The sequence below is a fragment of the Corylus avellana genome, chromosome 5 (genome assembly GCF_965113065.1).
Source record: "Corylus avellana chromosome 5, dhCorAvel1.hap1.2, whole genome shotgun sequence".
Lineage (NCBI taxonomy): Eukaryota > Viridiplantae > Streptophyta > Magnoliopsida > Fagales > Betulaceae > Corylus > Corylus avellana.
In genome coordinates this window covers 6,720,400-6,791,345 of record NC_142494.1, presented here as the reverse complement: position 1 = coordinate 6,791,345, position 70,946 = coordinate 6,720,400, and the positions used below count along the sequence as shown (strand labels likewise).

At 35.8% G+C, this 70,946-nt stretch overlaps 6 protein-coding genes, 2 long non-coding RNA genes and 1 pseudogene across 13 annotated transcripts; 5 read left to right on the top strand and 4 right to left on the bottom strand.

Moving 5' to 3' along the window:
- Positions 1–5,782: 5,782 nt before the first annotated feature.
- LOC132182392 (uncharacterized) lies at positions 5,783–9,604 on the bottom strand. Of its 3 annotated transcripts, none has more exons than XM_059595627.2 (7): positions 9,322–9,604; positions 9,096–9,228; positions 8,284–8,387; positions 7,984–8,155; positions 7,737–7,871; positions 6,816–7,636; positions 5,783–6,506 (listed from the first exon to the last, which is right to left on the bottom strand). In XM_059595627.2, exons 1-7 carry the CDS (start codon positions 9,360–9,362, stop codon positions 5,954–5,956), a joined length of 1,959 nt encoding a protein of 652 aa, XP_059451610.2. In that variant the 5' UTR covers positions 9,363–9,604; the 3' UTR covers positions 5,783–5,953. The 3 variants fall into 3 exon arrangements, with proteins under 3 accessions (XP_059451610.2, XP_059451611.2, XP_059451612.2); XM_059595628.2 differs by having other exon boundaries at positions 5,783–6,503; XM_059595629.2 differs by having other exon boundaries at positions 5,783–6,458.
- Positions 9,605–25,664: 16,060 nt separating this feature from the next.
- LOC148585314 (uncharacterized) lies at positions 25,665–28,251 on the top strand. Its single transcript, XR_015912179.1, has 3 exons — positions 25,665–25,803; positions 27,538–27,765; positions 28,044–28,251. It is a non-coding gene; the product is annotated as an uncharacterized LOC148585314 (long non-coding RNA).
- Positions 27,530–31,173, bottom strand: LOC132181733 (uncharacterized). The gene is made up of 8 exons (XM_088516959.1): positions 30,486–31,173; positions 30,289–30,387; positions 30,057–30,186; positions 28,864–29,785; positions 28,285–28,450; positions 28,031–28,195; positions 27,784–27,936; positions 27,530–27,697 (listed from the first exon to the last, which is right to left on the bottom strand). Exons 1-8 carry the CDS (start codon positions 30,660–30,662, stop codon positions 27,530–27,532), a joined length of 1,980 nt encoding a protein of 659 aa, XP_088373085.1. The 5' UTR covers positions 30,663–31,173.
- LOC148585313 (uncharacterized) lies at positions 28,417–30,431 on the top strand. Its single transcript, XR_015912180.1, has 3 exons — positions 28,417–28,506; positions 30,048–30,174; positions 30,348–30,431. It is a non-coding gene; the product is annotated as an uncharacterized LOC148585313 (long non-coding RNA).
- A 7,578-nt stretch (positions 31,174–38,751) lies between the features above and the next one.
- On the bottom strand, positions 38,752–39,584 carry LOC132181732 (NDR1/HIN1-like protein 6). Its single transcript, XM_059594970.2, has one exon. It carries the CDS (start codon positions 39,582–39,584, stop codon positions 38,877–38,879), a length of 708 nt encoding a protein of 235 aa, XP_059450953.1. The 3' UTR covers positions 38,752–38,876.
- Positions 39,585–43,004: 3,420 nt separating this feature from the next.
- Positions 43,005–43,669, bottom strand: LOC148585312 (uncharacterized). The gene has a single exon (XM_088517017.1). It carries the CDS (start codon positions 43,639–43,641, stop codon positions 43,243–43,245), a length of 399 nt encoding a protein of 132 aa, XP_088373143.1. The 5' UTR covers positions 43,642–43,669; the 3' UTR covers positions 43,005–43,242.
- Positions 43,670–52,683: 9,014 nt separating this feature from the next.
- EPF1 (epidermal patterning factor 1) lies at positions 52,684–54,241 on the top strand. The gene is made up of 2 exons (XM_059596554.2): positions 52,684–53,070; positions 53,785–54,241. Exons 1-2 carry the CDS (start codon positions 52,977–52,979, stop codon positions 54,066–54,068), a joined length of 378 nt encoding a protein of 125 aa, XP_059452537.1. The 5' UTR covers positions 52,684–52,976; the 3' UTR covers positions 54,069–54,241.
- A 1,684-nt stretch (positions 54,242–55,925) lies between these two features.
- On the top strand, positions 55,926–62,658 carry LOC132182607 (ELMO/CED-12 family protein). Of its 4 annotated transcripts, none has more exons than XM_059595904.2 (10): positions 55,926–56,129; positions 56,920–57,022; positions 58,474–58,577; positions 58,978–59,046; positions 59,540–59,655; positions 60,364–60,418; positions 60,585–60,705; positions 61,281–61,328; positions 61,457–61,551; positions 62,292–62,658. In XM_059595904.2, the coding sequence occupies exons 1-10, from the start codon at positions 56,076–56,078 to the stop codon at positions 62,391–62,393; spliced, it is 867 nt and encodes a 288-aa protein (XP_059451887.1). In that variant the 5' UTR covers positions 55,926–56,075; the 3' UTR covers positions 62,394–62,658. The 4 variants fall into 4 exon arrangements, with proteins under 4 accessions (XP_059451887.1, XP_059451888.1, XP_059451890.1 ...); XM_059595907.2 differs by lacking the exon at positions 55,926–56,129 and adding an exon at positions 56,165–56,274; XM_059595905.2 differs by lacking the exon at positions 62,292–62,658 and having other exon boundaries at positions 61,281–61,365; positions 61,457–61,525.
- Positions 62,659–68,983: 6,325 nt separating this feature from the next.
- Positions 68,984–70,346, top strand: LOC132181731 (desmethylxanthohumol 6'-O-methyltransferase pseudogene; annotated as a pseudogene).
- The last annotated feature ends 600 nt before the right edge of the window (positions 70,347–70,946 follow it).

Genomic DNA, 70,946 nt, shown 5'->3' with positions numbered 1-70,946 from the left:
TCCGGATGTCTCTGCCTCAGCCCCCAAGGGCAATCACACTCCATAAGTGTCACTCAAGTCCAAGCGCCTTTTGAACTTGAGCATATGACTTGGTTTAGACATAACACCATGCCTCCCTATTAGTCCCATCGACCATACAGCTTTCTCTAATAACTTTTTCTCTCTGTAGACCCATCTGTACCATTTAGCCTTATTTCCCTAGGGTAACTCTGCTGATTCCCAAGCTTTACCTCTTCGTAATGACTCCACCTCTTTCAGCGTACCATTCTAAGCAAACGATGGATCTCCACTACAAGTTGTTAGAGCAAAAGAAACCGTATCCTCAAAGCCATACCTCTTTAGTGCTTTTTGATCACGTTTCTCTTTGCCTCTTGCTAAAGAATAAAACTTTTCCGGTGCTATGAGTATCTTGAAGATTCTCCGTCATCACATTCATATGTGAGTGAACACTGCTCATCAAGCTCCACCTCTATGAATTGCTTATTTTTCTGAATTGTACTTTCAAAAAGCTCATCTAAGTTAATAAACTCAGACTTCTCCGATTCCTGCTTTGGAACTTCATGTTCTGCACTTGACTCATTCTTGTACATAGCACACTCATTAAAAATCACATTCCGACTTTTAATGATCTTCCGATTTTGATCATCCAACAATCGATAACCGAAGGCCTCATCTTCATATCCAAGGAAGAAACACTTACTAGATTTACCATCTAGTTTACTCTGAGCATCAGACTCAACATGGACATATGAAGCACAACCAAAAACTTTCAAATGTAAAATATTTACCTCTTTTTCACTCCAGACTTCTTTCGGTAGTCTATGGCTCATGGGAACGGAAGGCCCGTTATGTATCAGGTATGCAGCAGTGCTAACTGCATCAGCCCAGAAAGTCTTTGGTAACCTAGTATGCAACATCATATTCCTAGCATGCTCATTGAGGGTCCTATTCATGCGCTCAGCCACACCATTCTGCTGTGTTGTCCCTGGGATAGTTTTTTCCATTCTAATCCCATTTATTGCGTAAAACTATTTAAACCCTGTATCTTCGTATTCTCATCCCTTGTCTGATCTCAAACACTTTAACTTCAAGCCTGTTTCAGTCTCAATCATGGCCTTCCATTTCTTAAAAGTCTCAAATACATCAGATTTACTTTTCAAGAAATAAACTCATATCTTCCTGCTTGAGTCATCAATAAATGTGATGTAATACCGTGAGCCTCCAAGAGATGCCACTAGTGTGGGACCCCACAAATTCGTGTATACCAGCTCTAGCTTTCCAATCTTAGGTACTTTGTCAACTTTCACGAAACTCACCTTCTTCTGCTTCCTTATGATGTAGCTTTCACACAAATCAGACTCAACTGACTTCAACTCCGGTAGTTTCCCATTTGACATAAGTGCCTTCATCCCTTTCTTGCTCATGTGCCCAAGCCTTAAGTGCTATAGTTTTGATTCAACACCCGTATCTGCAACAGCAACTGTATCCTTGCTGTTCGTAGTCATATAGAGAGTACCCGTCTTATGACCACGAGCCAAAATCCTAGCTCCCTGGCTGACCTTCCACTTTCCACTGTGAAATGAATTGAATGCCCTTCATCATCAAGCTGTCCTACTGAAATTAGATTCTTCTTCAACTCCGGAACATGCCTGACCTTCTTTAGCTTCCATACCGAGTCACTGTGAACTCTAATGCAAACATCGCCTAGGCCCACAACATCCAACGTCGTTCCGTCAGCCAAATACAGCTTCCTGAAATCTCCACCAACATAGTTCTCAAGAATTTCACAGATTGCTGTCGTATGAAAAGATGCTCCTGAGTTTAAGACCCAAGAATCAAGGAGACTATCAACAGAGAGAAGTAGAGCATCATATACTTCTTATGTCACTACGTTTGCATAATCATTCTCAGTCTCCTTCCGTAGTTCCCTGTAATTCTTCTTGTAGTGACCAATCTTGCCACATTTCCAACACTCAGGTTATTGTCTGAATCTGGATTTGCTTTTCCCTTTTCTAGAATTTGATCTACCTTGACCAGAGTTTTTGTCTTGTCCTCTGCCCCGAGTCTCGAAGTTCAAAGCAGCACCAGAACAAGAGGCTTCATCCGCATCTCTGCAAACCTCTTCACTGAGAATCAAATCCCTGACGTTTTGATAGCTCAGTTTACTCTTCCCGGCAGAGTTACTCATAGCCATCCTCATGATTTCCCATCTATTTAGCAAGACGCCAAGATGATCAACGCGTGAACCTCATCATCAAAATCAATTTCCACCGAGCACTACAAAAAACAATTTTTTTCTCATTGGAATTTTCTGACGTGTCGGGGTGTCTGACACGTTAGAAAACTTTTCTGACGTGCGTTGAATGTCAAGTACATAGGAGTCAGTAAATTTTTTTTTCCTGACGTGTCAAAAATTAACTAAAAAAATAATTTTTTTTTTAAAAAAAAATTTTGTTTGGAATATTTTTTTCAATTAATTTAATTTATTTTTGTAATTTTTCTGCACAACAGCTCCGTCACGCATGAAGGAGCTGCCATGCAGAGAAATTCATTTCTCTGCACCACTCGCCGTGCAGGGAAACGAAAAAATTTTCTTTGCACCAGAAATTTTTTTCGTTTCTTTGCACGGTACCTCTCTTCTTTTCTCAATTTTCTATTTCTCTCTCTTCTTTTCTCCGGCCAACTCTCCCTTTTCTCCATTTTCTCACACTCTCTCTCTCTGTCTCTCTTCTTTTCGATCTCCGTTTTCAAAAACCCAAACCCAAACAGAAAAAATCTTCAAAAAATCAATCTAAAAAATCAAAAACACAAACGTCAAACCCAACAATTCTTCAAAAACCCAAAAAATCTTCTTATCTTCTCTTTTTTTTTTTTTTTTTTTTTTTCTCTTCTGCTTTTCTTCTTCTTCTTCTTCTTCTTCTACTTCTTCTTCTTCTTCTGCTTTCTTCGATCCGCTGCTTCTCAATTTTTTCTCTTCACCTTTTCTTTTTCTTCTTCCTCTAGAGGGAGCTGCTGTGCAGAGAAGGGAGATTGAGAGAGGAGAGAGAGAGTGTCGGGAAATAAATGAAGAGGGAAAGAATAAGAAGAGGAAAAAAGTTGAGGGGAAATAAGAAGAGGGAAAAAATTCAAAATCCCACCCATTTTTTTTTTTACATTTTCTGACGTGCCATTTTTTGCTATGTCAGAAAAATATTTTCTGACGTGGCATTTTTTGCCACCGAAGCCCCTTTCGCCATCTTTAGGTTGAACAATTTCTTTATCAGGTGTATCTTGTTGTTAGCCGACGGCTTTTCATACATGCTTGACAAAGTCGTCATTAGACCTGCTGTGTTCTTCTCCTTTACAACGTTGTGTGCAATTGATTTTGACAATGATAATCTGATAACTACCAGAGCTTTACGATCAAGAAGAGGTCACTTGCTATCATACATGTCATCAGGTTGTTCTCCTAAAAAAGGTTGATAGAGGTCCTTCCCATAAAGAATATCTTCAATCTGCACCTTCCAGTACCCAAAATCTGTGCCGTTGAATTTTTCGATTCCTATCATTCCTTCTTCTACTGCCATCGCTCTCACTCGAACCAAAAGCTTTGATACCAGTTGTTAGGAAATTAATTATATTTCTCAAAACGATGAGATGCGAAAAATAAGAAGAATGCGAAATAACAAAGATAAGCAATCACACATGACATAAAGATTTAATTGGCTGGTTCGGCTTAACAAGCTTACATCCACTGGCGGAGACGACCCGAAGAAAATTCACTATCAAAAGATGGAGTACAAAAATAGTAGAGAGAAAATCACTCAGATCCTAAAGCTCCAATACACCCAAATCTCACTATCACACGAGAGATTTTTCCCAAAATAGAATATAAAAGATAGATGTACAAACTCTTCTTTTGCTGGAACAAATGGCGGTTAATCTCTATTTTCTTCTCTCACTCTGCAGCATCTTTTCTTCTAAACACTTGTTTTTGGCTCCCCCAAAAAAACACCAAGAAGAAAACACCCAAGCAGCTCCTCCTCAAGCTATGCAGCTTGCTGCCCTTGTACGCCCACCTTTTGATTTTTCTCTCATGCGGCACACTCACCCTTGCACAACAACCCACCTTCTTTTGGTGCTTCACTGATTCACGTTTTGGGCACACTCTTTGTAGCAAACACAAGTCTCCTTTTATAGAAGCACTAAGTCGGTTAATCCTCTCCTTTTACATGTTGGTTTAGGACTCCTACTACAAGTCAAACAAGGAGTCCAAATACACATAGGAGGACTCCCAAAAAAAGGATTTCCAAATACCACTCAAAGGCAATGGGGCCCACTTCAAACTTGATTTCAAGTCACATGTTTAACACGTATTGGTTTATTGTGTATACATGACTAGATTAATTGCTCTTTATATATAGGTTCTTTCTGTACAGTTTTTGTGTGACTTAATATACAATTATATTCTCTACATGTTATCCGAGCCTAGGTTCTAAAACACCTTCTCCAAATCTTTTTGACGATTCCAATAGCTCTGCCTTCTTCATATCTCCTTCTTTCTGGCATCATTTTGAGCCAATGACTATACCAATCAAACCACAAAAGATGATCTATCTAAAGCCGTCGAGACCAAACCCATATGAGTCGCCACGTGTCAACACAGTCCACTCAAAGGTTCTACTCATGTAGCCTCGCCCCACCATGATTGTTACATCAAGTTGGTGACCATGCTAATCGAAAGATCTGACACCAATCATTCCAGAGACTCCGAGACCAATCCCTTTAGAGTTGCCATGTTATCAAAGCCTAGGTTTAAAACACCTTCTTCAATCTTTTCAATGATTCCAATAGCTATGCCTTCTTCATATCTCCTTTCAAGCATCATTTTGAGCCAATGACTATACCAATCAAACCTCAAAAGATGATCTATCGAAAGCCTTCAGACCAAACCCATCAAATTATAAACAAATTTTACAAAAAAACTTTTACAACATGATTGGAAATGAGATAAATTTAACTTTTGAGAAATTCGATTATATTGTGCCACATCATGTTGTAAAAGTTTTTTGGTAAAATTTGTTTATAAGCCTAGGAGTTTTCTTTAGAAAATTTTAGAAGAATGAGAGAATACGAAAGCTAGGGGTGTACGACCATAATGGGTTTATAAAGGCTGGGGTTTTTCTTTTCTCACTCAAAAGGATTAGGGTTTGTGTTCTTGTTGCAATAGGCTTTAATTTAGAGCTAAAATATAGAATCCGGACAAAAAGACCTCAAAAGGGGCAGCTAGGGTAGAACTTTTAAAAACAAAATTCAAACATTTAATTACTTGTCAAAATAAGATAATTAGGACTAAAAAATAAAACATTTGGAATTAAAATTCCATGCCAAACACATGCAAATATGTGGCTAGGGTTAAATGTCTAGGGTTTTTATAAAACTTTACTACTAAAAATATTAATAGGAATAATATTTAATTGCACATTTATAGTTTGATCCACATAGACTAGGTTAACCTTATTAGGGTTGGATTAGGTTTTGTCAACCGGATACCACTGAAGCCCAAGTCTAGTGTCAAGGATGACAAGGCTTAGGGTCAGGTATAGGACATGCTTTTAAATGGGCTGCCCTCTTCACTTCAATTAAATATAGTCACCTGTTTCTTTTATTTTTTTATTTATTATTTATTATTTATTATTTATTTTTTAATTTTTTTTATTGATGAATAAGATGTGTATTTTGACACAATTGGAGAAGCTTCTTGAAAATTATGCAAAACTTTTGACAACATAAAAGAATAAAAAATACAAAATAGTTTTAGCAAGCAACAAAATCCTAAAATGAACATTTACAATAATCAATGGCGGATGATAAACATATAAACAGGGGGAAATTCAATGAGGAGCCCTTCAAAAAGGATAACAAAAATGTTGCAGGAGCTGATACTGCTATACAATTCTGACAGATTTGTGCTCTAGCTAGAAGAGTTGTTGCTGCTCCCACAGCCCTTATTTTGCAGAAGCTCTTGCTTGAGAGCCATGAATTTAGCTGCTATATCATCATAGTCAGGCAACTTGGGATGAACATGTTTGGGATATTGAAAAGGGCAGGAATTGGACCGTGACATGGCTTCCTTGACATTTTCTTTAGCCCTTTCCGGGGGCATTGTCTCAGCTCTTGTAAAAGAACTAGTCACCCTTTGGCAGGAAACCTTAGAACAAACACAGCTGCCTGGTGAATCAGATTTCTCTGCTTTGCCCTTTCCCTCCCCTTCCTTCTTCTTCTGCTCATCAGGCTGCCAATTTGGATAGGTAAAAACGTTGTACACAGTAGCACCATTGTCGTAACTTCTCCTAGGTTTCTGAGGGATGTCTGTCCATTCCATTTCCTTGTCTGATTCTCCAACTCCATTACCAGGAGTTGGGAAGCTCACCAAAGTTGTTATCCCTGTCTTTTGCTTCCATGGTAGAACTTGCTGGCTGTGTTTGTCATCAGAGGTGCAAAAATAAAATGGATGTCTCACGCTGCTGTCCATCTCAAAGGTTAAAGAAGGATCCCTTTGTTAGAATAAAAATCAAATGACTAAAATCATTTCTTTCTATTGGTGATGTAATAGGGTATCGGAGTAAAGGATCCGAATTCGAACCTCATCTCCGTCAATTTACTTTCCATTTCATTTAATTATTCCATACGTGAGAGGAAGTGGTAGAACATATGATTAAATTACTCATTTCTAACGTGGTATCAAAGCAGAGGTTTGAATTCGAACCCCATCTCTGTTATTTACCTCCCATTTCAATTAAATATTTCACAATTTAACACCGTTGGGATCATACCTGCAGTGACATGACTGGAAGTTAGTTCCCAAGTCCAATAAGCAAGGTTTCTTCAGCCTCTTCTGGGCATGATATGAATGTTGCCTTCCTACTCCTGGAGTCTTCTTCTGGTGCTTTCTAGGTTGATGAATTGGGGAACTCTTGGATGGCTTTTCATAATATATTGAACATTCAACATCATTCAAGCTTTCATTTTCCCTAGACATTGACATCCTCCTGAATCTTTTCCCAGATGCATTATTCCCACTCTTTCTAGAGCTCCTTGAGCCAGACTTCTCACTCCAGGATTCACAATGATCCTCCATATTACCTTGGTCATAGATGATTCCAATTTTTTCACTCTTAGGCAGGACAGATGATTTGAACTTAAATAGTCTTTGGTCTTGACAATCTCCATCATTTTCCTTGAAAGACTGAAACTCCTCTATGTCATCAAGATAAACTATCGTTTCCTCAGAAAACTGAGGCAAACTCTCTGAAGAAGATGCTGTAATCTTTCTGACTTTCTTGTGTTCCAAGCCAGAAACTGTGTATTTATATGGAGAATTCAGCTTGGCTTTTTCTACTTTCTCTGTTTTTACATGCATAGGAGAAGGTTCTTCTGCATTTAGAGATGATTGCTGAACAATAGAAGAACCACTAAAAGTACTAGTTATATCAGAATCTTGGTGGCCGAGAGAGTTGCATAGCTCTATCAAAATGTTCTTGTTAGTTGATATTGAATCAACATACATGACATTTCTTTCCACCTCCTCCACACTTGAAGCTTGCATTTCAGATCCTTTGGATGTGTTGCAGCAAGTTTGAACATCTTCTTTGACCTTAGTTGCATGGTAGAAAACAACACATTTGAATTAGATTTGGCAAAGCAATAGCATCATGGATTTGTTTTAACATGTTGATTCAAGTATAAATAATCACCTGCTGGTTTTGCCATCCAGGGTAGTAATCAAGTGCTAAAACCCCCGGTTCCAGGCAGCACTGCCTAGCTATTTCATCCACCAATCTGTTCTTCACGTCTTCTGGTACTGAATTCATGGAGAGTTTCTCTTTTATCTGCAGTTTTAGATATTACCAATTTGCAATCATATATATTAGTGCCAAACCTTTCTCGAATAAACGGAATCATCTACATAAATTTTTATTACAAATTGTTTCAAATTATAACCTCGCGATTCACAAGATTGCCAGGGAATAGTTCAACAGCGGTCATTGCAAATCTCTGACCATAACGTTCGCTGAAGAGCTTCCGGATCACCAGAAGCTCAGGCAGTTCACCACATCTTGCAGAAGCATATATAAGAGTTGAAACTGCTTCATTTATATCATTTGGACAGTCCCTGAATCCACCAAATTACAATAAAAGAAAAGATACTTGTTTTAGATCACAGAACAGGAACATAGAGTAGTAGGGATAAGAAGAAGAACTTGGGAAAGAGAAATAGATTAGTTGTCTTTAGCTCCATACTTGTGTCTTCGGATATAAGAAAGATGGATGAGGATGAATTCACAGAAATGGTCCAACAATTCATACACTGCTACTATGCTTTCATCTTTGGTGAGCTGCTCAATCTAAAAAAAATGAGAGAAATGATCACATGCCTAAGGCTGCAAAAACAAATTCCTAAGATTTTAGCAAAAGTTGCAATAGCAATTGGACTAGAAACTAATTCCATAAACAAGAATGAAACCATACTCTTAGCAAGCATAATTACAGAATGCAATTGTAATTCAATATGGAAATAAACAGAGAAAAGGATCATATCAGCTGAAACTTCATGATTCCACAACTCTTTTCTGTTATATTTCACAACAGATTAGCATAAGTAAAACTGCACAATCTGCTATTTTCTTGGCAGAATTACTACACTGGTAAATCTTCAAAACCAAACACGCATAAAAATTGAATCATTTGTCAGATTGAAGTTGGGGTTGATTCTATTTGACTTTTTCTTTCCTCTCTCTCTCTCTCTCTCTCTCTCTCTCTCTATGATGTTCTGTGCTTTTCATGTCATGAAATGATTGTTACCTAACATAAAGGCTTATCATTAAACTTGCAGTTAATGGTTGGAACCTTAAACAAACTGCTAGAAAGGTGATTATTCGGATAAGATGAAAAGAACCTCCTGTAACAGGTGCAAGATTTAAACCCTCTCAAAGTTCCTTAGACTTCTCAACAAATCTCCAACTTTTGTCCAACATTTTCACAAAAAAAAAAAAGCAGAGGAAATAAAAGGGGAGCTCCTCAATAAACTCATAGTGGAGAATACATTAGCATACCCGGTTAAAAGCAATATGATCATGGCCAATTTTGATCAGCTGAGACAAATCTTCACGTAATTGCCTCACAATTGAATTCCTCTTGTTCTTCAGCAGCTTTAGCCGGCACCGAACTTGGTTGATCAGTTTCTTGCTGCAACAAGAAAAACACAGAACCTTGCATCATGAGCAGCCGCAAATGATCTGCAAACAACTAAACTTTACACTCTTCAACTTATTGGTTTACCATTTTGTAGCTTTTCTCCATCCGAACAAGATGTCAAACATGTCTAGAATTCAACAACAATTCTTGGGTTCTTTCTGCTTCAGAAGAAGAAGAAGTGATGATGATGATGGTGATATGAGGAGCAAAAGCTCTATCTGCAGCTGAAGCTTTGGTTCTATGATATCATTTTGTTAGCTTTGTGAAAGGAAAAGAAGGAGAAGGAAGAAGAGGAGAGGAGAGGTGGAAAAGGTATAGAAACGCCATGAAAGTTGGTTTACTTTGGAGGGTGTGTTTATATTTAGGAGTGGTGGGAGAGAGAATGAATGAGGGAGTGGGAGAGAGCGAGGCGCGAGACACTTCTGGTTCCCTTGAAAAACTGCCCCACGACAACCATTGTTGTTGGGACACCTGTCAACGTAGATTATAACCCATTGAAATTGAGGGTGTGAATTAATTAATTTCTGCAACATCTTCTGCTTGATGGTTGAAAAACCCAGAAAGAAAAAAATAATAAGAATACAAAAAGCAAGACAAAAAAAATACTTAATATTTAATTTTTTTTTTTTTTTCAAATGTTCATGATTTTTTTTAACATTTTGAAAAGGTCCAAAACCCCAAGGTTAAGGGTGGTTCTGTCCTTGGATAATATGGTAAGGGATATTTTTGCCTGCTTAAGGGGGAGAATTTTGGGCATGCATGACTTATGCAGATGCCACCAGCACAAGATTAGATCATTTTCTTTTAAAGTGAAATGGAAAGAAATTATTTTGTTGCCAATTTTCCACAAATTTAGTGGTATATATATGTTGGCATATGATTTGGGATATCCTTAATAAAAGGAGGTAAATAAAGGGAAAAAAGAAGAAGAAAAAGAAGCAATTTAATGGCAAGAATTTAGGAGCTCAAAGAACTGAGAAGACCATTGAAATGAAGTAGTCAATTTAGAATATCACAAGACATGAAAAAGCTTATGAAAGGTAGGTGGAGCCCTTTATAGGTTCCAAGGACCAACACCAACCATAAAAACCCAACTGCTTTATCCCTGAACGTGGTATATTCCATATTATATTATTAATTATTTTAAATATAAATTAAATAATTAAATTCATCAATTTATATGTGTTTAAATTTTTAAATAAGTGGACACATCGTTATTAATCTACAATTCTTTGCGCAATTTAAATAGTCACAATAGCACCTAGAGCAAACTTTTTTCAGAATCATCTGCTGAGATTCAGTTAATGAGATCTACCAGAGACCAACAGCCTTCCTATTAAGTTAATGAGTATGTGTTACTTTCTGATGGGGGAGAGCCATAAAGTTATCAAGAGGCTCAAGACTACACAACACTGGTATTAGAGTCCAAATTCAATTAACAAGTTTCGGCCAAATAGTCCATGGGAGAAACGAGTTGCCTCTACCTCCGGCTTAGTCGCTCAGGGCTCGATGTGCAAAGGGAGGTTGTTGGGGTTATATCAGTTGTGGAAGGAGTTGACAGTCAGTTTATAAGTGTGATAAAAAACCTCACTTCTTGAGTTAGATTTTGAGGTTGAGAGAGACACAAAACTATTCAACATCATTAGCCTCTTTTACAACCGATGTGTGACAACCCTAACAATTAAAAACTAGAAAGAAAACTTAGAGAATTGTTGAGTTAAAGATTAATTATTGATTTGGTGAAAATGTGAAATGCTTCAATGCATTCTGTGGACCATCTCCCCACCATCTTCTCCCTTCTCCCTTTAATTTTGTTTTTTGTTTTTTTAGAATCAAAATGTTAGAGGGAGAAGATGGTCCACAAAATGCATTGAAGCATCCCTCTATTGATTTGGGTATAATATAATAATAGTCCATGTTAAGGGGTTTCAGCTCAAAAAGGTGAAGAGACAGACATGATTGTTTACTGAACCTTAACATTCACGCGGTGACAGTAGTGTGATGATTAAGGTGCTCAATTATTATATGCTCTTTCTTGTGGGATGAAAGTGAAAACAAAACAAAAAAACAAAGAAGAACAAGAAGTAATCCGACAGACAAATGGCTGCGTGGTTGTTAGGGTTTGATTGAGAGTCAAAGGAACAGGTAATCAAACCCACCTCTCTCTCTTTCGCTTCCATGGCTGGTGACCAACTGATGGCATAGCATGCAATCTTGCTCACGCATGCTGAAATTTGTAGTAATATTTCTTTCTTGAGGAATATTATAAAAAGAATATGTAATCATTACTACTGCACAATCACCCAACCATCATCTGATTTATTGTATTTTATTTTTAAAAAAAAATTTTAATTCCAAGGGTACTGTGTGGTGAAAAGTTGTGAAGTGGTGCTTAGGTTGCAGTTGTTGCAGGTTAGGGCAGGTGGGATCCCCAACACACATTCTCATAGGTTGCCCCAAATTAATGGCTGTGGTGGTTATGCTTGTCACAATCCATTTATTCATTTCCTGTTGCATTCAGTTGTTCTGGCACGCAAACTTTTCATGCTGGATATGCATGGATCTAAAGTCTAATTTTTTTAAAAAATTGTAAATTATAAAATTTAGACCATTCTAGAGAAGCACTTAGGAAATATTATTTAGGGAAAACTTCATAAAGCTCCCCTGAACTTTCAGCCATTTTAAAATAACTCCCATGAATTTTTAAAACTCTCACTTAGGCCCCTTGAACTTTGATTTTCTCTCACTTTGAACCTTTTTAACATTAAACTACATCGTTTGGGACGTTTTATACCCGTTTTACCATCAACCAAAACTACGTCGTTTTGGACTCCAAAACTACATCATCACCCAACTCAAAACGACGTCGTTTTGAGCATAATATTAAAAATATATATAAAAAAAAAAAAGAAATCTGAAGCCACCCCCTTGGCCAAAATGGGGTGGCCGAACCACCCCATTTTTGGCCAAGTGGGTGGCTCAGCCACCCCCTGGCCGGTCTGGGGGTGGCTGGCCACCCCCTTGGCCATGGGGGGTGGTCCAGCCACCCCCAAAAGACCAAAAAAAAAAAAAAAAAAAAAAGGGCCGGGGGGGGGGGGGGGGGGGGGGATGGGGTGCATTTGGGGTGGCCGGACCACCCCCATGGGGTTGGGGGTGTTTTCGGCCACCCCATACGGCTGGTATGGAGTGGCCGAAACCACCCCCAGCCCCATGGTGGTGGTCCGGCCACCCCAAAAGACCAAAAAAAAAAAAAAGGGCCCGGGGGAGGGGGGGATGGGGTGCATTTGGAGTGGCCGGTATGGAGTGGCCGAAACCACCCCAGCCCCTTGGGGGTGGTCTGGCCACCCCCAAAAGCACCCACATCCCCCTTTTTTTTTTTTTTGGGGGGGGGGGGGGGGGGGGGGGGGGCCAAGGGGGTGGCCGAACCACCCCCAGATCGGCCAGGGGGTGGCTGGAGCCACCCCCTTGGCCAAAAATGGGGTGGTCCGGCCACCCCATTTTGGCCAAGCCACCCCCGGTTTTTTTTATTTTATTTTATTTTTATTTTTATATTTTGCTTCTTTTTTAAAAATAAAATAAAATTAATGCCTAAAACGACGTCGTTTTGGGCTGGATAGGTGTTGTAGTTTTAGGACACAAAACGACATAGTTTTGGGGAAGGGTAAAATGGGTATAAAATGTCAAATTGTTTGACTTTAACGTTAAAAGGGTCCAAAGTGAGAGAAAACAAAAGTTCAGGAGGCCTAAGTGAGAGTTTTGAAAATTCAGAGGAGTTTTTTCAAAATAATTGGAAGTTCAAGAGGGCTTTCTGAAGTTTCTCCTATTATTTATTGAAAATGTGGTATGTTATAAAGGCAGTCAGAAAGTATTATATAGTAACTCACTAATTTTTGAACTGAAGTAGCTAAATGCAGCTATATTTTAATCTAAATTTATATCTCAACTAGTCAAAATAACTCTCAAGATTTCGGTCCCTCCAAAATCCGAAATCTGGGGTTAGATCCTTAAAAAAAAAATGTGTTAACAATGCGATTTGTGGGCAATAAAATAGTTGACATGATTCTAATTACATTGCAAGCGAATCATAAGAAAAAACATGTATAGACCAATTGTAAGTTTAACATCATTTTAAAAAGGGAAAAATGCACTTTACCCCCCTGAAGTTTAAGGAGTTTTTCAATTTGAACCCCAAAGTTTAAAAATTGGCAATGTACCCCCCTGAAGTTTCAAAAAGCGTTAATTTAAATCCTCCGTTAATATTTTCCGTCTAAATGGATGGAACTTGTCCCACGTGCACCTCATGTGACATATTAAGCTATTTTCTTCCAATTTTGCCCTCACTGCTAAACGACTCGTTTTGCTCATTTCTGGGTACCTCAACTCCTACTTCCCTCTCCTCCACAAACTGAGCATTCAATTCAATCCTTCTTGACGAATTGGTTTGTCGCAAACCAACTAGTCTTTGAGAATACCCTCTCAGAATCTGCAAGAGAGGGACCAAGACCCATGTTTGTCGTAAAAAGACACATATTAGTCCAATTACTAAGTGACCGGCAATGCCTAACCGTGTCTTCGTTGAACCTGCGAGGAAGATGATGAACATAAATGTATTTACCCGAACATAAATCTTTGGAGATTTTCTCATTTCTTTTCTCATCGGGTTTAAACCTCTTCTGATCTGGTTCTTCTGCATTCTCTAAACTAGAAACCCCATTAACAGACTAATCAATTTCGTTCTCTGCAATGCGCGTTTGATTGTTGGGGTACACTTTTGTCACTATTTGATCAGAATTTTCAAGCCCATAATCCTCGGCTGAAAAGTTGGTAAACGGTTTGTACGAATTTTTTCTTACATCCCTGGTTTTTGATGTCCGCTTTCCCGCCATAGTAAAATGATTGAATCCCTTGAGTTTTCACAACCTCACAGAGCTGAAATCCTTTTTTGCTCTCATGGCAGAAACAGTCACCTCTCTCTGTGTTTTCCTTCTACTCCTATATCCTGTAAAGCCTCAAGACAACGCTAGGCCATTGTTGGACGAGTTCGACGGCAGGTTCAGTGCTGCAGGCAACAACATGAGCTTAGACAGCGTTTTAGGGTTTAGGGTCAAATTTGATACTTACAAGAACGTTTAGTTAGTTCAGTATGAATCGGTTGGGGGTTTCTTGACTCACTATGGCTGGGGTTCGGTGACAGAGGCCTTGCAATTTCGTGTTCCATTTATTCTGCTACCCAATTCGTCAAGAAGGATTGAATGCTCGGTTTTTGGAGGAGAGGGACATAGGAGTTGAGGTACCCAAAAATGAGCAAAACGGGTCATTTAGTAGTGAGGGCAAAATTGGAAGAAAATAGCTTAATATGTCACGTGAGGCGCATGTAGAACAAGTTCCATCCATTTAGACGGAAAATATTAATGGAGGATTTAAATTGAAACTTTTTGAAACTTCAGGAGGGTACCTTGTCAATTTTTAAACTTTGAGGTTTAAATTGAAAAACCATTGAAACTTCAGGAGGATAAAGTGCATTTTTCCCTTTTAAAAATATGGGGTAACTTCACTTTAGATCCCTAAACTACCACGCGAGTTGACATACCCTCCCCGAACTTTGAAACCTCTCAATTTCAACCCCTGAACTTTCAATTGCAGTCAATTTGAACCCCTGAACTTTCAATTGCAGTCAATTTGAACCCCTCCGTCAGATTTTAAACATTAAAAGTGAGACAATGACGTTTATACCCCTGATTTTTTATAAAATTCTAAATTTACCTTTAATTTCAAATTAAAAATTTTAAAAAGGGTAAATGTATAATAAATTCATGAGTCAACCCTTCAAAATTTAAATCTCTTTAAGTTTTTTTTTTTTTTTTTTTTTTTTTTTTTCCGAAAATTTACTCCCTGGGTTAATGAAAATTACAATAAAATCTATGCCGTCTATTTTTTTTAACAGTCGTTAAATATACCAAAACGCATCATTTTTTAAGTGGGACACGTTAGATTTTTTTGATCCTACGTGTCCACTTTTGACACATAGGATCAAATCACACCATTTTGGACCTATCCAAAACAGTGTTTTTTGGTAAAACTTGGGGTGTTATTTCCTCACCCCAAATCGTGCGACACACGACTGAAACCAAGCCCGTCGAGCAGCCCTTCAAAATTCCTGACGCACCAAGCTTCCCCCCCGATGCACTGACCGGCGAACCCACCGGCGCAACAATTATTCCCAATCGTGCGACACACGACTCAAATCAAGCCCAGATTCTCATCCATGGAGCAACCCCATATTCCTGACGCACCATGGTTCCCCCCCGGATGCACTCATCGGCGAACCCACCAGTGCATCCACCGGCGCAACAGAACTAATCGTGAAACTCATTCCGGCTTCACTCAGTTTGGAGTCAAATCTCCGGCTAAGGTTCCGTGAATTTCAAATTTTTTATTCAAAAAATTTGGATTCCGGCTAAAGGTATTTCCTGGAATTTTTTGTGGGTTTTGTTGGTTCAAACAAAATGAATGCATTTTCTTGTAATTTGATGAAGTTTTTTTTTAGTATTGGAACCTTATTGTCGAAACCCCCATCCCCAAGCATTTTTGTCGAACACATGTTTATATACATGATTGGGCTAATGTGTTGGATATAATTACTTCATTGCTATGTTATATACACTTTAGTGCTATGGATTGACAGTGGTTGTCGGCATGGAATATTTTTCTTGTGGCCCTGGAACTTTTTGGTTGTGGTCCCATATTGATTGTTGTCCATTAGCTATTGTGAACTTTTACATTGATAGTGGCTTTGTCCATAATAGGCAGATGTGTTGGAATTATTTTATTTTTTTATTTTTTTATTTTTTATTTTTTGTTGTGCTTAGTGGCTTTGTCCATAATTTTGGTTGTGGTCCCATATTGTTTGTGTGTTTTGTCCTTTGACAATTGGTTGGGTTAATATTATATTAAAAGATGCATAAGAATTAATCCCTATTTAGTAGAAATATATATTTTTGTCCAATCACCTTGATGTTAATATGTTCTCCACTTTTGTTTCTCTTGGGGCCCATGATGATTCAAGCATAACAAAGAAACGAGAAAGAAAGAAAGATAATGTGAGTCATGTGAATTGTACACCTTTTAATAAATGGTTATACAAGAGGAGTTAGACTATGTGATAATTTTTGGTGTATTTGGGAAAGAGTTTTGAAATGAGGACGGGATTGATTGATGTAATATAGAGGTATAGAAGTTTTGAATTTTTTTTTTAGAGAAAAGTGAAGAAAGTTGTTTGGTAATGTGAAGAAAGGGGTTTGACTTTTTTTTAGAAGGGTGGGGAAATGGTTACCAAACATATGCCTTAGTATGTTTTTTTTTTTTTTTTTTTTTTTAATGCTACTTGTTGGGTTTGATTGCGACCATTTGTAAAATTTGTATACAATAGTGATGAACTATTTTAGTCCACAAAAAACGAAAATGAATGTAAAATATGTATATAATAATGAGGAAATATTTTATTCGACAAAAAGATGGAAATGAATAGGTTTTAATTGGCTATAGATGAAAACTAAAGAAAGTAAATAAAATAGTATAGATAGTTTATATATTATAGAAGTAAATAAAATAATATAGTTTATATATTGTTTTTCTTCCTTGTTATTTTTTGTTTAATTTTTAAATAATCTTGTATTAAACAACCTTATGCAATTGAAGAGAGAAACGTAATGATATTTTGGGCTAGTTTTTCATAATGACAAAAAACGATTATGGCTTGCTTTCTAATCAAATATAAGTTTCTGGAACTCTACATAAATGTACATTTAGAAACAACAAGGTGCTTTGAATTTGAAAGCCTCAAGCTTTGTTTATATGGTTGCCTGAAATTGAGTGCAATGAAACATCTTTTATTTTGTACTTCCATTTGCTTATAAAATGTTCTTTCTCCATTGTATAAATGGTTATACAAGAGGAGTTAGACTATGTAATAATTTTTGGTGTGTTTGGGAAAGCGTTATGTATTTTTGCATGCAATGAAACTCCATATGTTAACAGATATATTTAGGAAAGAGTTAGACATTGTAGACATTTTTTTTTTTTTTTTTCTGTTTTTTTCTTACACTATTTCATATGTTCACAGATATGGTTGTCAATATAAACATTCACCATGGTGGGATAGTTCACCATACCCTGTTTAAGTACGTTGGTGGTGATGTCCACAAGGCTGACTCAATGGCTTGGCCACTGAGGCGGTTGCCTAGGACCCCCAGTTAGTAAGGCCCAAAAATTTTTTTAATAAGGCCCAAAAAAATTTTTAATAAGGTCTAAATTTTTTTTTAATTTTATTTTAACTTAAGGCCTAATTTTTTTTTTTTTTTAAAAAAAATAAGGCCCAAAATTTTTTCTCATAAAAATTTAAGGCCTCTAAAATAAGGTTCCAATATAATAAGTCCATTGTAAAATAAGACCACTTAACCCAAAAAAACAAATATGCCACATCAATTTTTTTGGGCAACTAGTTAAAAGTTAAACTTAAAAGTCATTAAACAACAATGAGAATGAAAATAATAATAATATTATAAAAATATAATAATATTATTAAAATAAATATTATTTAATTAATATTTAAATATTAAAAAAATAAGGTCCAACTTCAAAATTTCGCCTAAGGCCCCCAAATACATTGAGCCGGCCCTGGACGTCCATGAAGTAAAGGGGTTTGATGTTGACTTTTTGAGTATGTGGGAAATGCAAGAGCTGGTTCGTGATTTAGGATACATGAATGACTTTAGATGTTGGTATAACGTCAGTGATGATCATGACCAAGTGATAGCTTTGAATATTGATGCAGACATTGTTTATTTTTGTAACATTGTTGAAATTTACACGTGTGAAGAAATTCATTTATATGTAGAACATATGGTTGACGATGCTATAATGGTAGATGAGACTTTATTTCTTCAAGCTCGTGAAGTGCATGGTGGAGATGGGGGTGGTGGGTTGGATGAAATACCTAGGGCTACCCAAGAATACGGAGATGGATGAGGATTATGAGAAGATAGACAATGTGAACATTCTCAAGCAATAAATCGTAAAAGCTTACTAGTTAACACTAGGGTTGCTCCTACGGTTACACCATCAAAGAAAAAAACCTCCATCGATTTTTCTTCTTGAAGCGAGCAACCGACCACTAGCCGAGGAGGTACACATTATTCTATTTTTTTTTTCATTTAATTGATGTTTATTATATTCTTTTAAATTGATATTATGTTAATCAACTGCTGTATTAATTCTTTTAATTAAAATAGAACGGAGTGGAAGGAAAGCAACTGCTGTTCGGACTGCAGACAAGCAAAGGACATCCACCACACATGCGTCCTCCACTGAGCAAGCATGCAAGCATCCGACCACCAGTAAAGGAGGTTACATTCCAATCTTTTAAATTGAGAATTCTTATAGTAGTTGTTGATGATGTTGTTTTTTTTTTTTTTTTTTTCAGTAAGAACAATAAGAAGAAGAACACGGGGTGCTCAACCTGTTTTGCAAGATGAAGAGGACAATGTTAATGTTGATGTGGAAGGCAATGACCATCCTGGTACGGATGCCATACCCGAAAGCACAAAAAAAAGAAGAAGTGGTAGGCCACGGAAGACCAAAGTGGTTTAGCCTATTGACGAAATCATCAATAAGCTATTGAGTGACTTCGAAGCAACTAATGGTGAGGATTCAAACCTATTTTACAATTCTTATATGGTCAAAAAAGAAAAGGAAGGAACGGCCAACTGGTGGGACAATGTTGATTGTATCATAAATGCGGAAGGAGACAATGGTGGGGACAACGAATCTAATGATGAAAGTGATGGTCTTGTCAGTTTACAAGGTAGTGATTCTAACGATGTTGGCAAAAGAAAGAAGAGGTATAGACAGTTCAATGATAAACATGACTTGAAAAACTTGAAGGGGATCAGTTCACCGATACATATTCCTTCAAGATGGTACTAAAGACTTATGCTGTGTAGAAGGGATTCGATTACCACTACAACCACAATGACATGGGTAAGGCTAGTGCAGTTTGTAGAGAAGAGCATTGCCAGTGGAGGATTCATGGCTCTATTGATGCTACGAGGACATGTATACAGATTAAAACATTCTACCCGATCCATATTTGTGGTAATCAGTTTGCAAATACAAAATATGATGTTGAGTACCTTGTTCGTATGTATAAGAAGGATTTCGAGGATGATACCACATGGACCCCGTACGCATTGCAACAGAGGGCTAAGAGAGACCTCAACATAGATGTTCCCATTGATTGTTGCTATAGAACAAAGAAGGAGGCATTGTATCAACTTTTTGGCAGCCATTCAAAGCAATATTGCCTCACGAGGAGATACGCATTGGCAATACTTAGCACAAACCCTGGTAGTAGTGCTTATGTTCATAGAGATTGAGCATTTTTCCAAAGGATGTACATTTGCCTTGATTCGTGTAAGAAGGGGTTTAAGCATGGTTGTCGGCCCTTGATTTGTTTAGATGCTTGTCATCTTAAGGGGGAATATGAGGGGCAATTACTTTGTGCTATAGGCGTAGATGGCAACGACAACATGTTCCCCATTGCATTTGCTGTGGCCGACGCTGAGACAAGAGAGTCATGGCAGTAGTTTATTCAAATTTTGCTGGTAGACTTATGCGGGGGAGACGGCGGACTTGGTTGAACTATTATGTCTGACAGACAGAAGGTAGTAAATTTTGTAATAACCTTATTGTGTTTTTTTCATTTGTTTAAGTTGTTACATATAATTCAATACATAAAATTTTGGTGTGTAGGGGATTAGAACAGCAGTTGACGTTGTGTTGCCACATGCTGAGCATCGCTTTTGTGTTTAACACCTACATGCGAACTTCAAAGCGAATAGGTACACGGGGAAAGTTTTTAAGGATGAGTTGTGGGGGGCTGCACGGGCAACCGATATTTATGCCTTTGACAACCACATGCAGAAGATCTTGTGGTGTACCTAAGGCGTCATGATTCAGGCACGCTTTCTATTGCCAAACCAAGAGCGACATGTTATTGAATAACTTGGCTAAAAGCTTTAATGCTTGGATTAAAGAAGATAGGAGTAAGCCCATTTTAACTATGATTGAAAATATTCGTCGGCAGATAATGGCACGGTTCCAGCAAAAAAGGAATGGAATCTGGTCGACTTAATACATGATATGCCCAAAAATTCAGAAAAAGTTGGAGAGGTCAAAGAATGATGCAAGAAATTGTATTAGTCGGTGGCAGAATGAGTTAGAGTTTGAAGTCGACCACATGTATGATGCATGACGTTTAGTCAGGTTAGATCGTCACGAATGCACATGTGGGAGATGGCAGCTGAATGGGATCCCTTGCTCCCATGCTTGTGTTGCAATTTACATGACATGAATAAGCAAAAGCCAGAAGCATATGTTAATGAATATTACAACATGGACACCTACATACAATGTTATGCAGCTCGAGTATATGGTATAGAAGGTCCAAAGACATAGCCAACTGATGATCCATGCGATGCCGTTCTGCCACTTATTATTTGAAGAGCTCCTGGTAGACCAAAAATTGCTAGGAAAAGAGCTGCAAATGAGCCGATTAACCCCTATAAGCTAACCCATAGTGGATATTTGGTGAAATGTGGAAATTGTGGGGATTTAGGCCATAATTACAAAGAGTGTTCGGTACCTTTGAATCCAGACAGGAAAAGGTGGAAGCCAAAGAAATATAAGCTAAAAATGATGCCACTCAAGCACAGGTAAAACCAATATTTTTTTCAATAAAACCATGACTAAGTTATAACTTAGTGTTTAGAGATGAATACTATAATGCTTATTATGGGGATCAGTTTTGACTTAATGTTTGGTTAATGCATTACAGGGATCACAAGGTCAACCCCACGTAGAAGCAGCTGTTCAAGGATCATCACAGCCAAGTGTTCATACACGTAGGGCGACTCAGTCACAGGTAAAACCGATACCTCTTTTTCCTGTTTTCTAATTTATATTATTTTATTTGCGTGGTTGGTATGTAGTTCATTGTCGTTCCCCTTAATGTTTAGTTAATGCATTCTAGGGATCACAAGGTCAACCCAACGTAGAACCAACTGTTCAAGGAGCATCACAGCCAAATGTTCATACACGTAGGGTGACTCGGTCACAGGTAAGACCGATACCTTTTTTTTTTTTTTTTTTTTTTTAATTTATATTATTTTATTTGAATGGTTGGTATGTAGTTCATTGTTGTTCCCCTAGCCGATTATGTAGGTCATTGTTGTTTCCCTTAATGATTTGGTTGAATGGTTGGTATGTAACTCATTGTTGTTCCCCTTAATGACTAGTTTGTGATTGGTTGGTATGATTGGTTTGAATGGTTGTCAATGTCTGCATATATAATGTGGTATATAATGGTTGTCAATGTCTACATATATTTCTTTTTTATATTAACTACGTAATATTTCATGAATCATAGGCGGAAGTAAAAGCGGGGTTATCACAGCATGTTAGTACACGTAGGGCTACACGTGTACAAAGGAGCCGAGGAAGTAGGGCTATGCAATGATGTTGTGTTAACTAACCTATATGATGTGAGTGATGTCACTAACTTACTTAGAGTTCATTGTTTTTGTCCATATGCCGCAATGTATGCAGATTGAATGAGTCAATTTTCTTTTATGCAGATTGATAAGGGAAAGCAGACAGATGATTTTTTGGTTTTAAAGCAGCTGTAAGGGATGCAAGAACTCAATACATGAATATACGTTTCAAGCATGACCACATAATTGTTATGCTTTTTTTTGCACTGTTGGTATATGATTTTTAAACATCCAACATGGGTAGGCAGTAAAGTGGTCTTTTGTATAATGTTAGAAAGCACACAGATACTCAAAAAGTTATGTATTTTTTGCAAGTAAAACCATATCAATATGTATGTATTAATGCTATATGTTTGCTAAATGAGTTTGTTTGGTTACCTGGCACGATCGATTTTCTATATAACTGTTGGCAATTTGGTTGATGTGCTGCAATTATGTCATGATATGTAGGCCACAAATATAGAAAGATAAAAATATTCCTAGTGGGCAGCCATTGTATTTTGTTTGCTTGTGAAATGAGTGGTATTTTGTAGTCAAATGTGTGAGCAAGAGTTGGTTTAGGAAAGATAAAAATATTCCTAGTGGGTAGCCATTATATTTTTGTTTGCTTGTAAAGGGAGTTGTATTTTGTAGTCAAATGTGTGAGTATGAGTTGGTTTAGGGGTAGCATTAGTTGTAGATGATTCCGTGGCACACACAAAATCATCTAAACCCAGCTTGTCAAAACAAGCCCAATGATCACCAAACCAGCAATAAAGGAATGGAATAAGTACACCCGAACAATCATAAAAAGAAAAAAATATATTAAAAATTTTTTTTAAAAAAAAAAATGTAACAACCAAATAGGAGAAAATAAATTTTTTTTGATAAGTAAATATGTATTTGGGGCGCAACCAAATACACAAGAAAAAAAATAATTAATTTGTTCTTTCATTAAGTTTTGTGGAGGAGAGGGTAAAACACATGCATACCCATATACATACAAATATAGCGTGCTCACATTAAAATCAGTACAAACATTAACATACATTTAATTATAGAAATTTAACAAGTCATACAATTTCTTGTTGTGCCTGCCTAATCCCCTAATTCAGGCCAGGTGATACAAAATATGTAATTGAAAGTTGCACAACCTTCCCATGCCTTAATGCCCCATGAACCTTAGAGTAATAAGCAACACACAAATGACCAACGAAAAAACCAACAAATATGTTTGGATCCTCATTCTGACTCTAAGTGATGACACTTCACCCTTAAGAGAATTAACTTGTTTATACAACCCAGGTAGGACTTCCTTTCCGCAAGCACAGGTTTCGTCGTCATACCATTGAAAAAAAATGACATTGTCCAACTTTTTGTCATTACACAAAAAATTTTACAATTTCAAAAAATTACGAATAAATACGAAATAACAACCATTTATCAACACCAACTTAGCCAAATTGAAATACCTTTTTACGGTCATACATAGCACATCCATAGAATCTCCTCCCAGGATTTTTAATAGTTGTGGATGTTAAAATTGAGGTTGTAAGGCCACACCTACATTGCACAGGTTCCATATCATCTTTGACCGGCAATATTACAGATGCAGATGACCTTGATTGTTCATTCTACAATGAAACCCTAAATCATTAACAACAAACCACCAAAACTCTTATGAGTTTCACAAAATAAAATTTACAAACATTTTTCAGCTTCACAGTGCACAATTTGTCTTATTGTCTCATTCCCTGAAAATTGTCTTTCCCCTATTCATCTTATTATCTGGACCTAACAATATATAATTTACATGGGAGAGAATAATCAAGCTCATAAAAGAACAATATAATCAAGCTCTTCTAAATGCAAGGAGAAATTTTAGAAGCACCAAACAATACCTGTGCATCACATTTTTTCTTGTAATTTTTAGTTTCTTATCTCTCCTTTTTATGATTAAATATCCATAGGAACCCGTAAATGCCATTCTCTCATCAGGCATAACTTATTGAAAATCCACAAATTGGCAATGAAGTATGCATAGAGTATCAACCAGCCACCGGGTGAAAGAAAAATACAGCTCATACCATACAGAATTATCTCTACACAAGAAGGAAGTTGGATGGCATAATATCACTACCCAAGATCTAATAACTCAGAAACACTAATACTACTCATATATGCACTTCGAATCTTCTTCCTAATGTTTGCCTTTCATTCTACAGACATCAACTGCTTGCTATACGAATTTAAAAGGTTGTTATTTAAAATTTTTTCAAATATGATGAGAAGATTACATCAATGCCAACTTGACGGCATACATAATGCAATCTAAACCAATAAATCCAAACACAAAAAAAAAAAAAAAAAAAAAATTCAACACATCTGCCTATTATGGACAAAGCCACTATCAATATAAAAGTTCACAATTAATAATGGACAACAACTAATATGAGACCATAACCAAAAAGTTTCAGGACCACAAACAAAATATTCCATACCAACAACCACTGCCAATCCATAGCACTAAAGTGTATATAACATAGCAATGAAGTATATACATCCAACACATCAGCCCAATCAGGTATATAAACATGTGTTCGGCAAAAATGCTTGGAAATGGGGGTTTCGACATTAAGGTTCCAATACTAAAAAAAAAAACTTCATCAAACTGCAAGAAAATGCTTTCATTTGTTTGAACCAACAAAACCCACAAAAAATTCCAAGAAATACCTCTAGCCGGAATCCAAATTTTTTGAATCCAAAAATTTGAAATTCAAGAAACCCTAGTCAGAGATCTGACGCCGGACTGAGCCGAAATGAGTTTCACGGTCGGTTCTGTTATGCCGGTGGGTTCGCCCGTGAGTGCGTTGGGAATATGAGGTTGTTCGACTGACGGGAATCTGGGCTTCTATTGAGTCGTGTGTCGCAAGATTGGGGTTGAGTAAATAACTGTTGTGCCGGTGGGTGCAACAGTGGGTTCGCTGGTGGGTTCTGTTGTGTCGGTGGGTTCGCCGGTGAGTGCCTCAGGGAGAAGAACCTTGGAGTCACGGTGGGTCTTGGATTGTTCGTCGGGGAAGCTTGTGTTCTTCATCTGCTGAAAGGGATGAAACACGAGTACTTGGGGTTCAACAACTAAAACCCCAAGTTTTACCAAAACACATCGATTAGGATAAATCCAAAACGGTGTGTTTTGATTCTCTGTGTCAAAAATGGACATGTAGGATCAAAAAAATCTGACGTGGCGCACTTCAAAACGGTGCGTTTTAGTATATTTAATTGCTGTTAAAAAAAATAGACGGTAGTGATTTTATTGTAATTTTCATTAACCGAGGGAGTAAATTTTCGAAAAAAAAAACTTAAGGAGATTTAAATTTTGAAAGGTTAACTCAAGGATTTATTATACATTTATGCTTTAAAAAATATATTATATATATATAAAAAAAATCACAAGGTGACCCAGGGTTGGGCCACCTTATGACCATTTTTTTCAATTTTTTTTTTCCCTTTTTTTTAATAAAAAGAAAATTGAAGGGTAATTTTATCTTTTTAAGTTTTTAACGGCAAAAATTGAAGAAGTGGGTAAATTGACTGCAATTGAAAGTTCAGTGGTCCAAATTAAGAAACCGTATAGTAGTTCAGGGGTCTAAAGTGAAGTTATCTCTAAAAATATTTAGGCCAAATCCCTAAAAAAGTTTACGAAAATTTATAGTTGGGCCAGACCAAAAAGTTTAGACCCCGCCCAAAACTAATGGGCCCGAAGATGAAGCCTGACCAGAAAAAAAAAAATATATATATATATAATTCCTTACAGGGCCGAGCAAAAACAGCGATCTGTCGTCTATTCTTCTTCTTCATCTTCTTCGGTTTCCATATTCCACCATCCTCTTCCTCTTCTTCTTCGTAGTTTGCGTCTTCCGCTCTTCGGTCAGCTCAGAGCTCACGCGGTCAGCCTCTGCTCACCGTCTCACAGCCCACGGTCAGCCTCAAATCTCAAGTCTGTAATTTTTTAAGTCACACACTCACTTTCACATTACACACCACACACGCCATACGAGAAGCTTTTATTATGAAAAAATTGAATATAAAAAATAAAATAAAAAATATTAATGGATCTTGCCATTGTTTCCAACATAGAGTCCACGTGTGAAGTAGTCCATTGATGTGTTTACTTCATCGATAGTCGAGACCTTGTACTGCAATTTGTTACTCTACTATCAAAATTTTGTGTTAATTTGTTGTTATTTACATGTATATGATCCTTACAGACGCTTATGCCTCTTCCCTTCCTCAGATCCTAATTTGGGCAAGTTTCATAAACTGATAAATAATCAAACTTCTAATGGTTTGTAATCTTATTACTTCATGTCTAGAAGATTTGGAGCTATTGCAGTAGAAACAAATAGGTCGTTTGTTTGGTACAATTGGCGTGTTCTTTACAAAGGTTTTTGTAAATATGTTTTACTTTTATTTTACAATGGATGAGTTTTCTGGGTTTGGCTGCCTTGAAGTGTCTTCAGAAGGTTTTCACTTTGTCACCAGAGACGTGTGTTATTTATTTTATAGCTTAGCTTTCTTAATATTTGGTGATTGATTGTGTGGTGATTAATTTTTAAATTCTGTATTATTTCGTGAAAACCTATTCAACTCCCCTTCTAGGTGTTGTTTGGAAGTCATTAGCCTAATTTTCAATTTGTATCAAAGCCTTAGGTTCATTATGTGAAGGATTAATTTCTTGAGTGTGATTTTTGACTCCATATCAAATGTTTCATGTGTCAATCTCGATCACAATCTCTTAATGTTCCTCATTTCTTTGACGGATCCAATTATGATATTGGAAGGTTCTAATGGGAGCCTTTCTTAAGTCCTTGGACAAACAAGTATGGACTGCAATTGAGAATAGGTGAAAACATTTGGACAAAACGGTAGCCAAATGGATCACGGTAGAGAAAGGTAGTTGTAACTAGAATAACAAGCGACTATACGTCATCTTCATGGCAGTTTTATTGGAAGAATTCCGAAGAATATCCAGTGTGAGATTACCAAGTAAGCATGAGATATTTTGGAAGTAACATGTGAAGGAACAAAAATTGTTAAAACTTCAAAACTTCGGGCATTAACTTCCAAATTTGAAGAGATTAGGATGAAGGATAATGAGGCCTTTCATGTTCTTAGAGGCCGTACTTGCCCATCTGACCCCTTAAACTCGCGATTTAGCAATAGCTTTAACTTTGATGAAATTTTTCTGATGCTAAAATTGTTAGAAAGATCATGAGGTCTTTACTTGAACCGTTTAGACCTATGGTCATGACTATTGAAGAAATCAAGGACCTTGACTCTATGAGAGTTGAAGAGCTTGTGGGTTCCCTTCAAACCTATATAAGCTCTCATTGTGTCAACCTAAGAAAGCCAAGTCTATTGCACTTAAGACTGTCAAGGAAGGAGCCGATAACTCCTCCAATGAGGAATCATTGAATGATGAGGACCTTGCTATGTTTGTTAAGCGATTCAGAAATTATTTCAGACCTAGGAAGGAAAATTTAAAAAATAAAGCTTCTAAAGAAAATTATTCCCTGCTTATTCTGCTTTGTTTTCACTGTGCTATATCCGACACAGTTTCCTTATCATGAGGGATGCTTTTGATTATGCAAACTACATTGCTCAATATTGGCTATTATATTATACTGTTGTTGATGGATAAAACATCACTCAGGTTGTGGATCAGCCTCTATTTCATTGGCTAATTCCCGGGTCAACTTGTCAGCCCGATCATCTTGTCCACCTGCAAAGCTATAGACCCGAAATGCAAGCTGGAAGGCTCTCCAAAGCATCTTGATGTGTGCATTGGCAGCTGACTTTGCCTCTCTCCGTTCCTAAAGAAAAATACCGAAACACCTTATATAGACTCATAAAGAAGTTATTAAATTGGAAAAGCTAAATGGTAAGTTTAGCTATTCACCTTAAGTACTAACTCCATGCAACTTGAAGAAACATCTACCATAGATTCCTTGATTCGCACTAACTTATTGAAGTCGAAATGAATATTTTGGCTCTGCAGCCGCTTAGATTCTTCATCTTTGGTTCTTTCTAATGCATCCACTTCTCCCTTGATCTGCTTGCAACAAATTTATAAGCCCAGGAATGAAATTGCTCTGTTAGTAAAATTTTGGTGTCTTTCGACTCTTCTATGAGTCCTAATAGTTTACCTTGTTGAAATAGGAATCAACCTTGTCAAGAAGCTGGCCCAAAGGAGGCATTACTTTCCAATTCTCCAGTGTAGTAGCTATTCCTTCCAATTTGAAGTACAGTGCTGTCGCAGTCCTCAATGATTCAAGCTTCTTTGTAGGAAATCCTTCAAATCTTGCCAGCACCTACATTACAAGGACTTTGGCTGTTGTTTCAAAGCGTCAAGAATTAATGAAAAGGATTAACGGATTGAGCCATATGGAATGAGAATCACCTGGGTCTCATCAGTCAACTGCTCTAAATGTTGTTCCACATATTTGTGGAATTTAATAAGCTCAGCCATGTCCTTTGTTTGAAAGGAATTGATGGCATCTTTAATGATCATGATTGATTTTGCATGCTTCTGAACGTCTTCTTCAATTTGCTGGAAATATGCTGATCTAAGAAAACAAAGAAGGAAATCAGTGGTAGATAAGGGACCGGCCGTCTTCATCTGGTAAATACTATAACTATTACTGTTAAATTAGTACTTATCCCAAAAGTTTAAGTTGATAGCAAATGATGAATTTAATCATTTAATTTATATTCTAAAACTCCTCATCGCGTGTGGGTTCTAACTCCTTATTAATAGGTGAATCCTAACAAGTGGAATATTTAAATTAAAATGGGAGGTGAATAACGAAGATAGGGTCCGAACTTAGGACCTTTGCTCTGCCCTATTACCATGTTAAATCACCACTTAACCTAAAAACTTAAGCTGATAGAAATTGATGAATTTAATAATTTAATTTATATTCTAACAATTATCAATGTAACAGATTGTATTTTATAGTTAGGTGTTGTGGGAAAAGACCTTTTTGTCATCTCTGCTAATGCATCAGCCATTCCCTGTTGCTTCCCAGCAGAAACTCCTATATGAGTTTTACTCCTCTTTGTAACCTTTTCATTTAGACTAGAGCCTTCAACCTTTACTTTCAGAATCCGATACATGTTGCCCATATGGGTTGATCTCTTCAGTTTGGTAGTTGCCTTCTTGGGGCGTAAGGCCTTTGCTACACCAAGTGGAGGAGGAGGTGGTGGTGCAGCTCCCTTTTTCAGAGGCATTGGAGGTGATGCCACTGGTGCAGATCCTTTAGAAGGTGGAATGGGTGGTAGAGGTGGCACTGCAGCAAGATTTGAAGGCGGAATGTACGGTGGTGACGGGGCTGTTGTTGGTATAGTTGGAGGAGCATTGAACAACGGTTTTTGAGGTGGAAGGGGTACTGTTGCTGACTCTCTTGCTTCAGGCATCATATCTGAGCTAAAATTTGGAATCTTTGGTGAAGTGTTTGTAGCTTGGGAATCATTTTTTCTCTTATGACCTACTTTATCTGGTGATTCTTTAGAAATTTCTTGCATTTCTGCATTTTGGTCACCAGCAGCCTTGTTTTTCCTTCTCGTGGGGCTGGAACCTGCAGCTGATACATTAGGGTACATGTTGGATGAGAGGCATTTCATGTCAGTGGGCATCAAGTTCCCCATTGCCTGAAGTCTGAGAGGGAAAAGAAGAGGTCGGGAGCAGGAAACGTCAGCCAATTCACCAAGTCTTACAGCAAAGGCCAGTTCAGGAGGAACTGATGTAGGTGTATCCGGAGAAGGGCAGTAGGTTTTGCTGTCTGAGTAGGATCTATTCAAAACTTCCCCAATAGTGGAGCCCTTCTCGTCTTCGTCCATGACATCAAACATCTTTTTTGCTATGTTGGTCATGTATGTGAGCTTTGCTTGTACACGTCCTCCTTCAGTACAATTAATTTATTAACTCTAAGTAAGACAATATCTTAAGAAACTTGTAATGAAATGGAAATTAAATAGAAAATCAAAAGAAAGTGAGGAAACGTACAAAAGACTTATATTTATAGGAGAATTGGAGTAGGCGAAGTTAAAGATAGATATAGTAATCAAATCAATTACAATCAATCCTTGAAGATAATTATTGTATAAAGAATATATACCATATCATATATTGTAACAGTTTCTAATGCTTTCAAAAAAACGAAGGTATCCTACCGAGCTGCTCCAAACTGATGTTGTCGACCAAGCTGTCCTCTGTCTCATCTCCACAGTTGGTTATCCACTTATGGTTCTTTGCCCATGAATCTCCAACATATTTCAAAGCAGTGTAAAGGTGGTCCAATCCCTATATAAATATATTGTTTTAATTGGCTTATAAACTCATGCAGTCAGGTCTATTAATTGATAATAAGCATCTTTCATTATTTCATGTTCTTGGAAACTGAACCTGATTTATTGAAGTTCCTTTCATTTCTGAGTTAATGAGATTGCTGGGAACAACATTAGGGTACAGATTATGGAGATCTTCTACTGTTCCCATCACCAACTGCCAGAAGGTGGAAAACGGGACAAAGAAATTAATGAAGTGCAATTTGACATGAACATTATTTCTGGTTTTACTTAAAAGTAAATGGTGATCAGTACCTCATGGATGGGGCTCGAGCCATCACAAGGTGGAAGGTCAATGATGTCTCTAAAGGTTAGTATCTTCTTCCGGAGCTCTATCATAAACATGAAATTTGCTCTCCATCCGCTCGAATTGTCTGGCATCATGCCTACCACATTCTTCAGGTTGGATACATCTGAGCTCGTTGCCTGCATGAACTAACCTTTCTTTGTCAAAAATAATAATTTATGCAGAAGTGTTTATTTAACTCTCACAAATTTGTTTCACATTCTCAAAAGATTCCAAATTTTCTTACGCCACATAAAAATTACTTCAAATTGAATATCTCCTAGTTTTGTGTGGAAAAGTTGATAAATATTTGTGAAAGTCCTAGTCCTACAATGAAGGATTTTCTTTCTAAGGTTGGATTGTGTTAAAATATTAATTAAATGATTAAATTTATCATTTCTTGTTGGCTTAAGTTTTTAAAATAAATAGTTATTTAAAATGGTATTGAAGCACTTATGTATTCCTTTCCTAGTTGAATATAGAGTTTGACAACTTTAAACACCTATAAATAGATGTGCCAGGCCATTCATTGAAGACACAAGCCTCAATTTCATAGCCGTTCAATAAGAGAATTAGGTATGCTAAAGTAATTCTCTTTTTGGTGAGTTTATTGTGCAGCAAGAGAACAAGAGAAAATTCTCTGTTTTTTTTTTTTTTGGTTGAAAAAAATGCTATAAATCATATTTTTATCTTATAACTATTTCACATTGCTGACATGGCAGTCCTAATTAATTTTTTATTTTTTTGTTTTTAACAAAGATTAGTTCAACGATTGGTTAGGATTGTTATGTCAATATTGTGAGATAAAAGTTATATTTTGATGAGGGTAGGGTTTAGGATGGAGAAAGGGACGATCTAACGTAAAATAATAACTCACAACAAGAGAAAAAGAAGATAAAAAAAGCTATGTATATCAAAAGTAAATAATGAATTTTGTTTTTGGGATGGCTATTTTAGTTTTTTGGGGTGGTCAAACTACCCCTCCCCCATAAGCTTGCTCTTTACAAATATGTCAGATTGTCTGGACCTGTTTTTAAAATATGTTTATCAATTTCAAGATTAAGTAAGCATGTCCATAGGGAAAGCTCAGTAAGCATCTCAAGTTCTGCATATGTCTTGAGTTCTATAATATTTACTTTTAAAATGCCTATATTTTAATTGTGGGATTAATCTTTAAAATTTCTGCACGTAACAGAAAATATGACCAATTAGAAATAAGAAAAACTCATATGTCCTGTTTAATTTGTAATTTTTCATCATTACCCGGAGTCCGCTTGCATTGCAATGGAAGAGTAATGGTGCCCTAGCTGATAATCCAGTAGCCATCTCCAACTCAAGTGCTGCTTTTTTGGTTGCAGAGACAATATATTCAAAGTTTCAATCACCTGCCATTTAACCTCTTTGTAGCCTCCAACGATCAAGAACACAAATAAGGCATTCAAACAAATTAACCAAGACAAAAGGCCAAGTTTGAGAAACTATGATGCAACACTGGGGTTCAAAGAGAAAATAGCGGAAGATCCTCCAATCCCCTCTGTCACCGCATCCTCCTCCTTTTATGGGCAAAACCGTGTAGGTTTGCCTGGGAAGCCACTAGGTGCCTGGACCTTAATATAGCGATTATAATCCTCCCCTACAATTTAGGAATTGATGGGTTGAGAGATTGCCACTTGTGTGACTTCTTCTCTAAAGTAGCATTTCCAGACGTATCAGTCAACTTCGACCAATGCTAGAAGTCACTCTTATATCTCTCTTGTATCTTTCTAATAATGATATAGCTCTTAAAATCACTATTGGGATTCTGATAGATCATTATTGAATTTTAATCAAATTGTAATTTTAAAAGTCACCTTATTTTTTAAGGGACACGAGTGACCTGAGAGATTTTTAAAATAACTCGTTAGCCACCATTTTCCTCCTTTGAAATTGAAATTGCCATCCCCATGATATCACTTTTACTACAACTTTCGTTACAAATTGATATTCTATAATTAGTGAAATAGTTAAGCGAAAAAATTAACTCATCAATTTAATTAGTTGGTGGTTGACTTGTTAATCACAAATTCTTTAAGCATTTCATCAATTATGGATTGCCGCATAAGTTTGTATGGACACTAACAACAATCTAAATTTAACCTTCGCCAAATAGTGAAGAGTTCTGATGCCACGTCAAATCTAGAGCAATTATATGAAGTTGGGAGAACAACTCAATGTGTTAGAATTGATTTTATGTTACAATATATATACTCTATTTTACATACGCTAAAACAAAGTCAATGAGAGCAAATTTAATAACAACTTACTAAAAAACTTAACAATCTCAACTTACTTCAACTATTATTTATATGACACTTTATACAGTCAGCAATCAAATTTACATCAAATTTAAATTGCTGTTAGGCATCGTAGTAAAAGTTATAGTGTCACAAACATTTTACCTTAAATCAATCTTTCTTATTTATTTTGCACACTTTTTATTCATGATGTTGCTTTTCATTTTTAATGGTTGTAATTAACATGTTTACACAAGGGGAGGGGACGGGGGAAGGGAGGGATTTGATATAGTGACCCCCGCTTTATGAAGCGTGGTCTCAAGCCGATTGAGCTACTCCTTGGGAACTTAACTATATTATATTGAAATACATCATTAAGCTCTATATTAAATACGAGAGCATACACATAACAAGCTAGGTGCTTAGATTAGAAGGTCCACAATTTTAAGAGAGGGGGTCACTATATGCAAAAATTTTCATGGTCATTAAAACTATAGAGCGGGTTTTTTAAATTTTTTGTTGTTGTGAAAACGTCTTAGAAAAAAATAGTAAAAAAAATATAAATAATAATAATAATGAAAAAAAAAAAAAAGGCGAGAAGAAAGAAAGGTTATTGAGCAATTCATTAAATTCAAACAAATGTTGTTTTCCGCCCTATGGTGATGGTTGTGTGGATCGAATTAAGCCAACATTAAACAACAAAAACAATCATAAAATGCTACTTGTAATGGATTTAGCAACCATAAAACTATTTTATAAATCAAATTTTGGTTATTTTTAACCATTATTAGTGAAATTTGTGCATAGCTATTGAACATATATGCACCCAAGTATGAAACTGATGAAAATTTTTGGCCAATTTAACAATGTTAGCCTAAAACCATTTAAAATGTTAAAAATGCATCATTGTGAGATAATATTATTATTATTAGTGCATTATTTAACAATTTTTCTTTAGTGTAGATGCATATTATTGTCATTGCAATATTTGGACTTAAGAAAGTTCCTTTAAAGCCTTGTTTGGTACACGAAATAACTATTCCTTTAAGAAAATGATTAACTATTACTAGGAATGAGAATGTGGGATAGAATAGCTAATCATATTCATTAGTTTGGTGACAACACATTTGTTTTCATTGGAATTGTACCAAAATTACAAAAAGACCCAAAATATATATAATAAGGTAATAATTATATTTAAAAAATTGAAAAAACTTCTTTGCGCATGGTTTTATATCTTTATCTTTTGTGTTCTTTCTTTAGGTTAATTAGTGGAGCCTTTGCGAGTGGACGTGAGTGACGATGTTCATCTACGTTGAAAAACAATACGTTTTAGTGTAGATTTGGATTTTTCTAAATCCACTTCTAGACTAGAAATTAAAAATGGTTCGTGTTTGATGTTCTTTATGTGATTGGGCTAATTAGCAGAGCCTTTGCAAATGAACGTGACAGACGATGTTCTTCTACATCAAAAACAATACGTTTTTGTATAGATTTGGATTCTTTTATTTCTAGTTTTAACGTAGAAATTAAAATGGTTATTGTTTGAATGTATAGTTCAACTGGTTCTTGACTGATTTATTTTGTTCACTATGTATTAGAATTTAAAAATAATTTTATTTTCCAGGTTTTTTGTTTTTAAATAATAATGCTTTTTTTTGGAAGACGTATTTCATTCTCCAAGAAATAGATATTCTTCTTCGTAGAGGAATATATATTCCTATGAGCAACCAAACAAAATAATTTAGTTTCCAACGGGTCTATTCCGCATGTCAAACGGGAATTTAGTTTTCAACTTAACTATTCCTCTTGTAATTGTCACACTTCTTTTCAATGACTATATTATAATTTAATTTAAAAAATCTTTTGGCGAAAACGTCTTAGAAAAGAATAGCAAAAAATATAAATAATAATAATAATGAAAAAATGTTATAGAGGATTTCATTAAATTCAAACAATTATTGATTTATCCCCCTATGGTGTAGATTGAGTGGATTGAATTAAACAAACATTAAACAACAAACAAAAGTCAATTTAAATATTCCTCTGCAATCTCTTATCTCTTTTCAATGACTATAGATGAGAACGATTTTTGCCCATATATATACAAAGTGTATCCTACATATTTATTGTCAAACAAATTATTTTAATCTATCTATTTGTTTTCCTCATTTCCCAGTTTTATTGTTCAGGCTAATATGTCACGTATAGATATGTGTTCACACAAGCTAGAGGGTCTATTTTTTGGAAGTCGTCAAAGCAAACTTGCATAGCAAGATTTATCATGGAACCTGGCTTAATTGCCTTAAATAATGCTAGATTTGAAGCTGAGTGTTAAGGAACTTACTTATTGATTTACTTTTATATACTAACCCAATTCCACCTATGTGTATTCATTGTGATTGTCGTGCTGCCATACCTCGAGCTAAAAGCAAGATTTATAATGGGAAAAATCGACATATCCAATTAAGGCACAATATTATAAGGCAACTCATTGAAAGTGGTATAATGTCTATGAGCTTTGTAAGGCCAGAAAGGAACTTGGTGGATCATTTGACCAATCCACTTGTGAGAAGATTAATGAGTGAAACATTGAGGGGAATAGGACTGATACTCAAACTTGACACTTAGATATGCACTAAACCTATGTGATTGGAAATCTCATAAATAAGGTTTAATGGGTAAAATTAAATTCCAATTGATCATTGTGAGGTTCTGTTATTTAATTCTATGTTTATCAATTCTTTTAAATTAGAAGATTAGTGATGAGTTCATCCCTATATTGTAAAACAATATTGATGTAATGGCCTCAAATTATTTAACTAGTAAATAGTTTGGAATATTACTATAACGTCTCTAGATTTATTTTATTGGTAAATAATTCAAACAGTTACCACTACTCCTCAATGATCAAAGAACTAAGCAGCGGAGAGGTATATATCTCTCTCAGGTTTTTTTAGAACCACAATAGAAATAAAACTAAATCATAAACAATAATAACCAGAGAAGTTACTAAATCGATATATAACTTAAATCATCATAATCATAACTTAATTAATAATATTATCAAGTCTATCATCAATACGTTAATCAAGATAATACATACCAAGTCTAGAACATTAGGGATACATAATAAAGTCTATAAACCAACACAAGCCATACGATAAGTTTAAAGATAACATAGAGTTTATAAGATAATCCTCAAGGAACGTGGAAAGCCAATGGTCCAAGACTTGGTGAGTAACAAATCCTCGTAAACATGGTGATGTGTGTGACCTCTTCTCGGAGGCAAGTGGGAAGCATGTTGTCTTCCGGAGTTGACCTGTAAGTGTCATTGTCTATGTAATATGAATCTTTATTGTAGCCATTTTTTGAATTTGGCTGCCCTGGAGTGGTTTTTCCCTTTAATGTGTTTATTGGGTTCCTACTTTGTAATAAAAATACTTGTTTTATGATTGTGATGTTTTTCCATTAAATATTACTTTTTTACTTTATACATTTTTATTGTTGATTGTTTGATTTGGGGATTTGAACTTAGTTCCTTGTTCTAACAAATGCATGTCAAGAGATCTGATTATACTGAGTTAAATACTCAGGGGGAGACGAAATCAACCTTTAATTCAAAACAACGCTTTTGAATGATTTTATAGTAATGTGAGATACTTCCTTGCTCTTAATTTTAATATCTTGCATTATATTTATCTTATTGTTATTTTTTTTAAGATTAATATATTTATTTATTAACATGAGTTTTTTGCACCGTCAAATTATTTCACAACAATAAATTAGTATGGGTCCTTTTCTTGTTCAACATGTACTTGCTAGGCTTTGTGTTATGAGGTTTTTCTTTTTGGTTTTAATTGATGATGAAAATCTTAAAGTTTATAAATTCTATTTTCTTGTTAGAAACAAAATAGAGCATTAATGAATTCAACAATAATTACTACCCAAAAAAAAAAAAAGAACAAAAAAAGAAAAGGGAATTCGATATGACTTGAGCAATTATCATGAGTAAAAAGGTAATTAAGCTTAGCTGTCAAACCCTAGAAGGAGAGCATCGTAGAAAGAGTATAGTAGAGTGGGGGGAGGGAGTCGTAACTCCCTCCTCCCCGACCCCTTTCTCCTTCCCCCTCCTCCCTCATTTTTTCCTGCCTCCACCGCAGATTGACCAGGGTACGTGTATTAATGGTTCTCGGGGTGCTTTCTATCCACACATGAAACGCATGAGGATGTGTTGGGTTTTTGTTATTGTATTTTTGTTGTTTTTAAATAAGAATGTATTCTCTCTAAATCTACTTTTAGCAGCGATCTAGTGACCTCCGCTTCATAATGCATGGTCCCTAGCTGATTGAGCTACCCCTTCGGGGCTATAACATTAATGATATTTTAATGTTTTATATTATTTGTTTTACTTTTGTTTTGTTTTTATATTCATTTATTTTGTATAAGAAAGTGTGAGAGGAGAGAGAATATCATTTTATGATTATAATAAACCATGTGGATTGCTAGAGTTGAACCCAATACATTGGGTTCAATTGTACCAATGCTAATGTATAGGGAAGATATATGAAAGTTGCTGTAGATGAGTTTTTTGTGATTTTTTTGAAATTTTTCCTATGTGTAGGAAATGGAAGCAGCTTTAGGGTAACTGCTGAGAATACTCTTAGGTTTTGTTTTCACGAATCCGTAAGAATAAAGGCATTGGTTTCTAGCCGGTCTTTTATTTTCTTATGATTCCTTTTTTGTGAGCAAACCATATACCAATGATGGGTGAATTATTAGAGCAATAGTAACAGCTTTCCAACCATTTTCCCTCAATTTAGGGAATAAAACTATTTTTTTTCATTCTCTATAAAAAAACACTTCACAATAGATTCCCTTATTTTCTTTATATGAATTAAATACTATTTTTTTTATCATTGCAACCAATGAGAAAGGAGAGATGAGAGAGAATTGTTAGGACATGTGAAGGAGAGAGGAGAGAGAATGATTTGTTTATAATTTAATAAAGTATTGGGTATCTACAATGTTTCTTAATGCATTGGGAAACATTTTAGATACATTTTGGTGTAGGTTAAATATAGGGCTTTTAATGTGGGTGTGTTTTTATGGTTTTTTTTGAAAATTTTCCTAAACATAGAGAAGGGAATGACATATAGGGCATTTGCTGCTAGTACTTTTAGGCAAAAAAAAAGAATTGTCACTATAATAGAGGCAACGAATGAGATTGCGATTGATAAAACACTAGTAGCGGAAATAAAAAAAGCTAGGGAATCAATGACTTGGCAGCGGATAAACATGATTCATCAGAATTTGCTGTATATCTGAAACTGATTGGGACAGTAGCTTTTCATAAATATTGCCTTATAATAGCCCGAGAGGCTATTGTGTATGTCATAGATAATGTTTAAGTTGTGAAGATTTCAAATTGTATTTTTGACATTATACGAAACATTTTGCTTCATTTGATTGTTATATCACTGAAGAAATAAGTCGTTTTAAAAAAAAAAAAAAAAAAAAAAAAGAAGATAATTAAAGCAACCAAACAAGGCCAACCATTTCTTCCTTGTCTCCAATGAAACTTCATATATGTAATGTAATTAATGACATAAATTTAGGGCACACATCGTCATTGTTTCTCTGCAACTAAGGAACTGTTTCCTAGATGGAAACTCACAACCTAGTCCAATAAAAACAAATATCCACAGTGCTAGACCTGCAATTACCTCTATTTCTCAACAAATTATGTCATATATAATTGGTATTTGCGACCATATATAGAACATTACATGACGAGGAACAAGTGAGTAGTACTATAAGGCTTTTTAGAGTCTTTTCAGAGTCATCCCAAATGTGATGTGACTTTTAAAATTAACAATAGGTCAAAGTTCAATATATTACATCTTAAATTCAACGGTAATTAATTTTAAAAACCATATCACATTTGAGATGACTTATAACATTACTCGGAACAAGTAGAAAGATTAACTCTAAAAAAGAAGCCGATCGATCACACGGCTGTCCTCTAGTTCCCACCCCAAACATCATTAAACAAACATCTACAAAGTCTAAGATTCTCAACACAAATTAAACAACACCCACGCTGTAATCATATTTGGTCGATAAAATCCGAACCTTCTTATTGGGTGACAAGTTGTCGATGACCAAGGAGCAGTTTACGTAGACATCAAGCCTCCTCAACTTCAAATCTCCGAGCACAACGTTAACTGGTGCATGCACCGACACAAGCAAAGGAATCCTCCCTGTATGTCGGTTTTCCATGAGAGCTGCTTGTAGCCCTGACCCAAATGGGCTGGTTCCTGCTAAGGAAATGTTTATTATTGTTGTGTTCTTTCTGGGTTGATGGAAAGCTGGGAGTTTTCCGTAGCAGAGATTTGAGCCTGTGTAAGAAATGGTAATCTCGCTGTCTTCCCCATACGTGAAGCCTATGTGTTCATTTGGGTTTTCAGCTTTTACTGCCACGGCAAATTCTGTGAAGAGGCTCATGTCGGGCTGCATGTTGAATGCCTTGACGCTGAAGCTATCGACATTGTAGGATGGAATTTGTGGCTTGTATTTTGTGTAGAAAAGGTAAGTGAGGAAGAGGAGGAGGAGTGTGAAGAAGAGGAGAAAGCAATAGCAGCAACACAAGAATTTGAAGCAACAACTCCTGCTTGACCTTTTGGAAGGGTACCGGGGGACGTTGCGCCTATATGGAGGGGGCCTGAGGCTTCCATGGTTGTGCGAGAGCATCACATACTTTGGTGGTGCGTATGGGTGGCCGTCGGATTCCATGATGATGATGATGATGATGATGAGGAGGAGGAGGAAGAGGAGGAGGAGGAGGATAGCTCAACGTCGACGTTTGAGAGGTGTTGTGGTGGTGGACCCTTTGGTGGGCATAGGCCATAAGAGTAGGAGAAGATGAAAGAGAGGGTCTTCTTTCCTCCTCTATCTTCTCCAATGGAAGAAGAGATAGAGAAACTGTTCTTTTGGGGGGGATGGTTTGCATTGGTTTAAGGGCAATTTGTTACATTTGTGTGGACAATATGGAAGGCACAGACAGTGTGTTTGTCTAACCGGGTTTTCAGGCAAGACAAACTGGTTTTTCTTCTAATTTTCTACCATGTCTTCCTCTTAATCAACGATCATGCATTTGCCACGTCACTCACTTTTTTATTTTTTTTATTTTTTTAATTCAATGTTACAAGAAAATAAAACGCAAAGGTGATAGAGTTTTCTCAAGAACCGTCGAGAATATATAGGTCAAATAAATGACCCGGCCCATCAAATGAACTTAAACTGCCAAAAGATGCTGCAATAAAAGGCAAAGTTCCGTAAACGAAACAAAACACCAAAGGGCTTGCCGCATGACCATTAGTAGTCGGCTAAGGAAACCAAACAAGACCAAGGAAAGAGGGAAAACTTTGTCAAAAGAAGAAAAAAAAAAGGCCAGCACAACAAACTAGCCAAAAAAAAAAAAAAAAAAAGGAATATATAATTACAGAGAAATTTAAAAAGACAATAAATTAAATCTCAGAATAGAAGATCCGGCGGATGGTAAGGTGGAGGAAGGCAGTGGGGACACGGTGAATGATTGGCGCGTATAAGCCACTCGCCGAAGCGTGAAAACCACGCGCCACCAGTGAGAGCCGAGAGGCTGAGCAACACCACAGGAAACTGGAGACAGCAGCGAGAGGCGGTGGGTGTTGTCAAACGCAGCGTGGGGCTTCCCACACATCGGCACGTGTAGTTTACATGTTAAATTAACTTAATACTAACGGTATTAATGGCACACTTCGGAGTTGAGGTTGAGATCCACAACAATTATTCGACCGAATTATTTAGTAATTTGGTCACACAATTTGAGACTTCATATATACGAGAAGTGCTACATATCATAAATTTTCTTCTCAAAAGTTGGTTTCTAAATAATGTGTCACCATCTCATGAGATTTATTATTTTGTGAAATGTGTTACCAACTCATAAGATGGTGAGACATCATTTGAGAACAAATTTTTGAAACAAAAATTTGGGATATTTAGCATTTATCATAATTTACCCACTCGAACAAATTTTGGATAGTTTAATCGCCTATCTAAACTAATAGGTGGGGAGAGAATTGGAAATTCTCATCGAGGGGGGCCAAAACATAAATACACAATATTTAAAATCTAAGATTAAATAATAAAATCAGTATCAATTCAATATTAACAAAATATAAATAAAATAGAAGATACAAAATAATTTTTTTCATAATATATTTTAATTTTATACTCAATCACCTATTTGATGTTTTCCCTTCCCCCGTTTCCTTGTTTGAATAAAAAAATAAAAAATAAAAAATAAAAAATTGTACCACATCCGTCATCCGTACATAAAAATAGCAAAAATAACATTGATAAAATAAAAAATAAAAAATAAACAAAAATCATTAAAATGATTTCTTTCCATTATTTATTTTATTTAAGGCATTTTTTTTTCCTAGGAAAGGGGTACATTGCAATTGTAATATAGTTTAAAAGGGGGACATTGCTACAATTGAAAGTTTAGAAGGAATACTGCAAATCGTCGCTTAGTTAAATGGGGATATGTATACTTGTTCCTTGGAGTTTTATAATTGGGCTATCATGATCAAGTTAATAAGGGCCAAATTTAATTTTTAGCCAAAAAAAATAGGTCACTATATATATAGATTAATAAAATATGGGAGGAGCCCATGGCCCATGCGAGCCCCCTCCTAGATCCATCTCGACTGATAGGTTTCATATAAGGTCTTTTACATTAACTATCTAAATTACTAATAATTCGAGGAAGTAATTGTTGTGAATCCTTATATCCGCACCGAAGATTAAGAATCCATCTGAGTTTACGATTTCAAAAAGTGTAGTTTAGAAATGTGTGATTTGAAAATATGATTTTTAAAAACACAATTAAGTTTTTGGCTAAATAACTGTTTGACCTTTAAAATCCCAGTTTAACCTTTAAAATTCTACATTTTCAAAAAAGCACCTCCTCACCTGCGATTTGAAAAATCAAATTTTTTACGTTTTTAAATCGCAATTTTTTAAAAACGCAATTCCAAATAATATATTTTCTGCGATTTGATTTTTATTTTTTATTTTTTTTCTGGGATTTAGTTTAAAATCACACTTTTTGTTTATAAAATTGTAATACAAAATGAACCCTAAACAAGTAGACATCATATCAGGCAACTTCAAGTGGGCATTGAAAAGAAGGGGTTTAGAAGTTTCTTGTTAGTGGTAGATGCAGAAGACATTCCTAATTAATTCTTACCACTCAAGAAAGATGGGTGGCCTTGAATAGTCAGTCCCTTTTGATTGGCAACTGCTTCCTCTAGAGCTACAGCTAGACAAAGAAAAATCAATCCCTTTCGATCCCCAAAAAATTAATTGTAAAAGCCAAAAAGCTCGACCTCATAATTACCACTTGTGAATCAAACAAAACCCTTAAACTAAAAGTCAAATCTTATGTCTAGGGCTTAGAGACACTTATACACACTTCACTAGTCCCCCTTAGACTTAGCACTAATTGCATCTTTATCCATTTAGTCGTTTTTCTTTTTTACAACTTTTCTATAAGAGTATTCTCAATGGCTTAGTCATTTTGCCTTTTTAGCTAAAATAGTTAACCATTTATTCAAAAAGCCTCTCCATTGGATTATGAAAAAAATTACAAAATGCAAAATGCAATTTTCATGCATTGGTAAACGGTGTCATGCTACATGTGAGTTGATAACTGTGTCCACTAATGCAATTTTTGTTATTAGTTTCTCTTACCCCCTCTTCCTTTAACATTTTTCTTCTTCCTCTTTTCAAGTTTATCAACCAAATGAGTCCAAATGGTTTCCGTTCGTTCGGACAAAAAACCCAACTGAAAGAAATTAAGATGGTTCGGCAACTTACATTTACACACGTTAAAGTTTTAAAGGCTATATCTTTATTTCATTATTTGATTTGACTACAATACTCTATTTATAGAGCTTTACATAGATTTGAATAATTTTAGATACAAACTAAATTCCTTAATTTAAGACAATCAAATCATCTTAATCCCTAAATTTAGAATAGAAATTCTTATCTTTATCATACAAGAACTTCAGGTTCTGGTACCAGTTTTACACAACAGGGAACAAAATCCAGGTAACAATGGCAGAAAACTCACACACTCGCACAGCAGCAAGACAAGACATCTGGTTGGAAAACAGTTCTTTATTGATGTCCATAAGAATCCAGCTTAATTACATCATTAATTATATACAGAGAACTGCCATTTAGTTGATAAAACAAAACACAACACCATAACGTAAAACAGAGCAACAAAATCCCTTAAAACAGAGCATTTGGGCAGGAGGTGGATTCTGAGCTGCTGTACTCGGACTCTGTCACATATCATGCGAATTCTAGAATTAAACCAGAAAAAAAAAAAAATTCAACAACATTTGCAAGGCGGCAAAGGAGAGGATGTGTAAATGGTGAAACGACAACTACATGGTCTAAAGGAGCCAAGTCGCATGAATGAAACGACCGACACCATAGCTTTCTTCACCTTCATGACCACCATCTTCCTTATTTTCCGAGGCCTTGGTGTTCCCAATTTTTCCAACTTGTACATTTTCAGGAAAATCTGCCGTTTCTTAGCTCTGTCTCGTTTGTAGCTTAAAGAATGCACCAAGTTGGTATGATGGGGCTGCTCCTTTCTGGCCTTTGAAAACTCTCTCCGGCCATGGCTGTCTTCTTCCCTTATTTCCTGACCATGTTGATCCAACGGCTCATAACGATCCAATCCGCAGTTGAGAGACCTGGTGGCGCTGCGGATTAGGGTGTTCATGGCTACACAAACTGATGAGAGACACCGAATTCATATATATACATGAAGATGAAGTTTTGTTTTTTTTCCTTTTTTTTGCACGTTTTTTTTTTAATTGGTGTAACTTTGACTCTAGTTTTATTATGTTTCCTGGCCGGCGCTCATACACTGTAAGGGAATTCTTGTACACCAAAATCAACTCCTTAACCACCAAGCATTTAGTGCCTATATTGGGACACCTCAACCATAACACAGCTTCGAGCTACCATTATTGACCTTTGACCAAAACCCATGTATAGTCCGCTAAAAATAAATATTTTCCTAGACAAACAGAAGGTTCCTCAAGGAAGGAAAATTACAAGAACTTCTCAAATCTAGTTGAATTTTCCTAATGAGATACATTATTTATACATTAAGACGCCTGTTTTCAAGGGTTTACTTTCAAACATGACTGTGAAAATCATCATCGTTTAATCTTTAATGGGTTCGTGATAATTTAATAAGCACTTAGAATTACATGTAACATTTTTCTATTTTAAATTTTTAGGTCTTTTATAGGAATTGAGATCTCCAACAATTTTAAATGTTTCGAGAGTTGGGTTTACTTGCCCAAATAAATTTTGACGAGCTCAGTTATTTATATGAAGATCGATCTTATAAAAACTCTTTTGCATTTACTACAAAAATTATTAGCAATTCAGTCAACAAAATTGCTGAAATGCCAATCTTTCTTATACTACCTAGGTCAAAGATTTTTGAATAAGATAGCATCATGTTGAATGTGGATGAAAGTTTGTCCGACACATACTATGTTGATCTAGAATCAAACTGTTCACACACTCTACCTCTAGGCGGTATCGTTTGGAATTTGTTGACTTTTCCGATCAAATAAGAATTTGCTACCTACTCCCCATGCTTTTTTAATGCCTAATGAACAATTTCATCCAAAAAAACAATTCAAGATAACTATTTTTATTGATAATTTGACATGACGTGAATAAAGAGATGCTTGAAATTCAAAATTTAAACATGAACTCATAAAGATCCTCGGCCGTCTCTTTGTTCTGTACTGCCCTGTATATCCTCTTTGTGGATCCACTTTGATTGGAATCAACTTTCCTACTTTTGAGCTTGTCTCTCCTCTCTCTCACTTTCCTATGAGTTTTAATTTCTACTCCCCTATGAGTTTTCTCTCTTCTTTTGCACCGGATCTCCATAGCTAGTATCTTCTTTTTGCGTGTGGAGAACCCCAAAATTGGTTGTAGTTTCGGTTTTGGTGTTCACCAATATTCTTTTTTTTTTTTGCCAAATACCTCTCTCTCTCTCTCACCGGACACCATGGTGGTGCTTTCCTGCCACGGACCGATCTAGCCATTAGCAGTTCGTCTTTTCCTGCTGTGCCGTTTCTCTACGATTGCTACAATTGGCATTGCGTATGCAGTTATGCTACTGCTTTGCCACTTCAAATCGCTATTTCTAGCGGACAACTTAATTGACCCAGTCATTTATTTAATTAATTCTCAATAACTTTTATATTATTCTTTTGCACTGGTCCGCTGTTTTGGGGCTTTTATTGGGTTTCCCACCCCTTTATTTGTATCTTATTTTCATGTAATCTTGTCATTTACCCTGTATTGAACAAAAATGAAAAACCTAATTGACTTAAAATAACACTTATTCTAAATGTATAAGTGTTTCACAAAAAATAATGTGGAAATAGATTTGACCTAACAATTTATAATCAACTAAAACAGATATGCAATAATCAATAAAGAACTTAGATATTTTTGTTATGAAGAAGAAACTAATTAGAGAATTCTCTAAAAGTAAAACATTTCCGGAGCAGCTAAACCCAGATAATCAACTAACTCAGTAATAGAATAAAGGATTACAGGAAGTTCACACTTATAAAACATTTTCAATTGACACTATCTTGCATAAGATAAGCTACTCACTTGCCTTCTACTGTAGTAGCCATTTCCAGAGACAGTTTGCACAATCCTTCTACGTAATCTCCCTTCACCGGAACTCCGGTTGACTTCACTTTAACAACCAAGTAAAACAAATGATCACTCTAAGAGAGAGAACTAACAATCTATATTAAGACTCTCTTAGCACACGACGGCGAACACTAGATGCCGAATTCGTTACTTTCTCTTCTATAAATATGTATTTATAACATCTACAAAACCCTAGACCTGGGCCCACATTAAAAACATATTTTGGGCATAAAATCTACGGGGTGTCCGGACAGGTTAAGTGCGTGTCCGGACAAGGCCTTGTGGAGGACGAAAAAACATGTTTTTGGAACTGCTGTTCGGACAGGCTATCTTGCTGTCTAGACAGCCTTGGCAGGACAAGAATTTATGTTTATGGAATTGCTGTCCGGACAGGAAAAGGGCTTGTCCGGACAGGGCTGCAATGGAGGAAAAACCGCATTCTAAAAATGTTGTCCTATCATGATCAACAACTTCGATCGATAAGCTTTTGTGGTCTGATTGAGTTGAAACTTTGTAGAGATGTTCATGACACGTGAATCCTCATTTTGAACGGTGAAGATTGGATTCTGAGCATCCTATATTAGTGTTTGAGCTCATGAACAGTAGCCTCTTCATTTTGGAACCGAATGAAGCCAACAAAAATACTTATAAACTCCCCCTTTGGCAATTCGGTGACAAAACCAATATGCCAAGACATCCCATCATCCCCCCATATTTACTCCCCCTTTTTGTCACAGAATGACAAAAGGTCTTCATGGTTCCTGAATCCTGAAACACTCACAAAATTCATTAAAGCATATGTGGAACATGAATAAACAATGACCAATAATATAATAGATTTGAATAAAATATAATCATGAATAACTCACCAAATCTGTTAGAACATCAAACAAATATCATTCATAGATGCAATAAGTATATCGAAATCAAAATCATCTGTGGTGTTCTATCTATTCCAATCAAGGGCAGTAAAACACTAATAAGCCCAAGGAAAGTCATAGAAGCATAAATATGATCAAAGCTCCGAATGCATAATCAGTAAAATGCAAGATCATGAAATTTTTTTTTTCTCCCCCTCAAACTAAAACCACAAAAATAAATAAATAAATAAATAATTGACCATAAATAAAAACTTGTATTGATGTCCAACAACTCATGCACGTCCTCATGAACACCCTAGCAAAACAGAGTGATCAATATACTACACAAACATTAGAGATTCAACATATGTATGAAGCAACTTGTTCCGCAAATGCAATAAAGTAAGCAAGAACTCAGTAAACTCATGCGAAAGGTGTAGTGTGTGAAACCTCCTATTAAATAAGATTTCATCAGTTGAAAAAAAACATAGACAGACAACTTGGATAGGAAGGACAAACAGTCTAAATCAATCAACAGTCAAACCTTATCATGCTAGGGCCTAGACTCCCTCATTCGATACACTCCCCCTAAGACAAATCATTCACTTTTCACTATGTCATTTAGTGACTATCTGTTTCCGCAATGATTTGGTCACTGATTATTTCTATAGGGACATATTGAGGCAAACATAAGTCATTGTTTACATTTTATGCTTTTAGCATATTGATTTTTTTTTTTTTTATTTTATTTATTGAATTTTCATATTTTTGCTTTTAGCACATAGGAGAAAAATGCTGGAATGTTTAGGAGGTAGGTTCAACTAACAAGTTGGTCAAGTTGATTAAACTAACACTACCTATCTTCCTTAACAAAAAAAAGTCTTATCAGAGCTTCCAAAAACATATCAAAAATGCAAACTTAATAGGAGTATAGAGTGCACAAATTCGATCATGAGAAGAATGACTCTTACTCCCTCAACAGTATCCAGAAAAACAAAGCAGATCATTCACATATGAATCATCAGATGTAAAGTGCAGAATTGTTGAACCCACACACATGCAAGATATGCATTTAGAAACAATACACGAGACAATGAACATCGAACAAGGAAACAAAAAAAATTTCACAAAAACATTAACAACAAAAAAATGCCCTAGAATACCAAAGAGAAATGAAATATGCATAAATTCTAAGCATGTCATGTACCCACCTAATTTAGGTGAGTCCATTACCACTCCCCCTCAATGGGTGAATGGTATTAATCTTCTTGACCCAAACTTTCTTCACATCAGGGACAAATGTGTGACTCTTATCCAAGACATCTAACCGTGTTACTACGCCCCTCATCATGTTGAATAATTTCTTATAACTATTTCTAAAATGTAAATATTCTCTTTTAGGCTCATGACTGTTAAGTTGAAAACACTTAGGACGGATATGTCCAATCTTACCACAGTTATGACACGTAGAAATAAACCTTTGAGAAGGTTGGTTCCTTAACATATGCGCACTTCTCGACTTAGAACTAGACACATAGGAATCAGTTAGAGCTCCCTTACCTTTTCAACCTTTGGAAATTTGAGGAGAAATTACCTTCTTTTCAGCCAAGCTATCTTCTTTGTTCACTGGTTTCACAAAAATCATCTTTGAAGAAGAAGCAACATTAGTAGATAAAATAGCATATTTATCAAAACCCATTAATCCAGTTCTATCAAATGAATGTTTCTAATTATGTAGCATTTGATTTAGCTTTTCACTAGAGAATTTTGTTAAATGATTCTTTGATTCATTCAGATCATTCTCTAAGGATTTCACTTTGGTAATTAGCATGTGATTTTCAGACATCAAAGTATTATGAGTAGCAAGAGAATCAGTTAAGGTGACAGAAAGTTGATCAAGATTAACCTCTTTGAGTTTCTTCAAGTGCTGCTTATTCAGCCTTTTCAGTTTAGTGCATTCCACAAAGAGATTATTATAAGCATTTTGCAGATCATCTTCCTCTTCCGATTCATTATCCAACACACCTTGTTTGTCTTGAGAATTACACTCACTATGCTCATGCTCACTCTCGTAACTAACTCCAAAAGCTAAGTAATTAACTCCCTGTTCAGCATCGTCCTTGTCTGACTCATCACTTTGAGTCATATTAAATGCCTTGCCATTTGACTTTCAAAAGTTTGCACAGTCAACACGAATGTGCCTATGCCCTCCACATTCGTGACACTTGATACCTCTAGGTGACTTACCTTTCTCAACATTCTCAATTCTAGATTTCTCAGAAAGTTGTGAATTGCTATTTCTAAAATTTCCTTTCTTGGGTTTAAAGAATTTCCTAAACTTCTTAGCAAACATAGCTATTTCTTCCTCATTTCCAGAATCCTCATCAAATGAACCACAAGAGTTAACCTTAACATTTTTTTGCCTTAAGAGCAATATTTTTGGTGTTATTGTGTTTGGGTAGAATTAGCTCAAAAGTCTGAAGTGAACCTACAAGTTTTTCTACTTTCATTGTGTCTAGGTCTTTGCTTTGTTGTATAGCAGCAATTTGAGGTATAAACCTCTCAGGTAACGACCTTAAGATTTTTTTCACAACTTTAGCATTATCCTTTTTTTTTTCCCCTAAATTAATAGTAGAGTTTCTAATGATAATAAGCTTTGAGTAGAATTCATCAAACGTTTTATCTTCTTACATTCTATTCTCCTCAAACTGAGAAACCAACATTTGAATTTTTGAAGTTCTAACAACCTTAGTTCCTTCTAAAGTTTCCCAAGCTTCCTTAGCTATCTCACATCTAGAAATTCTTGAAAATTTCTTATTTGAAACAGATATGTAAATAGCATTTATAGCTTTGTCATTAGCAGTAACATTATTCTTTTCCTTCGTTGTCCATTCAGCTATTGCTTTGTCGGGACGAGTCCATCTAAATTCAACAATATGCCAAACGCTAATGGAGTTAAAGTATGCTCTCATACGAAATTTTCAAAGCATATAATTAGTTCCATCAAAGACATGAAAGGAATTAGGAGCAACAATATGAGACATTTGATATGGAGTCTCGGATCACACTCAGGAAATAATTCCTTCATACCAATTGAAAAAACTAATTTACTCAAAATAACACCTATTCTGAATGTATAGGTGTTTCACACAAAATTATGCAGAAATAGATCTGACCTAACAATTTATAATCAACCAAAACAGATATGCAATAATCAATAAAGAACTTAGATATTTTGGTTACGAACAGGAAACCAATTAGAGAATTCTCTAAAAGTAAAACTTTTCCAGGGCAGCCAAACCCAAGGAATCAACTAACTCAGTAAAAGAATAAAGGATTACAAGAAGTTCACACTTACAAAACCTTTGCAACTAACATTATCTTGCATAAGACAAGCGACCCACTTGCCTTCTACCGCAGTAGCCATTTCCAGAGACAGCTGGCACAATCCTTCTACGTGATCTCCCTTCACCGGAACTCCGGTTGACTTCACTTTAACAATCAACAAGTAAAACAAACGATCACTCTAAGAGAGAGAACTAACAATCTATATCAAGACTCTTTTAGCATACGAAGGCGAATTCTAGATGCAGAATTCGTCACTTTCTCTTCTATAAAGATGTATTTATAACATCTACAAAACCCTAGACTTGAGCCCACATTAAAAACACGTTTTGGGTATAAAATCTATGGGGTGTCTGGATAGGTTAAGTGCCTGTCCAGACAGGGCCTTGCGGATGACGAAAAAACATGTTTCTAGAACTGCTGTCCCGAATAGGCTGTCTTGCTGTTCAGAAAACCTTGGCAGGACAAGAAATTATGTTTCTAGAATTTCCGTACCTACAGGGAAAGGGCCTATCTGAACAGGGTTGCAATGGAGGAAAAATTGCATTATGGAAATGCTGTCTTGTCATGATCAACAGCTCCGATTGATGAGCGTTTGTGGTCTGTTTGAGTTGAAACTTTGTAGGGATGTTCATGACACATGAATCCTCATTGTGAACGGCAGAGATTGGATTCTGAGCATTCTATATTAGTGTTTGAGCTCATGAACAGTAGTCTCTGTATTTTGGAACCGAATGAAGCCAACAAAAATATATATTTTTTTAAAAAAGAATAAAAATAAGAAAAGCTAAACTCCTAGACAACTCAAAATTTGCTCACCAAAAATAACTTCACTTAAGATGAAAGAATATCACTGATTAATTTATTACAAAATACTCTTTGGCAGGGTCGGGTCTCGCCGCATTCGTGTCAAAAACCAAGTTTCTCATTTTTCTTCACATTTTCTCACTAAAATTCGACTTTATATCATGGTTTTTTGTTCAGAATCATAACATCTATTGATTTATAGGTTTAGAAACATATGGGTATTCAAAGTCAATGAAAAGAAATAATCTTTTGAAGAAAATACATGGACGCAAATTTTGGTTGTATGATCAGAATTGGTAGAAAATACTGTATTTTACACAATAAAAAATTATAACATTAATCTTCAAAACTACAAAAGCATCATTAAACATTAAACTTCAAAAGATTCGGCCAAATCATACGACCTAAAATCAAAAATCTCACAAGAGAGAAATAGAATAGTCATGAGTACTACACACAAATGTTCAAACATTACACAAACTGTCAACAAATTAAATACTAAACAACATGACACATAAGTAGGCTCTCATACCATTAATGTAAGATTTTGAGAGAAAAGTAACACATGAAACATAAAAGAGAATCACAAAAGATACTTACCTCTTGCCATTGTTGCTTAAGTGCTTAAATTGAATAAACAAGATTGAATGTTTGTAACTTTGTAGAATTTTAGAACCCTCACACTATATCTAAATGGAGAGTGATTGACAAATTTGTTAGCCTCTCTCTTTGTCATGTTAAAAAAATTGTGACTAATGGAGAATTGAAGGCCAAGACCCTTATTCATAATCTAATGTTGCTTTATTGGGTTAATAACTTTATTAGTACCTGGGATTGCAGTTTTTTATTTTTTCTTCCTAGGTTTCCAAAACAGTCAGAAATGATACATGACTTATGGAGAAAGACGAAATTGATACCTCCGTTAGATTCCGTGAGAAAAAATTAACGGTCTATCACATGTCACTCCCAAAATATGCCACGTGTCCTTAACAAAATAATAATAATAATAAATCATAAAAATAATTAATAATTTTTTTAAAAAAAAACCTAAAAAAAAAAAGACAAAACAAAAAACAAAAAAAAAAAAAAGAAAAAGGAAAAATTTGGGGTGGCCACCTCCATTTTGGCCATTGGGGGGTGGTTTGGCCACCCCCAGACCGGTCTGGGGGTGGCCGAACCACCCCCCAATGGCCAAAATGGAGGTTGGCGGCCACCCCTCAAATTTTCAATTTTCAAAATTTTTTTTTAAAACTTTTATTTTAGGTTTAGTTTTTTATTTATTTATTTTATTTTTTATTTTTTTTTATTTTTTAATCTTTAGAACACGTGACATTTTTATATGGTAACACGTGTGACGAAAGGTAACAGAAACTAATAGAGGTATCAATTTCGTCTTTTCCTATAGGTCGGGTACCATTTTTGATTAGTTTAAAAACCTGGGGGGAAAAAAATAAAAAACTGCAAACTCAGGTATTAAAAAATTTAGTAACCCTTATTTTAATTACCCAAAAATTTTAGTTTAATAAAACACTTTTAATAACATATGTAACATGTGGGCCACTTTAAATCTCTTTGTATACATGTGTTCTAAATACTCTTCTCTAAGACGTCTTAGCAAATGTTGAAAATTAAATTATAGTGAAAACCCCATGCATAACAAAAGTTACATGCTATCTAGTTGTAATAAAAATTGAATACCTATTTTTATTTATTTATATAAAGTAATGCTATAAACAATATTTTAATGTCAAAAATACCTTACATTAATGCTAATGTAGCAGTTTCAACCAACTCTCAAATTTTTTGTTCGTTTTAACAAGTGACATGAATACTGAAAGCAAAGCTCTGAAACTTGGGTGTGGAGTGAGAGCTTTAAGTCTATCATCGCATTCATGCTGAAACAACATTAATGGGTGTCACATTGGACCACATACCTAATTTATTAGCCTAAGCTTCCAAAGTTGTAAAAAAATTTACAAAGCAACCTTTCATTTATGGCAAGAATGCCCAAGCTCCGGTCAGAGATCACGTAAAAGAAGCTCTTTCAATTCAGTAAATTCTTCCACGATTATCCTTCTTCTTCCTCCGATCCTGTGACCAATCTTCTGGTGCACCCTCTTTCATGTGACCTCTTGGCTTTTCAATAACATAGTCCCAGCCCTTGCCTGTGATTTGCTTCAATATCGTCGGCTTTCAGCCACCCCTTTAAATATACACCTACTCCTCTCCTCTTCCCTTCACACTTCTCATCTTTTTCTCATACTTTTTCTTGCCTACAAGCTTACTCAGACTGAAAAAGAAAAAGCCAAACAAAAGTTAAGGGAAAGCTCATATATAGACAGACATGAAGGGTTTTGTTTGTGCTTCTGTACTCGTCATTCTTCTCCTTTTTGTTCCAGAAGTTATGTCCTTGAGGCACCTTGGCCGGCCACTCTCACGTACGATATTCTCTCTCTCTCTCTCTCTTTCTCATAGATTTGATATTGTCTTTAAAAAATAGAACTTTTAAATTGAAAAACATTTTTTTTTTAGTAAAAATTTTATTTTTAAGTTTTTGTCCAAAGTGCATGCGTTTGGCAATTTTTTGAACTTTTTGAACCCTTAAAAGCATTTTCAATTTTTTTTTTACCAAACATGTATTTTTTCTTCAAATAGACTTTTTGAGTATTAAACGCACTTTTAGGCTCCTTAAACCCATACCCAAACATGCCCTAAATAGTATTACAGGGTTTAGAGCATGTTTGAGATTGTGTTTGAAAAATAGAGCTTTTAAGTAAAAAAACACATTTTGGTAAAAACTTCATTTTTAAGCTTTTACCCGACCATTTTTAGGCATTTTGAACCTTTAAAAGCACTTTCAATTTTTTTTAACCAAACATGTACTTTTTTCTTTAAACCGACTTTTTGAGTGTTAAATGCATTTTTAGACTCTCAAACGTATACCCAAATATGCCCTTAGCCTTGCTTTATAGTCGGGTGAAAAAAGTTTAATAATTATTTTTAAAATGAAGTTGTAAAATTTATAATATCATTAAGTGAGTAGATATAGTTCCATAATATATAATATATATCATATAATTAATAAAATTATGTTCTTGGCTAATATTTATTCTTCCTAATATCCTTATAATTATTATGATCATGTTAAACAGGTCATCATGATGAGGGCCATACCCATTACACCGAGGGTAAAGCAAAAGACGGGTTGGTGGCAAAACCAAATTCCTACACGGAAAGAAGGCCGATGAAGAGAAAGGTACCCGATCCGCTCCAAATAGCCGGGTCAAGCTTACCCGATTGCTCTCACGCTTGTGGCTCGTGCTCACCATGTCGGCTAGTCATGGTGAGCTTCGTCTGTGCATCGCTTCAAGAGGCTGAGACATGTCCTATGGCTTACAAGTGCATGTGTAATAACAAGTCTTATCCTGTTCCATAAATCTAACTACTTTTGTTTTTTTGTTTGAGCCCCTACAAGAGCTAGCTAGGTTGTGTAATCAGAGAGTTTCTACTTAATTAGGGAGTTGTTTATCAAAATTAGCAAAATTCTAGCTTTCTAAGTGTGCTTAAATTTTTTCTGTAGAGTAATTGGAAATGATGGTTATTGTTAAATGTCTGGAAAATTTGAATGGGTATGATTGCTAATCCAATATTAAGCCAAGTGAATTTGCTAAAATGGTGGATGAAAGTAACCTAATAATTAACATGCACTATAGAAAAAGAAATAAAGGGGGATGATCCCCAAACGATATAAGAGAAAAATTAATTTAACAAGACTGATGTAACTTTTAAAATTATTATTGGGCTTATGATTAATTACTATTAAATTTTAATCAAATATTGATTTTAAAAGTCACATCATTTTTTAAATGACATAAAAGAAATTTTTAGAATTACTCAAAAAATCTGTCCAAATTTATCCCGTTACCGATTGGTTTCGTAACAAAGTGATTGTGAATGTGCAGCTGGTTCACGCTAAGCTAATCTTTCCAATCCACCTAAATAAATAAGAGAAATGTTTGATTTTTCATCTTTTGAACATTTTTCGTCTATCTTCATATAGGAAATAGACAAATTTACCATTAAATGTTTGAGACCACATGTAATTTCATAAATTCAATGATCAATTTGCGCGAAAAGAAAAATAATAATAATGAAAGAATGAGAGATAGATGTATAAAAAGAGGTGAAAGAATGATAAAAGAATAATATTGTTCTTATAAATACCCAACATGAACGTGTCACTAATTTTGATGAATCTTATCCTAAGATCATATTTGAGATTGTATTTAAAAAATAAAGTTTTATATGAAAAATATTTTTTCAGTAAACACTTTATTTTTAAGATTTTACTAAAAATACATTTAAAAAATTTTTATCAAACATATCAACTTTTATTTAACATAAATTTTTAAGAACTAAAAGTGAACTCTTGAACCAATAAAAAAAAACGGAGCTTAAAACTCAAACATAGAATAATGTTAAAGAATCAGCTCCAATGCTGACGATGCAATCTATTGGCACGCGGATGGGCCAGAGAGAAGAGGGCAAGGGAGAAACAAACATGAAACAACCAGAGAAGCGATCCCCGAGAGCTACGGATCAGCCAGTTTTATAGGAATTTGGTTGGTTTTGAATGATATTAGACAAAGAAAGACAAAACGACATTCATTCCAAACTCATCAATCCCATCTTAACGGTTGTCTTTGTTTTGTATGCCAAAATCACTCTGGAAAAGAGAAAAGAGAACAAAAAAAAAAAAAGAAAACAAAAAAATGCCACTCTTCTTCTCCTTCAACCTCTCCTCCTCCTCATCCTCCTCCTCCTCCTTCTTCTTCTTCATCTTCTTCTTCCTCCTCCTTTGCCACTTCTGGTCCCACCACTTTCTCCGAGTGGACCCCACCTCATCACGAAGAGCACCACCATCAAGATGTCTCCTTAGACGCCATAACAGGTACTTTTCTATATGACTTTATGTCTTGCATTGCATTCCTTCTCTCTCTAGCTTTCTTCGTGTCAGCGTGTTGGACTGTGTGGATTTTAGTTTTGTCTTGTGTGTACATTGATGTTCTGTAGACCAGAGATACCCGCCTACACGGCTACACCTTTTTCAAACTTTTTACGGCATCAAAGTAATGTAAAAGTAGCCCTTTAATTGCGCTTTTTAATTATTATTTTTTTTTCCTTTTTTATAAGCAAAAATTCTTTCTTTATAGCTTCTGGGTATGCCTGTATTTCTACAATGATTCCATTTTCTGTGTGTCAATGGGTAGAGAGGAAGAGTGAGGGAGAAAGGGGGGAACTTAAATGATGGGGGTTGAAAAATAGGAGAGCATGAGTTGGGTGCAATGATATATCACCCATTTCTTCAAAAACATATTTATCTTTATGCCTTTTGCTTTCGGTTAAAAAGGGTGAAAGTCTCATTCTTGATTTTGGTCCCCTCATGAGATTAAGGAGGCGTAGACAATGCTTTCCTTCTTGTTCATCTCTTCACAGAGTAAATCCACACCACCTTTCTCTTCTTCTCTTTCTCACGCTATCTGTCTATTAAGATTTAAGTTTTCAGGCCAACGTTGATGGTTTAGAAGCCTCTTAGAAGTTACCATTTGCTTAAGATGTGCCTTTGTTACTAATGTCTCTTAGTAATGCTTTTATGCCCTCTAATTAAAATCGGTCCGAATTACAATAATCAGCTTTCCACTTGTTTGTTGCTTGCTTTTCTGCTTATAGCTGTGCAGTTCATGCATGGGCCTCTTTGCTTCTTCAGACAATGATACAATTGTTATGTTGAGACTCCTTCCTATGAATGCCTTCTAATTTAATGGAAAAATTTTGCACCCTGCAATGAACATACTGTTAGAAATTGACATTTCCATTTGTTGTTACTAGCTTTCTGCCTTTAATACCAACTGGGTTTTCGGTTTGCTTTTTTCTTTTTGTGGTAGTTTTGAGTTCCTTTTTATTATGAAAATCTAGAAATTCAGTACTCTTAGAAGTTCAGAAGCCATTTTTCTTTGTCATGAGCTTAATTATCCCTTGCGTTTGTGTGCTCTATTCACTGTAGAGTAATATATACACAATGTTGCTTAACCTTGCATAAGACTACTAAATTTGTTTCTTCATACTATTTGGCTCATGATTGCTAAATTTTATCAAATTTAGATAATGAAATCTCAACCTATTGCATGATAGCTGTCTGTGAGTTGGGCTAGCGAATCTGTTCTATCTAATCATTTGGTTTATGCATCAACTTTATCCTGAAAGGTGCTTTCAAATTTCAAATGTAGGTTGACGAGGATGAAATTTACTGGAGACAAAAGAAAGGTGATGAAGAGTTGGAATGGTCACATAGTTCCACTCATGTAATATCGCAGTTGACTCAATGTTTTGGTGAGTTGTAGGATTTACTTTGCTCTTCTTTCTGTTGTTTTATATTTCCTTTAGAAATCAATGAAGTACCTGTCTGCAATTTGTTTCATTTCAATGTCATAGAATTTCAATATTTAATTAATTCCTGCTTTTAATTACCAATATATGCTAGGTTAATTCCAACATGCAGAGGTTAATATCACTAAAATTGTACTATAACTTTAAAATGATTTGTCCTGGTAGTCAGAATTTGTACATAGCAAAAGTGCCGGAAATGCCTTGTTCTTCTAAGGTAATGTATGCTGGCTTGAAATCTCGGCCTCACGAATTCAGGGCTCTTGAAAGTGGATGCCATTTGACTAGAAGGTAATCTGGCATTCAAAATGAACTCAGGGTCTACAAATGAGATACTAATGTAGGACTAATATGGTTCGTATGAATCTTTTATATTAATCAGTTAATGGAAGTAACTACTTAATTGGTAATAAAATTTGTTAGAGTAGAATATTTGGGTTTTGTTAACTCTTTTCCATCATGTTGGAGAACAAGATGCTTTAGGTTCATAATTGTTATTTCCTTTGTAATATGTGTGTTCTACTTCAGAAATTCAATTATTTTTTAATTAGTTAGTCAAAAAATGCATAAATTACCTGGTGAACCCTCCCCCAACCACCCTCTCTGGCGGGGGTTACAGGCAGGGTGCTTTTATGAATAAGGCTTTCTTAGAAGGAAAGCTATGCAAAGAAGTCGAACACCACAAACAAACTCCAAAACAAAAACAGACTCTGTTTAGTTATACAAATTCTTTGGTGAAATCACAGCCAAAGATTAAGTGGTGTACTATGTTCAATTGCTGTTGTGCAGAACATGTATTTAACATAACCTGTGTAGCCCCATTCAACTTGTCTCTCCTTTGTGGAAAGCCTATTTCTTATTGCTAACTAAGCAACGGAAATATACCTTTTATTGAGGTATTACTATTGTTCTTGATAGTCCAAATTTTAGAAACAGTTTCTGTTTCTGTATTGTTCTTGATAGTTCAACTCACATAACTTGGGTGCTATATTATGCCTAATTAGTTTAAATTGTTTCACAGGTGCTCTTGACAAACCAAATTTCATTTTTATTTTTTTTTTTAATTTTTTTTATTGATGATTCTTTTGTAATACCTGGCCATGGTTTGGTGGGCTTGCTCATCCTCTGGTGGGCTTATCTTCTATTTCAGCAAGCCACTTTTCTTTTCATGGCTTGCTTGCAAGTTGAAACATGATACACTCAATCTCTGCACTTCCCTGCTCTGTCTCTGAGTATATAGCTTGGAACAAATTATAGAATGTGAAGTTACTAAGGTCAAGGGTCGATGACCACCTTCTAGTTAAATAATCTGACATTATGATATGATGTGACTGACCTATATCATTCCATTTGACAAAAATTCTGTTCTTTCACTGATCAGCATTTGGTGGTTGTAGCTAATGCTATGGTTGGACCACGATCGTGGGTAGGAGGACTCTTTAATCGCTCAGGCAACAAGCGTAATGAGAAGTTTATTGACTACCCTTTGAATCCTCTTCAGGTAGATGGGAGTGTTAATGAAGTTGTTTTCTGCATTTTGTGATTAGTCAACCTTTGCTTTTGATCTTGTGTTTATTAACAATGGCAGCGCCATCTGTTCCATCTCTCTCTCTCTCTCTCTCTCTGTGTACGTGATATGAAATTGCCTATAGATTGCAGAGTTTCTAGCATGATTTCTGCATCCTCTGCACTTCTGACTTTTTAAAATTCTTTTTGCTGTTCTTTCATGACAACTTTAGTTGAAAAATCACACTGAAAGAATTAATGAAATGTGTTCTGTGTTCATTAAATATCAATTCATACTTGTTGAGGATGGTCATTGCCATGATGTTAGCTGATATAACTTTAGTTGGCATTTTCAGCTTCACTAAACTACAGTATGTATTTGAACTTCTTACTAGGAACAAAGACTTCAGAGGTTCCAAGAACGATTACAAGTACCATTTGACGAGACTCGCCCTGATCATCAAGTATCTCTCTTTGTGCTGTGGCTATTTCATTTTCTTCTTAATACTTTCTCCTAATTTTATCTTGTTAATGGGTTCAATGAACGCGAAATACAAACAACTCCGATGAGACTTTACTATTTGTTTTTGGTATCATCTTCCTTTCTGGTCCATCAACAATAATATTTTCCTGCATAGGCAAAACTATCTCTCTCTCTCTCTCTCTCTCATCTTCATTTACTGTTTCTAGAATTAGGCTTAAAAATCTATGATGCACATAGATTTTCATCTCAAGGACGTACAATCAGCAAATCTATCTCATTTTTCCTTTTTAAATTTTTGTAGCTGTTTCTGGAGTGACCTTAGCTATAATTACTTCACAATCTCATGTCCACATATTTTTCCTTCTCACATGCTTTCTTTAATGGAAAGTAAAATATGCTTTAGCTTCTTATCTTGTTTAGTTCTTATCTCTGTTCAATGCCATGTCAATCTCATCATCCTTTCATATCAACAGGAAGCCCTCAAGGCGTTGTGGCATGCTGCTTTCCCAAATATTGCTCTCAAAGGCTTGATTTCGGAGCAATGGAAAGAAATGGGGTGGCAAGGTCCTAATCCATCAACCGACTTTAGGTAGAGTTAATATCTCTTTTATTGGTGGTTTGCCTTACATTTTTGCTGGTCCTTTTCCATCTCTTATTGATGAAGCAACTATTAAGCATATGAAGTGGGTTGAGAATCATGCAAGATGAAAGGAAATGTTCAGGTTTTAATTATTTTTTACATATAATCATCCTGCTAACAGGAGAATAGGAAGTTTCTTCCATAGCATGAATATACAGCACATGAAGATGGATTAGCTCCATTGTTTTTTCTAAGTAACACTTGAGTCGATCTAATTCCTCACTGCTGTTGAGATATTTGTATGAAATTCTCTTTTCTTTTTTCTTTTTTTCCCCTTTTCGGATTTCATGATACAATGTTTCATCTTTTAATATCAATGTTGGTATTGGCTTTAAAATCCATGTGGTTTTGCTGGAGATATTAAAAAAAAAAAAAAAAAAAAAAAAAAAAAAAAACCAAAAATCATCTTGATATGTAGCTCTTGGTTTTGTCAATATCAAAGAAGTTGACTATAAAAGAGATGAAATAGACATGAAATAAAATGAGAATGTTGCTGGCTCCCTGTTGACGTCTTTTAACTGGAACTGTTTTGTAGCAGATAAATCAATAAATAAATGAATGATGAAATTATTACAGCAGCTCTATGCTTTCTCCTTGCTCTTACTGTTCTTTTGCCATTCAAAAGTATTTTGGCTCATAGTGACCTGCTCTTCCTAGGGGTTGCGGTTATATTTCCCTTGAGAATTTGCTGTTTTTTTCCAGGACTTATCCGGTATGCCTTCTATTCAGTTATTTGGCTCCTGAAAATTTTACTATAAAATTATGTCCTGTTGTTTCTCTCACCTCTTGTTTATTCTCTGTGTTTCATTATAGTTTCTGGGTTCTGTCTTTGCACTAAAGCCGAGTTATTACTGATCATATGACACATCAAAATGAAGGCATCTTTCCACAGGTTATTGTTCAAGCAAGGTGGGAGACGATCAGCCTGGGAATACCCATTTGCTGTTGCTGGCATTAATGTATCATTCATGTTGATTCAGATGTTGGATCTATGCTCAGGTTCTTCCACAAATTTAATTATCATTTGATACCATTTTCTTTCAATTTTTTTTTTTTTTGCTTCCATTGAAATTGTGCTCATTTGGGTAGGGCATAATGTTCTACCTTCCTTCATTAATAGCATTTAATTGGGTACCTAGTTTAATCATGTAGCCTTAGGGCTTTGATGAATGACTATTTTTTCACCATTTGGTATTTGTTTTGTGCCACAAATTCACATAATGAACTCGTGCATTCTTTACTTCTTTTTTTTTTGGTTGGTCAAAGTACTTTTGCGTTCAATGACACTAGAAATTTAGAACAAATATTATAGCTGTTCAAACGTTTGATTAATCTCATCTTCACAAGTCATTCTTTCTTTAAAGCCTGATTGTATAAAAATTGTATCAAAAATAGGGATTTATTAAAAGCCCTCAATGGTGGTCACAGCCTAAACTGGATCAATATTTTAACTTGCTGATTCCTTTAATAGCAATCTACAGCTTCATCAAGTTTGAGCACACTCATTCTTTGTGACTTTTAAGAACTGGGAAAATAATGTTGTTTTGTAATCATTCTTCTGGTCTCTTTTGCAGTAAAACCACGATGTCTTCCAGGAATCAATTTCGTTAAATTATTAGGAGGTAATCTACTACAGCTCAGATTAGGTGGCACTCGAAGGTCTTAACATTTGGAAAAAGTCTGCCTTCAGGTTTCTAATTCTGACATTCAAAATGAATTCCACTCATGATTTGCCTGTTCTCAATTGCAGAAGATGAAGAAGCCTTTGATGTACTATACTGTATTGCTTTTGAAATGATGGATGCTCAATGGCTTGCAATGCATGCTTCCTACATGGAATTTAATGTACAGCCCCTCTCTCTCTCTCTCTCTCTCTCTCTCTCTCTTTTACACACCCACACTGCAATAAAATTATTAATATCTAAGAAGTTGAATGTCATGCCCAACAATTTGAGATAGTACTCCTCAGTTTTAAAGAAAAAACAGAATGTGAATTACCAAGTACTCTTTTTGTTCCCCGTGTCTCTTGGGAACCAGAAGCACAACTCAACTGAATTTTTTTTTTATCTTTTTTTTTTTTTTTTTTTTTTTTTTTTTTTTTTTTTTTTGGAAATCGTGTTTAGGAACCTTAAATGTAGCTTCCTGTTGCAAACTTGTACAACCCTTTATAGTTTAATTGATACTCAAAGAGTTTGACAACAGCATAACAGTCTGCAGCCTCAGATATGCATCTCTAGAGGTGCATCATCAAAAGGAAATAAAAGACAAAAATGAGAAAACGGACGAGTCACAGAAGCATGAGCTGTCTGAGAAGATCCCCAAATCACATGTCTACTTGTTTGTTTTATAAATTTCTTAATGGTAAAAATGCCTCTATCCTTTTCCCCCAGCATTGCCTTTTTCACCCCAAACAATGTCCAATATGTCCTTAAGTGCCCTTTGTTTTTTTCCATGCAACTTGCTTACCAAGGAAAAGTTCCAGGTATCTAGTAAAACCAACATCCTGGAATACTTTTAGACTAGTTTCATTTGTTTCTTTTTGCTTGGCACCTCTGTGCACTAATTATTTGTTATTTCCACTTCAGGAGGTATTACAAGTAACAAGGACACAGTTGGAAAGAGAGCTGTCTTTAGAAGACGTTAACAGGATACAAGATCTTCCAGCATACAATTTGTTGTACCAGTAACTATGCATTTCAGCACTTCAAGAGGAACAGAGGTATTACACAAACTTGGAGAGATTTGCTATGAATGCAGAGATAATTCCAAGACAAGGGTTCTCTTGAGGCTTATTGAACAAGGAGATCTTCCCCAGAGGTTTTCTATCTCAGTCTACACCTTATACATGCCATTTTTGGAGGTTTCATAGCTGAAATTTGTTATCTAGATGGACATTAAATGAGTTTGTAGCAGAAGCTGGATCTATAATGAACATTGTAACTCCTTCGTAAATTGTAGAAATTCTTTTTTTTTTTTTTCTTGAAAGAAGAAACAGTAAGAAAATGTAGCTATGTTAGCAAATTGACATAGATTGAGAAATTTGGACTTATTTTTTTTTATCTGCAAACTTAGGTCTTTAGGTTACTAAAATTTATAGGTCAGCAATGGACAAGAGATGACAGTCTAATTTAGTGTCTCCCTGTAGTAATTTTCCTTGGCAGTGCTGCACTAAGCATTGAAGATTCCATCTCAAGACAAACTGGAATTCTAGGTTATGTTAAACTTTTGCTACCTTATCTGAAATTTTTTGAAAACTTGGATGCTGGACCAGATGACCAAACCATTTCATGAAAGATTTTTGGTGTCTTTCTCTATTTGTCTCTACAAGATTGCAACTCACCTTTGACCTCTTCATCTCTCTTCTCTGCCTCTCCCTCAGATCTTCAAGCGACCTATCCTATCTCTCTCTTCTCAATTGGCTTGTGCCCTAACCCACATCATTGTCATGTTGGTTGGTATAGTATCTGACTGGATCGACCAACGAGGTCAGTTTGGTTCGGTAACTGATCCTAATTATCGTTCGGTCAGTACAAAAGAAAATACTACCACCGCCTTCGATTCATCTGTCAATAAGGCTAAATTCCTACTCAAGGAGGTCGATGTTGAGCCTCAGTCATATGGTGTATGACGATAATTTATTTCAAGTTCAAGTTTGTAATACACAAGATCTTATTGATATATTGAGGCTTTGTTTTCATGTTCTGCGTTTGGTTGTTGCTGTACTAGATTTTAATTTTAATTTTATATGAAAAAAAAGGGAGAGAACATGAAAAGAGAAAAAGGGGAGAAATCGAAAAAAAAAAAAAAAAAAAAAAAACCCCAAAAACAAGGAGGCAACTTGTCCATATGTTTGGTCATTTGTCGGCTCAATTTATTTGGCCCTTTGTTGGCCCATTTTTTGGCCTTTGTAGTGTTGTTTAAAACTCAGACCTATTCAAGGCTCATGGTTGGTCTCATTATAGTTCTTTGTTGACTCTTATTTTTGCCCATAGTTGGCCCTCTTTCGGCCTATTGTTATTGAAGGCACATCTTGGATCATTGTTGACGATTACCTCCAATCACCACCGCCGGTCATTATCAACTTCAGCAAGTTTTTGGTTTTTGTCGCCACTTGCCATCTCCAAAAAAAAAATAATAATAAAAAATCAAACTAAGGTTTCAGAATATTCCGCGTTAAGTTTGAGAGAAATGTTAAAATATATTAAGAGATTGGATTTCAGAAATTTGTTGTAATAGATTGTGTAATCTTCTATAATCAATAGATTGGATTAATTTGATTGTAATCAGATTTGGGAGAATATTTAATATATGAACATAAAATAAAAAAGAACAAAAGTACTTACATTTGACTATTGTTGCTTAAGTACTTGAATTGAATAACCCAGACTTTAACGTTTGTCAGTTTGTAAAATCTAAGAACTCACAATATACCTAAATGGAGAGTGTTGAATAGAGTTTTCGGCCTATCGTTTTCTCCCGTTTATGTTGTGATGGATGGATAATCAAAGGCTTATTTATAGATAGATCAAAACCCTTATGCATAACCAAGAGTTGCTTCCTTCCATCAAGAGAGACAACTTTTAATGAAACACTAACAAAGAGAACATTTCATCACTCATTTTTAACATTTAATTGCAGTTACAATCACGAATAATTGTTAAATATTCTATAAGAGAAATATAAAAATCATATGTCCTAAATTCCTAACATATACATATACATGTATGAGTTAAATATACTTTACCACCTAAAGTTTGAGTCGATTTTTAATTTGACCTTTAATATTTCAATTTTTACAATATACCCCATCAAAGTTAAATTATTATTTTTTTCAATGTGGCCAATCTGTTAACCATTTCTGTTTTTTCTAATGGAAATAATAGGAAATACTGAATTGTTCCTACAATTTTATTTTTTATTTTTTAAAAACTTAAAAAATAGAAAGAAAAAAAATAATAATAATCGGAGTGGCTCTTTGGCCATTTTGGGGGTGGCTGGCCACACCCATTTGTCCGGATTGGGGGTGGCGTACCACCCCCACGGCCCATGGGGGTGGTTTTGAGCCACCCCCAATTCCGCCGTTTGGGGCAAATATATATATATATATATATATATATATATATATATATATATATATATATATATTATTTTGGTTTTGGTTTGAATTTGGAGAATTTTTGAAATTTGTTAAAATACATGGGACAATTTTAGAAATTTAAGACAAAAAAATTCATGCGACCAATTTTCAGTTAAATTGGATGAAAATTGTTAACGGATGGGCTACAATGAAAAATTTTGAAACTTTGATGGGATGCATTGTAAAAAGTAAAATTTTGGAGGTCAAATTGAAAATCGGTTCAAACTTTAGGAAGGTAAAATCCAATTTTCCCTACGTGTATATATTGGACCTATTTTCAAATGACTATTTATTGGGAATCTAATCCTTTTTATTTTAATATAGAAGTCTGATAGAGAAGCAATGCCACATAGGTCTCATATGGCAATTGAGGGTTGAGAAGCAAGGGACTTGTCTACTTGTGCTTCTGGGACAAGGAGAAAGGTCTACTAGTATAATAAGGAGTCTATATTCCAAGTCCTAGTTTATGTTGGAGTCCTTTATTAATTAGTCTTTCTAGTCCTTCTTTTACTTGTATTTCTTATCTTATAAATAGGGGATAGTAGTTGTAGTTTCTTATCTTAGAACCGGAGGGAACCAGCATCTCAGTTTCTTCTCTGTTGCTGCCGGAGAGAGAGAGCACCGAAGAACTACCTGGCGTTATATGTACCGGCCGGCATCGTCTCCCGTCCGGCAGGCTCTTGGGATGGGGGTGGGTTTTACAACTGAGGGGAAAAATGATGGGTTTTGTGACTTGGGGAGAATTAATCATGTTTTCATTCTTATTTGACTTTGTGTGATTTTCTTACGTGTTCAATTTTGATTGGTGGGTACAAAGGATTTGATTTACACTAGGTCCTTATATATGTTATCCTCAAAAAGATAATATAACTCTTTACACCAAATAATTTTTATTCTCTTAAGAAAATACATCATTTATAAAATACCCATTGACAAAACCACCAAAGTCACCGTCTTAGTTAGTTTTGAAGATTCTGATGTCGAAGGCTCAGAAGTGGGTGGAGGGTGGTGGACGCTGGGTTAGAATAAATGAAAAAAAAATCTATGGTGTTGATTTGAATTAAAGTACAGTATTTTCATCTCTATTGTATTTGATATTTTTAACTAACGAGTCAAATTTTTGTTGAAGGCTCGAAAATGAGATTTTACATCATATCCTAATAGAAAGAACTCTCTTTAAAAAATGCAAAGCCTTGGAACTGAGTAGTGCTATTTATCACCCTCCTACCCCTAACATTTGGACTTCATTGTACCTTGAGAATTATTTTGTCAAATTCTTAACACTTAAAAAGGAGACACAAAATACGTCCTAAAGATATCTTCTTGAAGTCCCAAATTTTGTTTTGTCTTCATATTTTCCCTTTGTAATTCCATAATATTTTCCAAACACCTTGGATACCCATCACAAGCCATACAGTTGAAATATATATATATATATATATATATTCTCTTTTTGGCTCTTTCTGACTGTAATTATGGCCCCTTGCAATTATAAAACAGAGCATATAAATTTGATGGCAGCTGTTACAAAAAGTGAAACCAGAACGCATTATAGTTTGTCCCCAAATCATTTCATTTTTGCAATCAGTGTGAATGGAACTACTAAACTTTACAAGCTAGGTAAAATTGATCGATTTTGTCTTCCAATAATAGCTTAATCAGCCGGAGATCACGTCTTTTAAAACGGAATTCATGAGATTGAATCTCCAACTTCTTTTCCACCCAATGTGTAGACATGTAAAAAAACATTAAAAAATTGCTCGATTTGTGTTCTATATACATACTTCATCACACATTTTAAGAGGGTGATAGATGAATCAGTAATACGAAACTAAAGACCTGTTTGGGTGTGCGTTTGAATGGTCTAAAAGTTCGTTTAATACTCAAAAAGTTCATTTGAATAAAAATGTACCCGTTTGGCAAAAAAAAATTGAAAACTTTTTTAAGGGTCTAAAAAGCCAAAAAAATGACCAAAATGTATTTTTGGTAAAAGCTTAAAAATAAAGCTTTTACCAAAAAATAATTTTTGACTTAAAAGCTCCATTGATGTATTCTAGTGGCAATGTTTTTAACACTTAGAACATATTTGGGATTGCTTATGAAAAATAGAGCTAGCACCTACTCGTTGGGAGCCGCACAAGAAGGGCCTAGACGGTGGGAACCGCAGGCGCTCCCTCAAGTCCGACTGAGCCATAGCCTGACTTAGCCCCACTAGGGCATAAATGAGAATTCAAGACAGCTAATACTAATCAAGTATATGTGGGGATTCTCAATTGCTGAGATTCAAACCCACGCCTTAGTACATGCCCTGAGCACTTAGAAATTTTCTTAGGCCATTGAACCAATATACTTGATGGTATATGGATATATAATAACTACAAAAGGAAACAACGCAAAGGTAAAGACGACTTTGAGTCTTCTAAAAATTCTAATTTATTCTCTTATTTTAATTCAAATACTATCGAAGTTAGACAAAAGCTGATATTTGAAATTGTTGCATATACATCAAACCCTAAGCCCCCCTCCAAAGCACTGCAGCCACAGGGGAGGAGGGAGGGCTGTTGCCTACATCCCTCCTCCCCTCTCCTCTCCGCTCCGGGTGCTAGTATTTTACTTGATGCCCCTAGTCTCGGTGCCCCTCTCTTCCCCCTCCCCATCTCTCCTTTTTCCCTCTGTTTTTGCCTTTGGTATTGCCGTTCCCTTGGTCGGTCTCTTCCCCGCCATCTCCATCTGCAGGGCTCCCTGCTTGGGTTGGAACGGGTTGGGCACTGGATCGGCTTGCCTTCGCCCGATCCTCCGTCCTCCGCCTGGCTTCCCCTGATTCCTACCCACCTCCTTGCTTTCCGTTTCTGCCGTGCCCATCCCACATTTTGCAGGGGTTCTGTTGATTCGGCTGGGTTTGTTTTCGTTTTTCCCTGATTGTGCTTCTTTGCTTTTGTTCTTTGATTTTGTTTCTTTGCTTCTCGGTTCTGTTTTTAGGCTTGTTTCTGTCTTTGGTGTTTTCTTGTTGAGTTGTGCTTGTGTTCTCTCTCGGTGGGTACTGCCTTTGGGGGTTTTCACTCAAACTCTCCCCCTCCCTGTTTGTTTGTGTACCGCCGATCTCCTCCGCGCCCGCTTCGCCGCTCACCGCTTGCTATTGGGTCTTTTTACGGTCCCCTCCCGCGTCAAGCTTTTTGTGCCACATTCCGCAGCGGTTTCCGGCCAACTCGCGATCGGCCACCTTCCGGCTGCAGTGACCTGCTTTGTGTGTTTTTCGTTTTTATTTCCCTGTATTGTTGTTTTCCTGTTTTGTATTTCCTTTTGAGTTCCCTTGTAGTTTGTTTTGTTTGCTGTAATTTCTTTTCCTGCATTTGTTTTGCTGTTTCCTTTATTTCCCTGTATGGTTTTTCTTTTTGCTTGTAATAAGGTTCTCTCATTCTGCTTTGGTGCATCCGGTTGCTACCCGTTATTACTGGTCCAAACCCTTGGGTTGTGAATGTGAACTGTATTCTGACTTACGAATCGAGGAGGATGAGTATCGGCTGGGAGGTTCTGCTCTCAAGGCTGAGGAATAAGCGCTATCTATGCATTAGATGATGTTTGTTTGATACAGATCTGATTTTTAAACCTGATAATTAGTCATAGGTTAGCGGATGCTTTTGTTATGGTTGATTTGGTCTGTTGTTGATGACCGTATCTTTAGCTTCGGCTATGATTTACTTCAGAGTTTTTTTACTCTGTTTGTAAGAGCTTTATGCTCGCGACTTTTATTAATGAATGAGTATCGTATGTTCCCTTTCAAAAAAAATACTATCGAAGTTTTTTCATTCCCAAAGACGGGTAAAGACGGGTAGATCCAGCAACGTCTATTTTGCAAGTTGCCCATCATCAGTTAGGCACCGTATGTGAGAACGATTGCTTCTCATCTACACCGAATAAATCTTCGCCTGTCTGCATCTACGTTCATACATGGACCGAGTCTTTGGTCTGGTCCGTGCGTTTATTATGGTTTTCAATCATGTAATTAAATATGCCCCACCGGCCTGTCCCACTGAGCAATGATCACTTCTCCTTTTAGTCTTTATATACAGACAGCAATCTTTAGCCTCGCAATACATTCTATCTTCATTTGGGCATGTGTGTGAGAGTGAGAGAGAGAAAATGGAAGCAAAAGAAACACAGACAATGGTACAAGGCCAAGCCGAAGTTTGGCAACAAATGTTCGGGTTTGTGGATTCTATGGCATTGAAATGTGCCGTGCAGCCCCGGATTGCTGACATTATACACTCTCATGGCGGCCCTATTACTTTGCGCCAAATAGCCTCTGAGATTGATTCATCATCTCCTGATATCCCCTACTTCGTACGTATCATGAGATTATTAATTAGTCCGCAAAAATATCTTCATCGAACATCATCATCCAGTGGACGGTGGTGGGGAGACACTCTACGGGTTGATAGAAAAGTCAAAATGGCTTCTGCATGATGCTGAGCTGAGCCTAGCGCCAATGGTGTTGATGGAGAACCATCCGTAGCTATTGGCACCGTGGCATTGCCTTGGCCAATGTGTCAAAGAAGGGGGCATTGCGTTCAACAAGGCCCATGGCTGTGAGATTTGGGACTTTGCATCTAAAAATCCTGAGTTCAACAACATCTTCAATGATGCAATGGCGTGCACGGCCAAGATTGTGACGAGGGGAATCCTGGAGGAATACAAAGATGGGTTTCATTGCTTGGGATCATTGGTGGTTTGCTTTATGCTTATATATTTTATTTAAAAGGACAATTGCCATAATTATAGCCAACTCTCTTGCAGGATTTTGCTATTATATATATATATATATATATATATATATATGAAACGTAATTTGAAAAATTACAATTTCAAGTTCTAAATCATGTGTCTTTTTTTTTTTTTTTTTTAAACAAACAAATTGAGAGCTTTAGTGATAAACTATCAATCAATTACGGGTACAAAGCTCCCTAGTTACATGCAGTACCATAGATACAATTTGAAATTTCTTTAATCCAAAATTTATCTATGACATCTAAAATAGCTTCATTAGCAAGACTATGCGCAGCTGAATTAGCACTCCTCTTGATATGTTCTATCCTCCACGACCTCAGCTGACACAAACCTTCTTTAATTCCATCAATTAAATGTTCGAGCTTGCTCCAGTTCTTATCCACCTAATTGACCGCATTAACAATTTGTAGGGCTTCTCCCTCTAAGATTATATCAAACAATCCCATATCCCTACATACATCCACTGCGTATATGGTTGCCATCGCCTCAGTAACAGCAAGTTCTAAGAAACAATTTCGCGTGGTACTCTGTGCGGCTAGTACATTTCTCACATGATCTCTACCAATGATACCAATCCCATATGTCCATGATCTATCAATTGCTGCATACCAATTAACTTTGCACATACCTAGGGTGGTTCGTCGGAGTAGAGCTCCGTTCGTCCATTTCTTTAGTATTAACTCTTTGGAATTCATCTATAATGTTACAGGCTTTGTGATAAACTTGGTTAGGATGAGTGAAATCTCCTCCATGTACCACCGCATTTCTCCAAAACCAAATTTTTCGTGCCATCACCACCATAAGCTCAATGTCTTCTACATCACAAGGCCAATCAAAGAGGCAACTATGTGAGCAAAAGAAAGACCTGCAGCTCTAGACATCTTGTGCAGCCGGATGACTCCAAATGATATGTTTCACAGTTTCAGCCTCCCTTTAGCATATAGGACAACTAGCATCATTAACCAACTCCTTCGCAAAAGGTTCTGTTTTGTGGGGAGGAGATCGTTGTACGCTCTCCACATGAACATTTTAATTGCATTTGGGAATTTGAAAGTCCAAATCGTCTTCCAAATTGTGTTCCCATTTCTTTGCCAGATCCCCCTCCTCCTCTCATAGATTACGCTTCCTTTTCCATATGATATGCGCTTCTTACCGAAAAAACAAGATTTGACATTCCCCTGCATATTAGTAAATTTCTTGATGGGACTTGGCATAGAGGAATTTGACAAATAATTTGAGCTTCCTCATGAAAGATCGTGTTGGTTAAATGGGTTTTCCTCCACTTTGCGTCTCGATCAATGAGTTCCGAGACTCTTGC

Excerpts from the sequence above, each read along its gene's own strand:
- LOC132182392 (XM_059595627.2), bottom strand. The coding sequence starts at position 9,362 with ATGTTTGACATCTTGTTCGGATGGAGAAAAGCTACAAAATG. Across the intron at positions 9,229-9,321 it reads TGGAGAAAAGCTACAAAATG|CAAGAAACTGATCAACCAAG; the intron begins GTAAACCAATAA and ends TTCTTGTTGCAG. Across the intron at positions 8,388-9,095 it reads ATCATATTGCTTTTAACCGG|ATTGAGCAGCTCACCAAAGA; the intron begins GTATGCTAATGT and ends CATTTTTTTTAG.
- LOC132181733 (XM_088516959.1), bottom strand. The coding sequence starts at position 30,662 with ATGCAGGCAACGAGCTCAGATGTATCCAACCTGAAGAATGTGGTAGGC. Across the intron at positions 28,196-28,284 it reads AGTTGACTGATGAGACCCAG|GTGCTGGCAAGATTTGAAGG; the intron begins GTGATTCTCATT and ends CTTGTAATGTAG. Across the intron at positions 27,698-27,783 it reads GCATGGAGTTAGTACTTAAG|GAACGGAGAGAGGCAAAGTC; the intron begins GTGAATAGCTAA and ends ATTTTTCTTTAG.
- LOC132181732 (XM_059594970.2), bottom strand. The coding sequence starts at position 39,584 with ATGGAATCCGACGGCCACCCATACGCACCACCAAAGTATGTGATGCTC.
- LOC148585312 (XM_088517017.1), bottom strand. The coding sequence starts at position 43,641 with ATGAACACCCTAATCCGCAGCGCCACCAGGTCTCTCAACTGCGGATTG.
- EPF1 (XM_059596554.2), top strand. The coding sequence starts at position 52,977 with ATGAAGGGTTTTGTTTGTGCTTCTGTACTCGTCATTCTTCTCCTTTTT. Across the intron at positions 53,071-53,784 it reads CCTTGGCCGGCCACTCTCAC|GTCATCATGATGAGGGCCAT; the intron begins GTACGATATTCT and ends CATGTTAAACAG.
- LOC132182607 (XM_059595904.2), top strand. The coding sequence starts at position 56,076 with ATGAGATTAAGGAGGCGTAGACAATGCTTTCCTTCTTGTTCATCTCTT. Across the intron at positions 59,047-59,539 it reads AGACTCGCCCTGATCATCAA|GAAGCCCTCAAGGCGTTGTG; the intron begins GTATCTCTCTTT and ends TCATATCAACAG. Across the intron at positions 59,656-60,363 it reads AATCCATCAACCGACTTTAG|GGGTTGCGGTTATATTTCCC; the intron begins GTAGAGTTAATA and ends TGCTCTTCCTAG.